At 42.2% G+C, this 60,948-nt stretch overlaps 1 protein-coding gene across 3 annotated transcripts; it reads left to right on the top strand.

Moving 5' to 3' along the window:
- The first annotated feature begins 3,162 nt into the window (after positions 1-3,162).
- On the top strand, positions 3,163-55,269 carry LOC139538827 (tumor necrosis factor receptor superfamily member EDAR-like). Of its 3 annotated transcripts, none has more exons than XM_071341305.1 (11): positions 3,163-3,371; positions 17,951-18,015; positions 33,218-33,340; positions 39,674-39,855; positions 41,407-41,492; positions 46,083-46,292; positions 46,795-46,869; positions 47,909-47,981; positions 50,745-51,018; positions 51,123-51,183; positions 53,704-55,269. In XM_071341305.1, exons 2-11 carry the CDS (start codon positions 17,965-17,967, stop codon positions 54,030-54,032), a joined length of 1,464 nt encoding a protein of 487 aa, XP_071197406.1. In that variant the 5' UTR covers positions 3,163-3,371; positions 17,951-17,964; the 3' UTR covers positions 54,033-55,269. The 3 variants fall into 3 exon arrangements, with proteins under 3 accessions (XP_071197406.1, XP_071197407.1, XP_071197405.1); XM_071341304.1 differs by lacking the exon at positions 3,163-3,371 and adding an exon at positions 5,213-5,455; XM_071341306.1 differs by lacking the exons at positions 3,163-3,371; positions 46,083-46,292 and adding an exon at positions 5,212-5,455.
- The last annotated feature ends 5,679 nt before the right edge of the window (positions 55,270-60,948 follow it).

The following is a 60,948-nucleotide window of genomic DNA, read 5'->3' as shown; positions in this document are numbered from 1 at the left end:
GGCGGCACTACCACCCACAAAGACGAGCACAGGGCCTAAACCGCCTGACGTGCAGGTAGTGTGTGTGTGTGTGTGTGTGTGTGTGTGTGTGTGTGTGTGTGTGTGTGTGTGTGTGTGTGTGTGTGTGTGTGTGTGTGTGTGTGTGTGTGTGTGTGTGTGTGTGTGTGTGTGTGCAGAGCCACCTCTAGCTTTTTGGAGGGCCTAAGTGAGATTTGGTTGGGGGGCACCCCCACATCGCAGGCAAAACGTTTTAGTGTCCCCAATCTTGGTAATAGATCAAATGTTGGCAGTGTTAAAGTACATTTCCTGTAATTCTACACAATTTGTCATGGGGTGGTGAGAAGCTTTTGCAGTTTTAAAGCAAATTTTCTGCAATTCTACAAATTTTGCCATGACTTATGCCATGTTCATATCACATCTGTGTGAGAGTGACAAACCAAATCAAAAGGGATCCCTTGGAGGTCAGGGCCCATGAGCACATGCCCTGCGTGCCCGGTCGGTAATTTGGTGATGATTAGGCCTACTACAAGGTTTAGATAGCTGGTAGAATACCTTACCTAGTGTTAGGTTCTAAATGAACCTAGTAAAACTCACTGACGATTAGTAAAGCTTAAACCAAGTTTATTCACCCATTGGGTCATACAGCTGCATAAGACAAAGACATGGTTCCACCAGCGGTAGTATATCGATTTTATTTAACTAGGCAAGTCAGTTAAGAACAAATTCTTTTTTACAATGACGGTCTACCGGGGAACAGTGGGTTAACTTGTTCAGGGGTAGAACGACAGATTTTTACCTTGTCAGCTCGGGGATTCAATCCAGCAACCTTTCAGTTACTGGCCCAATGCTCTAACCACTAGGCTACCTGCCGCCCCATATATACCCCAATTTGGGGTGGAATCTCCACCTTCTCTCTAAACATGACATCTTTGTTGCTAGGCAGGAAATAAACTATTCCTTCTCCCTTAACGTGATCTGACCTGACCTTGGCCCCTTTCCTCACTAAACCACATCTCTCCACCCTTATCAGTGCCTGCCAACATGTGATCGTCTTTCCTTCACTCAGTACAATCCAAGCTTAATTGCCTCCAGCATATTCATTCCTCCTACAGATAACCATTAACTTCTGGTGTAGGTAGACCCTCCTAGACTATAGCACTCAATATTTCAATAGGATGCCTGATAATTAACACTATTCCAAGTTTAGGAGTCAGAACCCAGAACCCATCACTAGCAATACAAAATGTTTTTCTGACACGGGCTAATTGAGTGACTGACATAACAAGTGGGAAACTGCTGATGCACTACCAAATTAAAACATTGCACCTTGTGTATTCTACTTTTCAAACTATCTTAGTTTCTAAAAAAACACATTTGTATTACATTTATTTGGGTCGTGGGGCCCCCTAGCAGCGTGTAGTCTACGTATAGGAAGAGGCGGCTGTGTGTGTGTGTTCACCTACACCCCCAGTCAGAGACTTCACATGCCCCGTCTGAAACAGACGATGTGGGTGAAGGATTGGACTTTACAGTCACACAAAGACTCACAAATAGAGGCAGATATGGAATGTCATCATCGATATGATGGCCCACTATAAGCAAGCAAGTAAGTTTCTACGTGTGTATGTGTGTAACTAGCCCCTACCTCTCCTGCCCACATGTTATGCGTGTTTCATCTAACCATCCCAAACGCAATTCACCACTGAAAATCTGTGTCTGAGTGTTGTAAAGAAAACAGTTGTTAAGTTGTTATATTTAAAACTTACTGTACATCAATAATGTTACCAATAGGCTAGCCTTCTCTCTTCACCCAATGTCCTTCCACCGTGGAAACTAGGTTAGCTGACACTGCAGTCACCATGGTAACAGAATTTGCTCTCCTGTTGAGGAGTACAGTAGTTAGAGGACAGCATACACGTATGTGTGCGTGTGTATGAGGACGTGTAGTTACAGGAGAGGATAGAATATGCCCACCTTTACAGAGTACCCATCATGCAAAGCGTCAGGAGCCTGGAACTCCTGTGACTTACATGGATGGCTAAATATACAGTTTAAACTTTAAATAGAGAGAAGAAGTCTGTGATATTTGTTTTGGCTTCAGTAGCTAGATACCTTCCTCCTACACCAGCTGTCTTTATTAAAGACCTGATATTGGCCTTATCGCTGTTGGCTTTAGAAGACAGTTGACTGGGGTTCTGTTTGCTCTGGCTGTGGTCCTGTGGTAATAGTCATCTGGAGTAATGTAATATGATAGGTGTTTTCATCCCAGTGAGGCTCTGTTGCTCTTCACTGGTCTCTTTGTTTGCCAGTCTGTCTGTCGGTCAGGAAGGAAGGAAGCTGCTCCTGTGAGGATCAGAGATGAGAGGATGAGAGGGCCACCGGGCTCAGGGCTGCCAGAGAGAGAGAGAGGAGTGAGAGGAGAGAGAGAGAAAGAGAGAGGGGGGGCGGGGCAGAAAGGTATAATTATAGGACTTACAGGAGTTAGCTCTTCAAACACACCTCTCTCTCCTCAGAAGCTCTAAGCACATCTTTTATCTGCTCTTTCCTGCGGAGGAGCGGGGAGGAAGGGGAGAGGGAGACCGGGCAGAGTAAGGAGAGAAGACAGACAGAGAGACAGAGTGGTGGAGTCTCTTTGGTCAGTTCTTGTGCCTCAGGGAAAGTCCAGGGTTCGGTCCGTCCCAAACAACTGGCGCCGACTGGTAAACAAATAAATAAACATCACATCAATAACTCAACACTCATAAACCAGAAGGAACATTGGAAATCTTAGACACATGAACCAGAGTCTGAAGCTTTCATGTTCTTTAAAGGTACAAAGTATAAAGTTTAATGCTCCCCTTTTATTTATGGACCAACAACACGGATACCGGATACAAACCCCTCCTCTCCCTTCCGCTCTCTCTCTCAATTAGCTTGATTGCACACTGATGAAAGGATAGATGCAGATAAATGTGAGTAGATTTATTGAATGGTCTCCGTCTCACCACATCAGTAGCCTAACAGTAGCTAGAATACGTTAATTCAATAGCCTACCAAGAGGAGATGTATTGTTTGTGGTTCACCTCTAGATGTCGTAGTGGAGTTGTGGAGGCACATAAATACCATTCACTACCTGCATCAGGTTGATCCTCATCTTCTAGGGCGGAGGAAAATGATATTTTTTGTGAGGAGGAGCTACTCTGGATCACCGGCCATGCACACTGTGGGCTGAAAACAGCGAGATTAACGAAAGATTTGTTTAGCTGTTTAGATATTGGTGATGCCTGTCAGACTGCTCAATACAGTCTGATCATTAAACTACAGCAGTCCGCGCAGAGAGCTAGGCTACACGCCGCCAGACCTGTCCCGTCTCAACTCGGCTCTACACGCAGGTAAAGTGCTTTGGAATGTAAAGCGGGATTGCTGCAAGATTTGAGGAAATTCCTGGAGCATTTATGCTGCAGACACATGTAGCCTACTTAACTGTAATTTTAATTTTCGAAAATAACTGCATGTGTTACATTGTTTGTTGGTCGAAAATGAAGCAAATATTCAGAAAAGTTAGCCACTGTTGGAAAGATATAAATGGACAAATGTCAAATGATCTACATATTTAAATAGGCCTGTTTTTCTGCCTTAAAGATTTGATAATCTAGCCTAGTAATTGCTCTAAACCGGAGTTTTTTCCTTTTTCATACCGGTATTTCAGTTTATATTAGACCTGTAGTTAATTGCATGATAATAGAGCGCAGTGTGTGAGTGTGTGTGGTCGCTAAGTGGTGTGTTGGGAAGTAATAACGTTTAGGCCACCAGGTTTATTACTGATCCATTAGGGATGTAGCCTACCATCTTGGAGGTAATTGTTACATGAAGAGAGCATGGGCTCTTAGTTCACCTCTCATCTCCCGAGAGAGACAGCGGGTTCTGAGACCAGCGACTGGTCCTGGTCGGTCCCGATCCCGGTGTGTGCTTTGCTCTTCTCTCAATCCTCTCCGCATAATTATTTTGACGGTGCCGCCTGGTTTTCGCCCTCCCCGGGCCCTGGGGGAACTCCTGGCCGCAGACAGGCAGCCTAACCCGGGCTCGACATGCTGGGTCCTGACGCTCTCTGAAGTCTGGAGCTTTGAACTACGGCTGCAGCGCTGAGGGTGGAAATCAATCCCTCTCTCTCTGTGTCTCTGCTCTCTGTCCCTCTCCCTCTCCCCCCGGCACACCGCCGCACTTTTTCATGTTTGAGGTAGAAAGGATAAAGAAAGAAGAAACGTCAGAAAGAAAACGTGTAACTCATCTTCAAAGCGTTAGTATGGCGCCGCAGGATTAAATGAATGAAAGGAAATACTGATCATAATAACAACAAAAGTAGCAATGATAATATTCATATTTGCGTAGTAATAATTATGATAGGCTAATAGCTTTTTTAGTAGCATAGTAAGGAATTTAGCTGTATCACTGAAATTCTGCTGATAACATTTTAAACTTTAAAAAAGTTAGTTATATATATATTTTTAAAGACGTCATACCTTATTTTGAAGGTTTAGAATATTCTGTACAAGGACAATGGTGACGTGTGCCTGACAAGCCTGCACTATAGACCTAATGGGCTATATTAAGTTTACAAATTAATGCAGATTTCTGGAGAACAAACACATATCCTGTCTCCAGATACATGGCAGAAAGTTCTCATTATGTCAGATAATATTAAATTCAAACAATATGTATCCTAATATAGATTGAAATTTAACACTCAAGCTTTGAAACAGTTTCACAGATATCTCCCTGTAAGGTGATTGAGCTCGTCTCAATAGAGGATGTTGAACTTATCATTAAATGTGTAAAGAGATAACGATACGAGCTGACCTGTAACAGATGTTGTTCTAACTTCCAAAATACACTGTAATCTAAGCAGATCCAATGTCCATATATTAACATGGTGTGTAATTGAAGGAGTGTATCCTCCATGCATCAATTCACTTTCAGTAATAATTGTGTTATAACCTAATGTGTTTAAGGAGAGAAGAGGGAGAAGGGTCAGAAGGGTCACTGCTCTCTCTCTCTTCTACTGTATGTCTGGCTGTTTGAGGCTAATGATACGTTGTCAGTCCAGTCCGTCAGACCAAAGCCCAGGGTCCCATAACCCACTGCTCGGAGTCCTCTACTCACTAGAGCCCAGCCCCTCTCCGACCCCTCGACTCTTGTGCTACAGACACCATAATCATCCCACACTAAACACAAATAGACTGACAGACAGATAGTCGGCCGTTCTGCTGTCATGCTAAAGACTAAGGAACAGAGAGACGCAGACCGAAACCGTTTTTCCCACCTGCTAATGAGTTAGACACAGTAAATGGACCCGCCCAACTACAATAACGCTCAATAGATAACGCGAGAGACGAAGGTGATATGGAGAGAGAGACGTTCTGCCTCAGTGGAGGTAAAGAGAGGGATCAGGGAGAGGCGACGATGAAAGACAGATCACGTAAGACAGAAATCAAAGGGACTACTGAGTGGTGTGGCTGGAGGTGTGTGTGTGTGTGTGTGTGTGTGTGTGTGTGTGTGTGTGTGTGTGTGTGTGTGTGTGTGTGTGTGTGTGTGTGTGTGTGTGTGTGTGTGTGTGTGTGTGTGTGTGTGTGTGTGTGTGTGTGTGTGTGTGTGTGTGTGTGTGTGTGTGTGTGTGTTGCGACTCCTTTTAATGTGCATTAAGAGTTGGTTTTTCTTGCACTCTGAACGGGGAAAGTCAGTCTGTAATTAAAGCAATCAGAGATGAAGAGAGATGAAGAGACTACACCAGATACACACACACACACACACACACACACACACACACACACACACACACACACACACACACACACACACACACACACACACACACACACACACACACACACACACACACACACAGTTGTATCAGTACAGCCTTGTGATGATATGAACCTGTTTAATAACTCTAGGAGTCTCTCTGAAAACATGGAAACAATCTGATATGAGCATCTCCATGAATCATCTGATGTTTATGATGATGCACCATAAAAAAAGAAGAACAAATATGTTGATTCAACGTACGGCAACCAGCTCCAAAATGTTTGTGTGTGAACATTTTGTTGAGCAAACTCACAGCTGGTTGCCTTAAAGTTGTACGTTGAATCAACATGTTTATTTTTACAGTGTAGTCTTTCAGTAAAGAAATCAAACTCTATCCTTTCAATCCCTTCCTCACCCACCTACTCACTTCCAACTGCTGTTAATGCCTGGGTGTATTTTCATGTGTATTTCAATGTGTATTTAATACTTGTGCTGTTTGTTGGCTGCAAAGTATTTAGTTCTAATGAGAACAAACTGTCTTCAGTACCCAATGTTCTCCCTTCCCCCAGCCCTGTTTATGATGTTTCTGCATGGAGGTTAGTTGTAGTGGTAACATGTGTTTGAGATATGAGAGGATTTGGCAGGTCTGTATGTATTAAAGAGGAATAATTGGCTTTAAAGGAGAAATCCTCCAGTATCTGACTGATTGTGTTTAGGAGTTGTTCATTAGTTGGAAGCAGCAGGATGGTGTGTTGTGTGAGTGTGTGTGTTTGTGTGTTCGTACGTTTGTGAGAGAGAGACAGAGAGGAGAGGGCAAAATGTGGAGAGGAAAGTACAGAAGAAAAGGAGAGGAGAGAGGGCTTTAGAATGAAAAACAGACATTGACAGACATTAGGTTGAGACTAATGCCAAGAGTCCAGAACTTCACTTCATTAAAGTATTTGTTTAATTGTCATCAGAATTAAACCACAGGCATATGAACCACATAGCGCTTTGTATTTGTGCATGCACATATGTGCACACGTGTACTTGTATGTATGCGTGTGTGTGAGAAAGAGTTTAATTGGGTTCTTGGCTTCATCTCCTCCCTGATTGCTTTGTTAGAGAAGCCACATCCTAATCTGACAGAGTCATTATCAACTCACAGTAAATATCCATTACGGGGTTAAACATTCATTTCCGTTGCGTCCTTTAGATGATAGATCACATGTGTTACCACAGAGTGATCAGGGGACGGGGGTTGGATTTAGAGAGAGAAAGGGTTCATGTAGAGGAAGGCAGCTTGGGATAAGGCCCGGGGTTCATGTAGAGGAAGGCAGCTTGGGATAAGGCCCGGGGTTCATGTAGAGGAAGGCAGCTTGGGATAAGGCCCGGGGTTCATGTAGAGGAAGGCAGCTTGGGATAAGGCCCGGGGTTCATGTAGAGGAAGGCAGCTTGGGATAAGGCCCGGGGTTCATGTAGAGGAAGGCAGCTTGGGATAAGGCCCGGGGTTCATGTAGAGGAAGGCAGCTTGGGATAAGGCCCGGGGTTCATGTAGAGGAAGGCAGCTTGGGATAAGGCCCGGGGTTCATGTAGAGGAAGGCAGCTTGGGATAAGGCCCGGGGTTCATGGTTCTACATGAATACCTAGGATAGGATAAAGTAATCCTTCTAACCCCCCCCCCCCCCCCCCCTTAAAAGAGTTAGATGCACTATTGTAAAGTGGTTGTTCCACTGGATATCATAAGGTGAATGCACCAATTTGTAAGTCGCTCTGGATAAGAGCGTCTGCTAAATGACTTAAATGTAAATGTTCGGGATAAAGTTGGAGCACAGAAAAAAAAAAAATCAAATCGGTTTACCAGGTTTACAGAAATAACTCCAAAACATATTTTGCTGCATGAACATTAGGATTCACATAGAAAGTTAAACTAGACTGGATATCTAGAATTATTCTGAACATTCTGTCACTTTATGGTTTGAATTCAGGAGATAAAGGTTCTCTAAATTGACCCATTTTGCATACCCCACCATGAGACATCCATGTCTTCATCACTGGAAAATATAAACGGTTGAGTTTGATATTATTTTAAAGCTTACAAACAGTGTTGTCAAAATATTATATTATTTCATGAAAATAATGTTTTTAAATTAAAATGTCATAATTTTTAACGTCGAATCAAAAGTGGTGCTGTCAAAAGGAGATTGAATTCAAATAGATTTACCCAAGAGAGAGAGAGAGAAGACAGATGCTATCTGAAGACAGCTGTTGTTCTGGCGCTTACCTTCTGTGTTTTTCTGTGTGTGTGTGCGCGTGCGTGTGTGTGTGCGCGTGCGTGTGTGTGTGTGTGTGTGTGCGCGCGTGCGTGTGTGTGTGCGCGTGTGTGTGCGCGTGTGTGTGTGCGTGTGTGTGTGTGTGTGTGCGCGCGTGCGTGTGTGTGTGCGCGTGTAGTAGATGATTGCCCCTGCTGGGTCTCTAGGGGGATATTCCAATAAATCAGTCTGTCTGTAGACCAACACTGACAGCCCTGACAGGTCCAGGATCAGTAATGACTTAATAACAGTTCATAGTTATAGATAGTTCTGTCGGGTTAGATCAGATCAAGTGTCAGCTGGCTACTATTCACTCTGCTTAACTGCTGTAATGGAAAACTTTTGTTGCATATGACTAATGCTTATGATGACACATAATGGATTGGAGTTATAAAGCACTTTTTCCAACACTCAAAACATTTTACATTGCTCATTGACGGGTGAGGATACATAATTAATGAAACTGTGTGCCAGGGATGTTACAAGAATACTAGATCACCTTCAATCAATGTGATACTGATAAATATGCATCTGTTGATGAATACAGCAGCTCAACTTGCTCCATCCTGCTGATTAGTGATGGTTATTGAAGAGAGACGCACAAGTGGTTATTTCCACCCTGCTAACACGAAAATACTTTCATCATGCCACCATACAGCGGGTGAATGCAAGCATTTTACGAGACTGTGCCTTAAAACCTAATGTCTACCTGGCCCACCACTCCACCCTGGACTTGAACTGCCTTTACGACCAGGTCCACCTCTACAAGGCAGCAATCCCAACTTTTGCCAGGACCCTGAAGGACGTCACCCTCAACCGTAGCCCTAGCACCTCATACAGGAGCAACAGACACCCCGCCCAGACCAGCGAGACACCCTCCCAGACCTGCAAGACCCGCTCCGGAAGGACCTGCACCAAGAGAACCCATGCCAAGAAGACCTACACCCAGACCACAGCATCACCAGGCAAATCCAAACCAGCTAAGACTACCCCAAGCAAACCCTGGCCACACAGAATATAGGCCACACCATATCAGACCTATGCCCCTTCTGCCCCTGCGGCACGGACCTCAACATGAGAGCAGGACATAATTATGCCCAGGCCGTGAGCAGAGCAACAGGCCCAACCCCCACTATTACACCAGAACAATCCCCATCCTGCGACCTAAGAGGCATGTATCAGATGCTCAACATGCTCTGCTCACACCTACTGTGATGGTCCGGCCCTAAACCACACAAAAACAACACTAGACATTATGGAACAGGAAGCTTTTACTATCTCATCCTGGAATATACAAGGTCTGAGGTCATCTGCCTTTGGCCTAAAGAGCAGGAACCTGGACTTCATCATAGAAATTGGAAATACAGACATTGTCATCCTACAAGAAACATGGTATAAGGAGACGGACCCATTGGTACAGAGAGTTGGAAGTCCTATCCACCAAACTATCAGGTGTGAAACAGGGAAGAGACTCAGGAAGTATGCTAATTTGCTATAGAGTAGACCTAACCCACTCTATTAAATTAGTCAAAACAGGAACATTTTACATCTGGCTAAAAATTTATAAGGAAATGATCTCAACAGGGAAAAATGTCCTCATCTGTGCTACCTATATCCCCCTAATAGAATCCTTATACTTTAACGATGACAGCTTCTCCATCCTAGAGGGGGAGATCAACAATTTCCAAGCTCAGGGACATGTACTAGTCTGTGGCAACCTAAATGCCAGAACTGGACAAGAACCCGACACCCTCAGCACACAGGGGGACAAACACCTACCTGGAGGTGACAGCATTCTCTCCCCCATATGCCTTTTTTTTAATGCCCTTTTTTTGCCTTTACCTCCCTTATCTCACCTCATTTGCTCACATTGTATATACTTATTTTTTCTACTGTATTATTGACTGTATGTTTGTTTCACTCCATGTGTAAGTAACTCTGTGTTGTTGTATGTGTCGAACTGCTTTGCTTTATCTTGGCCAGGTCGCAATTGTAAATTATAACTTGTTCTCAACTTGCCTACCTGGTTAAATAAAGGTTAAATAAAAAAATTAAATAATAAATATGCCCCCCTAGACACAACTATGACAACATAACCAACAAAAATGGGTCACAACTCCTGCAGCTCTGTCACACGCTGGGTATGTACATAGTCAATAGTAGGCTTCGAGGGGGCTCCTATGGTAGTTACACCTATAGCTCATCTCTTGGCAGTAGCACTGTAGACTACTTTATCACTGACCTCAACCCAGAGTCTCTTAGAGCTTTCACAGTCAGTCCACTGACACCCCTATCAGATCACAGCAAAATCACACTTTACAAATCATGAGACATCAAAGCCAAAGGAACTGACATGCTATAAATGGTGTGGAAATCTACCCCCAAAAAATTAGGCAACAACAAATTCAATCCCTTCTAGACATTTTCCTGGACAAAAGGTTTCACTGTAATAGTGAAGGTGTAAACTTGGCAGTAGAAAACCTAAACAGTATATTTGACCTCTCTGCTTCTCTATCAAATCTAAACATTTCAAGCAGATAACTAAGAAAATGAGCAACAATAACAAACGGTTTGATGAAGATTTGAAAAACCTAAGAAAGAAATTGAGAAACCTATCCAACCATAAACATTGAGACCCAGAAAACCTGAGCCTACACTAAAACAATACAGAAATACACTATGGAAAAAGAAGGAACAGCATGTCAGAAAGCAGCTCAATATAATTGAAGAATCCATAGAGTCAAACCACTTCTGGGAAAATTGGAAAACTCAAAACAAACAACAACACGAAGCGTTATCTATCCAAAACTGAGATGTATGGATAAACCACTTCTCCAATCTTTAGGGCTCTACAAGAAAGAACAAACAGTAAAAACATATACATAATCAAATACAAATCTTAGAATCAACTATAAAAGACTAACCGAACCCACTGGATTCTCCAATTACATTGAATGAACTACAGGACAAAATACATTTACATTTACATTTAAAAATACAAAGCCTCCAACCCAAAAAGGCCTGTGGGGTTAATGGTAACCTCAATGAAATTATAAAATATACAGACCACAATTCCAATTTGCTATACTTAAACTTTTTAACATCATCCTCAGCTCTGGCATCTTCCCCAATATTTGGAACCAAGACTGATCAAACCAATCCACAAAAGTGGAGACAAATTTGACCCCAATAACTACCGGGGGATATGCGTCAACAGCAAGCTTGGGAAAATCCTCTGCATTATCATTAACAGCAGACTCGTACATTTCCTCAGCGAAAACGATGTACTGAGCAAATGTCAAACTGTCTTTTTACCAAATGACCGTACGACAGACCACATATTCACCGTGCACACCGTAATTGACAAACAAACAAGCCAAAACAAAAGCAAAGTCTTCTCATGCTTTGTTGGTTTCAAAAAAAGCTTTCAAATCAATTTGGCATGAGGGTCTACTATACAAATTGATGGAAAGTGGTGTTGGGGGAAAACATACGACATTATAAAGTCCATATACACAACAAGTGTGCGGTTAAAATTGGCAAAAAAGACACATTTCTTTCCAAATGGTCGGAGGGTGAGACTGGGATACAGCTTAAGCCCCACCCTCTTCAACATATATGTCAACGAATTGGCGAGGGCATTAGAACAGTCTGCAGCACCCGGCCTCACCCTACTAGAATCTGAAGTCAAAGGTCTACTGTTTGCTGATGATCTGGTGCTTCTGTCCCCAACCAAGGAGGGCCTACATCAGCGCCTAGATCTTCTGCACAGATTCTGTCAGACCTGGGCCCTGACAGTAAATCTCAGTAAGACAAAAATAAGGGTGTTCCAAAAAAGGTCCAGTTGCCAGGACCACGAATACAAATTCCACCTAGACACCGTTGCCCGAAAGCTCATAAACTATACATATATCGCACTAAAAATCAGCGCCATGGGTAACTTACACAAAGCTGTGAACGATCTTAGAGACAAGGCAAGAAGGGCCTTCTATGCCATCAAAAGGAACATAAAATTTGACGTACCAATTAGGATCTGGCTAAAAATACTTGAATCAGTTACAGAAACCATTGCCCTTTATGGTTGTGAGGTCTGGGGCCCGCTCACCAACCAAGAATTCACAAAATGGGACAAACACCAAATTGAGAGACTGCATGCAGAATTCTGCAAAAATATCCTCTGTGTACAACGTAAAACACCAAATAATGCTTGCAGAGCAGAACTAGGAAGAGACCCGCTAATTATCAAAATCAAGAAAAGAGATGTTAAATTCTATAACCACCTAAATGGAAGTGATTCCCAAGCCTTCCATAACAAAGCCATCACATACAGAGAAATTAACCCGGAGAAGAGCCCCCTAAGCAAGCTGGTCCTGGGGCTCTGTTCACAAACACAACAGACCCCAGAGAGCCAAAGGACAGCAACACAATTAGACCCAACCAAATCATGAGAAAACAAAAAGATAATTCCTTGACACATTGGAAAGAATTTACAAAAAAACAGAGCAAACTAGAATGCTATTTGGACAGAGAGTACACAGTTGCAGAATACCTGACCACTGTGACTGACCCAAAATTAAGGAAATCTTTGACTATATACAAACGAAAGGCTGCCAAAGGCAGACCTGGCTCTCAAGAGAAGACAGGCTATGTGCACACTGCCCCACAAAATGAGGTGGAAACTGAGCTGCACTTCTTAACCTCCTGCCAAATGTATGACCATATTAGAGACACATATTTCCCTCAGATTACACAGACCCACAAATAATTCAAAAAACAAATCCAATTTTGATAAACTCCTGTATCTTTTGGGTGAGATACCATAGTGTGCCATCACAGCAGCAAGATTTGTGACCTGTTGCCACAAGAAAAGGGCAATCAGTGAAGAACAAACACCATTGTAAATACAACCTATATCTATGTTTTTTTATTTTCCCTTTTGTACTTTAACTATTTGCACATAGTTACAACACTGTATATAGACAGAATATGAAATGTCTTTATTCTTTTGGAACTTTTGTGAGTGTAATGTTTATATTACATTTTTTATTGTGTATTTCACTTTTGTTTATTTTCTATTTCACTTGCTTTGGCAATGTAAACATATGTTTCCCATGACAATAAAAGCCCTTAAATTGAAATTGAATTGAGAGAAAGAGAAAGAGAGAATGAATGAGAGAGTGAGAGTGGATTCTCCACTCCAGCAGTGACCCCTGTATAATTGTGTCCGTAAAGGTATCTGTGTGTGAGCGCCTCTGTAAACTGTGTTGTAACAGGAACTCTGTGGGGTCTAGTAGAGTATTATAAGCCATGCCCGAGGTGTCGGTCTGTAGAAAGTATTGATTTGTGCCTGGGGTGTGGGTTTGTCAGGCCGTTAATGACACAGATAATGACTCTCAGTGTGTTTATGTGAGATTAACTCTCGTTAGAAGATTAATTCCCCGGGGCCTTGGGAGATTGAGGTTGGCTTTCAACACAGACATGTCCCAACAGGGAGGACAGAGAGAGAGGGAGGGAGAGGGAAGAAGGATGACAGAGAAGGAGAGAGGGGGGACAGACAGAGGGAGAGGTGGGGGACAGATAGGGAAAGGAAATGAGTGAGAGGGGCAGAGAGAGGAAGGGGGAGAGAGAGAAAAGGGAAAGAGTGAGACGGAGCAAGAAGGATAGGGGATAGAGAGAGAGGGATAGAGAAAGAAATGGGGAGAGAAGGGAGAGAGAGAGACGCACTTCAAATAGAGAAGTGCATTCCAGTGTGAGTGTGTTGGGTGTGTGGGGCGCCGAGGACTCGCAGGGGAGTGAGGAGCTGGGCTAGAGCCTGATGAAAGCTTCTGGGTGTGTGTGTGCTGAATGTGTTCGATTAGTCTGATAATGAGGTGTTCGGGGCAAAGTTACATTTTCTTATCTTTATCCTGAAAGCCCAGCAGCGCCACTGGGTCTCACACACACACACGCACACGCGCACACGCACACGCACACACGCACACGCACTCACACTCACACTCACTCACTCACAGGTTGTGGTTCAATTAAGCTAATTTCAGCCCCCAACCGCCTCCTATCACCACTTATCCACCACTCCCCCATCCTGTCTTCTGAAACAATGAAGAAAAGAGGGCATGGACTCAATCTCCCTCTTAAAGTAGTGTAATCAATCTCATCTGTGTCTGATTGATTGACAATTTATAGTGTAATAGTTAGTGGTGAACTCTATCGCTGATTCCCATCAGTTGTTTAAGTGATCGTCAGTGTGTCTCTCAGACACTTCAGTTGAGCTGTCACACAGAGAGAGAGAAGCATTTCCCAAGTGTGCATGTGCTTGTGTATACGTCTGTGTGTGTGTGTGTGTGTGTGTGTGTGTGTGTGTGTGTGTGTGTGTGTGTGTGTGTGTGTGTGTGTGTGTGTGTGTGTGTGTGTGTGTGTGTGTGTGTGTGTGTGTGTGTGTGTGTAATACCTGAGTTAGGGTGACAGCCGGACCCCTATAGCAGACTAGCTAAACACGTTCTTACTTTATGGATCATCTGATACAATAACAGCTCCATGACTATAACTATTACACACACTGCATGGCGCTGCATACAGTACACCAACATTACAGTACACCAACTCTACAGTACACCAACTCTACAGTACACCAACTCTACAGTACACCAACACTACAGTACACCAACACTACAGTACACCAACACTACAGTACACCAACTCTACAGTACACCAACACTACAGTACACACCAACACTACAGTACACACCAACACTACAGTACACACCAACATTACAGTACACCAACACTACATTACACCAACATTACAGTACACCAACTCTACAGTACACACCAACACTACAGTACACCAACACTACAGTACACCAACTCTACAGTACACCAACACTACAGTACACACCAACACTACAGTACACACCAACACTACAGTACATACCAACACTACAGTACACACCAACACTACAGTACACACCAACACTACAGTACACAACAACACTACAGTACACCAACACTACAGTACACACCAACACTACAGTACACACCAACACTACAGTACACCAACACTACAGTACACCAACACTACAGTACACCAACACTACAGTACACACCAACACTACAGTACACCAACACTACAGTACACACCAACACTACAGTACACACCAACACTACAGTACACACCAACACTACAGTACACACCAACACTACAGTACACACAACACTAAAGTACACCAACACTACAGTACACACCAACACTACAGTACACCAACACTACAGTACACACCAACACTACAGTACACCAACACTACAGTACACCAACACTACAGTACACACCAACACTACAGTACACACCAACACTACAGTACACACAACACTAAAGTACACCAACACTACAGTACACACCAACACTACAGTGCACACCAACACTACAGTACACCAACACTACAGTACACACCGACACTACAGTACACCAATACTACAGTACACACCAACACTACAGTACACACCAACACTACAGTACACACCAACACTACAGTACACCAACTCTACAGTACACACCAACACTACAGTACACCAACACTACAGTACACCAACTCTACAGTACACACCAACACTACAGTACACACCAACACTACAGTACACCAACACTACACACCAACACTACAGTACACACAAACAATACAGTACACTACAGTACACAAACACTACAGTACACTACAGTACACCAACACTTCAGCCTCGTAATGTCTGTGAAACCACCGTGAAAAGCCAGTCACTCTCTCTCTCCTTCCGTCTCTTTCTTTCAACCTGTTGTTTCTTGCATATGCTGCAATTATCTGTCAGAGACTCCATGAGAAATTTACTTGATAACAATAATTACAGTATGTGTGTGACACAACCTCTCCAATGCAGAGACTGTGTGTCATAGTTACTATTCAAATACATATTCGCAGTGAATATAATTACCCCTATAGACAGGCATACTTAGATTGCTGTGAGCTATGGGTCTGAGACAGAATGTCTTACATGTGAATTTCCCCATCCGATCCTGGGTTTGTCTAATTGACTTTTTGTTCTGTGTGTTTGTGTAAGAGAGTGATCTACACTTCCGTAGTACTACATTTACATTTTAGTCATTTAATAGACGCTCTTATCCTGAGCTAATATCTTGCTCAAGGGCACATTGGCAGGTTTTTCACCTAGTTGGCTCAGGGATTCAAACCAGCAACCTTTCGGTTACTGGCCAAACGCTCTTAACAGCTAGACTACCTGCCTCCCATGCCACTAGGGAGGGAGAGAGGGACACACTGAGACACTGACTGACTAGTGGATCATTCTCTTTGGCTGGTGTGGCTCACTTAACACTGAATAAGGTACATTCTGAATACGATTGCACGTGCAACGCCAAAAGGCCGATTTATGATGTTTGTTGTGCAACCATAGTGAATGTGAATAAGCCCAGTGGTCTGTCAGAAAGTTAGCTCTGTTTATGTGTATGCATGCTATGGTTTATAACGGAGGTAAACAGGCAGGTAAACAAGGCAACAGCTCAGTCCTCCTTCTGACTGCAGGGCTGCAGGATTTACTGCCTGCCTGCACACCCACTCTTCAGCACGCCAGCACACACACGTGTATGCACAAACACACACACAGCCTCTGAAGGAGAGAGAGAGAGCGCACACTAGCTGTGGTGGGAGCAATTAGCCTGCAGTAAAAGTCTGTGTTTGTTTACATCCAATAATACAGCTCCGTTAAAGGTTGCAGTGGGTCATTAATGTGGTGTGTCAGAAAACCTGCACTCTCACAGAATGAGACAAGACTGGATCTGTTTATAAAAGCACTTTAAACTGCACAAATAATCAAACCTGTAACTAAGAATGTCTCTAATGACACAGAGTTTCCCTGAGCCTGGACAGTGTTGAAACTGATCTGAGATCCTGTGTGTTTATTGACCTACTGTTAATGTCTCTGTTTAAATCCGCTTTACATAGTTGGTGTTTCTGGGGGGAAAGATTCTCTCTCACCAAGGCATCGCCTTCCAATAACACTGACGACATTATTTATACTTTATTGGCACACACGCTCACATAATTTATTTAGAGAAATACGAGCTGACTGTTATTGTAGCGCTTGGAGTGGGCCAATAAAAATCAGTCTCCTGTAGGTAAGGGCTGAGCCTGGCAACATACACACACAGATGGACACAATACACACATAAGAACGCACACAACCACACACACACACACACACACACGTAGTGTTGCTATAAACAGTTAAATCATTTACATTGACATTATTCCTTAAATTCATGAATAAAAAGGTATAAATCATGTTTGAAGTTTGATCACATTTTTGTTTTATATGTTCTTCAATGTAACTGTGAATGCTTGTATACCTTAGTAAGTACAGATCGGAGAGAGAGAGTGTATTTCCCTGTGACATACAGTGCCTGTATAAGTGTAGTAAATATGTGCTGCCAGAGTAGTTAAAGGGGTTTCTAGATATGTGACAGTAACTAAAACAAAAGCAAATAGCACAGTCCCTCTAATGACTGTTTACCCATAATACATCTGTGTCAGAGGTTTAACAGGCTGATCCTCTCCTCCTCTGCCAGGCTGCTCTCACCCATTAACACACTCCCTCTCTCTCTCCTCAGTGACTGAGCTTTAATAGAGGAATTGTTAATGATCTCATCACATCAGTAGGGCAGAGGAATAATAACCTGAAGTAGAGAACGGTATCACACACACACACAATGGAGTGTAACCCACACGCACTATGAGACATGGTAGGGGTATGAGGCATGGGTTTCAAAATGCATGTACTGTACATCTGACTCTCTTTCTCTCTGGCTCTCTCTCTTTCTTCCTCTCTCTCTTTCTCAGGGGAAGGTGTGAAAATGTTCCAGAAAGGAAGTCAGAAAGAGTCTCTCTTCCTCTGTTTGTTATTGGTGAGTATCTCTTAAATTACTCCTCCATTTCCTGTCTCTCTCCTCCTCCCCCTCCTCTCCTCATCCTCGCCCATCTTCAGCATTGAAACAAACTGAGGATAAAGACAACAGTGTAACAGATACACAGACACACTGGCAGAGGTACAGCCAGACTTTAGCAGGTCTTTGCCAGAGGTTGTGAAACATCAAAGGTTTCTCAGTGGAGCTCTAAGAGAGTAGTTATAATCTGGGTCTGAATCGCTCCTCTCTTCCTCTGATGTTGAAACCTGTAGGTTGTGCATATGTGTGTTAGTGAGCATGCATATCTGTGTTGGCTGTATTCCCAGGAGTTTAACTTCCCTCAGAGCTCAGTTAATGATCCCCACTAAAGCCACTCCTGGGGAGGGGAGGGAGGGAGGGAGATATCTGCAACACTAAGCCTACTTGATGGTAATAGTCCTCACTGTTGCCCCTAGAGGCTGGTTTTGAAAGCATCTCCCAATGTGCTGGGTCCTGGGTACCTGGAAGGACAAAGAATTTCGCATTGGATCTTGAGCGACTTGGTTGGAATAACTACTGTCACATGTTGGGGTTTGAGTGGTTGCCCATTGGTATCCCACATCCTTTCATTCTCACCAGCCACACGCTCCCTCCTCCTACCTTTTTCTCCTGACGCTTCCTACTCCTCCTCCCATCTCCTCTTACTCCTCCCACCTCCCTTGATCTTATCTTCTTTCTTCCATCTCCTCCTTATCCCAACTAATCCTTCTTCCTCCCCCTTCCACCACCTACCATCTCCTCCTTATCCCAACTAATCCTTCTTCCTCCCCCTTCCATCTCCTCCTTATCCCAACTAATCATTCTTCCTCCCCTTTCCACCTCCTCCGCCTTCCACCACCTACCATCTCCTATTCATCCTCCCATCTCCTCTTCCTCCTCCTCCTCTTGTTTCTACAACTTAATGGGAGTCCACCTGTGGTTAATTAAATTGCTTGGACATTATTTGGAAAGGCACACACCTGTCTATATAAGGTCCCACAGTTGACAGTGCATGTCAGAGCAAAAACCAAGCCACGAGTTTGAAGGAATTATCCGTAGAGCTCTGAGACATGATTGTGTCGAGGCACAGATCTGGGGAAGGGTACCAAAACATATCTGCAGCATTAAAGGTCCCCAGGAACACAGCGGCCTCCTTCATTCTTAAATGGAAGAAGTTTGGAACAACCGAAACTCTTCCTAGAGCTGGCCGCCCGGCCCAACTGAGCAATTGGGGGAGAAGGGCCTTTGTCAGGGAGGTGACCAAGAACAGATGGTCACTCTGACAGAGCTCCAGAGTTCCTTTGTGGAGATGGGAGAACCTTCCAGAAGGACAACCATCTCTGCAGCACTATACCAATCAGTCCTTTATGGTAGAGTGGCCAGATGGAAGCCACTCCTCAGTAAAAGGCACATGACACCCCGCTTGGAGTTTGCCAAAAGGCACCTAATGGACTCTCAGACCATGAGAAACCAGACTCTCTGATGAAACCAAGGTTGAACTCTTTGGCCTGAATGCTAAGCATCACGTCTGGAGGAAACCTGGCACCATCCCTACGTGGAAGCATGGGGGTGGCAGCATTATGCTGTGGGGATGTTTTTCAGCGAGAGGGATTGTGAGACTAGTCAGGATAGAGGGAAAGATGAACAGAGCAAAGTGCAGAGGGATCTTTGATGAAAACCTGCTCCAGAGCACTCAGGACCTCAGACTGGGGCGAAGGTTCACCTTCCAACAGGCCAACGACCCTAAGCACACAGCCAAGACAACACAGGAGTGGCTTCGGGACAGGTCTCTGAATGTCCTTGAGTGGCACAGCCAGAGCCCGGACTTCCAACCTGACAGAGCTTGAGAAGATCTGCAGAGAAGAATGGAAGAAACTTCCCAAATACAGGTGTGCCAAGCTTGTAACGTCATACCCAAGAAGACTCGAGGCTGTAATTGCTGCCAAAGGTGCTTCAACAAAGTCCTGAGTAAAGGCTCTGAATACTTATGTAAATGTGATATTTCAGTTTACATTTTTATACATTTACAAAACAAATCGAAAAACCTGTTTTTGCTTTGTCATTATGGGATATTGTGTGTAGATTGATGAGGGAATAAAACAATTTAATCAATTTTATAATAAGGCTGTAACATAACAAAATGTGTTTTAAATTCGTGAGGTCTGAATACTTTCCGAATGCATTGTATACTGCATCTATCGACATGTCTGTGGACAGTTATCACAGTGACATCATGAACCTTCTATTGTCGTCGAACATCAAATTTGTCGTTGTCATTATGAAAAAGCATAAACACAAAATGAAATACATCAGCAGCCTGGTGGTCCAAAATAGCATAACTGGTGTATTTTAACACCAATAAACTTGTCCGTTTAAAAATGTATTTAGTATTTGTCAATCTAGCAAACCAGTCAACTAAAAGCAACTTTCTAAATAATGTTATGGGTCGTTTCTAGCTTGTAAGTTAGCTGGGTAGCTCGTTCTGGGTGGCTGGGTAGCTCGTTCGTTTCTAACGGTAAGTTAGCTGGGTAGCCAGTTAAAATAATGACCATATCATATAGCTGACATTGTCTTAACTTTAGGTAATTTGTATTCGTTATTATAGGAAAACAAACTCACAGCAAGATCATTATTTACAAGTTAATGGCGAGATAATTACAGAAAATAGTTTACGGTTGTGAGTCTGACGAATTAAAAGCAGGGCATTCTACCGGAGAATTTTAGAACTTGGACACTGTCTCGTTGACCTAACGTTACATCCTAAAGTCCTAAAAGACTTTGGTGCAGGTCATGTTGTTCTTCACATTACCGTCTCTGGTAACACACCCTATATCAAATAAAATCAAAGTTAATTTGTCACATGCACAGGATACAGAAGGTGTAAATGGTAAAGTGAAATGGTTACTTGCATAGTGGAGTCTTTTGTTTAGACATGTAGCTAGCTAGCTAGCATGAATCTGATGGTAGCTAAAGCTAACCAACTAGCTAGGTTCAATGTTAGTTAGCTAGCTAACATTAGGCTATAACTAGCCACGCAAATGGCTCTGAGATACGAGTAATATTATTATGCAGATCATACACATAATGTTATCTAGCAAGCCAGCCAGCTAACATTAGCTAGCTAGCTAACAGTTGGTTTTAACTTGCAATGAAAACAACTTTCGGACAAAATTAGAAATGTATAACATCTGAAAAGTTAGCTAGCTAGAGTCTCTTACCCGAGTACATGGATGAACACTTCTCCCTCTCTGTCATGGATGCCATTGTTACCCTTAGTTTGAAGATGTAATCCGGAGACTTCTTCACAGCCTTCTTCTGTGTGCTCTCTTTTCGACTCGCTCCGCATTATTTGCGATCAAACGCCAGAATTTTCTCCATCTCCTTAGCTATCATACTCTGCTTCCACCGGGCATTCCACTGATTTTAAAACTCGGTCCTCCAGAAAGTGGAGAGCATTAGCAACACTTATGCAGTTCTTCGTGATATCTTTCAAAATAGCCACGTTAGAAAGGATTACCTACACATACTGAGCTCATGTTATAGACAGAAGCGTGCTACATAACAGACCAATCCGAACTCATCTCTCGACGTGTCCATTATCACAGCCAATCATGGCTAGTGGGAAGGTTCCTGGCTTTTTCCGTGGCTAAACCAACTAGGCTCGTAAGTTAACAATTTTATTCCTATTTAGAGATGGCATACAAGTTTGCATTTTGATAAAAAAATATATGTTTAAATGCCTTTCCTGTAAGGTAGTCATGCGCGACCTAAGCCTGAAACGAGTAACAGTTAAAGATTTGTTTTAAATTCTAAGAGTATTATTATATTATTTATCAATTGACTATTACTTTTCAAATCACCCAGCAGTGCTATTTGCAGAGTTAGCTCCAAGAAAATGTTAAAAATGTTCTGCCATTCCTGAACCTGCGACCAAAAACAAGCTACATATGGGCAGTACCAAAACAAGTGATCTAATGATTCTGTGTCTTCGCAGCAAATTCTGCAGGGATGGTTGTATCCCCCTTATATATAACATTCTATTGGTTGCTAGAATTTTGTATAATAATTTAAATAAAAAAACTCAAAGTTTTGAATCTGTCTTGTTTTGTGTATCAGTTCATATGTGCCATGGAATCGGTACATCAAAAATCTCCTCCCAGCTATTTTGCAACTTGTTTGGCGCAGCTGTCAGTTTTTGGTCCTTAAATGAAACTGGTGTGTTTTTTTTTATTTATCACAATTGTCTTTAGACAATTTTGGTTTTTAATGCAGGGCAGACAGACAAGTTTCTTACCTTCTCCCCTTTCCACTTGCCTCCTCCATTTATGCGGTAATGCTGCAATCAGTTGGTTGTTATTTTGGATAGAGCCGACATTTCCATATATTTCTGGTAACGCATGTGTGACAACTCCACTAGTCCAATTCATTATATAATTTACAAAGATTATATGGTTGTTTTTTATTCAAAAATAATGTTTTTTTATCAATTCATATATTTTAGTTTAACCATAATATTTTTTTTAAATATTTGTTCTGTCTTTTCTGGTGGATTAAACTGAAATTGCAAACATCTTTCTATGGCTTGTTTTAAAAATAGCAATCTTTTGGAGATTAATTCAAATAACCGAAAGTGAGAGGCTGTAATCTGAATGAAGGGAAAAAGGCAATTCTTGAACATGGAGTGAGCCATTCTTACTAATCTGCTAGAGAACCAGTTTGGATTTAAGTATAGTTTTTGGATTACTAAAGCCTTTAGTGAGAGGTCCAATGCTTTAATATTTAATAATTTCTTCTCTCCAAATTCATGTTAATCATTATGAGGTATTGCATGTAGATTGATGAGGTAAGAAATACATTTAATCCATTTTAGAATATGGCTGTAACATCACAAAATGTGGAAACGGTCAAGGGGTCTGAATACTTTCCAAACGCCTGCATGACCCATGAACGTCTGATTAATTCAGTTCCTAACAGTTGCATTAATGGAATTCACTACAGAATATAATAGACACTGTACTAACATGACCCCTGCACTGTTTACCATCTGTCAAGGTGAGGGTTATAATGCCTGTGTATAAACACAACACATTAACAACATTATAACTAGTGATGCACCGATATGACATTTTTGGCCAATACCGATATTTTCCTTGCCAAAAAAACCCGGATACCGATAACCCATATTTAGAATTTTAGCGGCCTTTTAAGCATTCTAGTACAGTTAAATAGTTAACACACACACGGACGCAGCGGTCTAAGGCACTGCATCTCAGTGCAAGAGGTGTCACTACAGTCCCTGGTTCGAATCCAGGCTGTATCACATCCAGCCGTGATTGGGAGTCCCATAGGGCGGCACACAATTGGCCCAGCGTCGTCCGGGTTTGGCCAGGGTAGGCCATCATTGTAAATAACAATTTGTTCTGACTTGCCTAGTTAAATAAAGGTTAGACACACACACCACATTGACCAAAATGTTATTTTGTTGGCATTTACTTATGTCCCCATTACCAGTAAAACATAATCAAAACCTATTTCTTTCACTTACTTGCTGTGCTGTTTCGTTGTTCATTTGTTCAGTCGTTTCATTCTCAACCAGGATTTCCGTTTTGGTCTTTGCGTGTCAAAAAACACTATTTAATTAATATTGTTGACCAATCAATTAAGCTTGTTGAGCAATCAAGACCTGAATATGACTACACGTCACATAATAATTAAACACGTTCATACATTTTTTCCGTAGTTATTACACATTGATTACACTATCACTTGTAGTTCATATGTCACAGCGATTTATCGACACGTATGCTATGATGCTGGTAAAGTTGTCTCGCGGACCTACAGTGCTGGTCATAAAAAAAGCTAACTAGCTCATGGATGCAAACAATGTTCTTCCCCCAAAACATAGCAAAATGATATCTGTTTAGCTAGCTAGCTAACTATATAGCTAGGTGTCATCATCTAAAATAACCCTAATTTATAAGACAGTTCTTATTTGATTAATGGTGGTCGGACCATCTATGTGAAGCTAGCCACAATAAGGATTAGCCACAACAGTGGACTTTGCGGTTAGCAACAGGGTTAAGTAACTGGCTATCTATTTATTTTCATGAACTGAAGTTCAATTTCAATAGGCGAACAACAAGTGGCAACCTAGCTAATACTTACTCACAAAGATTCCTAAATCATTGCTAAGAATAATGAAAATGACTGCAGTTTCTACTGGTCATTGTTTTCAGGCTGGTTGTATTGGTGTTAGCTAGGTACCAAGCTAAATCTAGCTACCCCAGGAGTTGCAGTCGAACAAATTATGCTTCAAATCAAATCTAATTGTATTTGTCACATACACATGGTTAGCAGATGTTAATGCGAGTGTAGCGAAATGCTTGTGCTTCTAGTTCCGACAATGCAGTAATAACCAACGAGTAAGCTAACCTAACAATTTCACAACAACTACCTTATACACACAAGTATAAAGGAATGAAGAATATGTACATAAAAATATATGAATGAGTGATGGTACAGAACGGCATAGGCAAGATGCAGTAGATGGTATAGAGTACAGTATATACATATGAGATGAGTAATGTAGGGTATGTAAACATTATATGAAGTGGCATTGTTTAAAGTGGCTAGTGATACATGTATTACATCAAGATGCCAAGATGCAGGAGATGGTATAGAGTACAGTATATACATATGAGATGAGTAATGTAGGGTATGTAAACATCTAAAGTGGCATTGTTTAAAGTGGCTAGTGATACATGTATTACATCAAGATGCCAAGATGCAGGAGATGGTATAGAGTACAGTATATACATATGAGATGAGTAATGTAGGGTATGTAAACATTATATGAAGTGGCATTGTTTAAAGTGGCTTGTGATACATTTCATCAATTATTACCAACGCGGCATTGTAAACACATCGTTCGTGGCCAGTGTTTGCAGACTTTTTTGTACAGTTTTGGCAGTGCTACTGTATATTTTTGAACATGCAAAGACCCAAACGGCGTTCCATAGTATGTATGTCGTGAAGCTAATAGCAGTGACGCTATTACTGTGTAACTCCGGTAGGGCAACATCTGAAAAATAGCGCACTTGTTAGTGTGTACCGGTGCTAGGCCAGTTGGCGAAAGCCAATACCACCCACGAAAGAAAATGGTTGATTGTCAAGGGCAATGAATTCCATTATCTTGGTGTTAATGGTTTTCGCCTTTGAGTTGTCTCGCTGAAATGTTCTTACTCTTTCAAATGACTGCTCGACTTGTTGACTGCTCAATCCACACAGCAGACATTGTGGGCTGAGTTAAGAATGCTGTGTTGCACGTGTAGCGCAAAAGTTTACGTGGCATCATTACGTCATCTACCTACATTATATAGGTATGCACGTCAGCTTTGACATCGGTTTTGCAGATCGGCGTTAAACTAAACATCGGGCCAATACCGATGTTGGCATTTTTAGCTAATATCGTCCGATTCCGATATGTTCACCGATATATCGTGCTTCCCTAATTATAACATTGTTCATTGACCTGTCAATTCTTTCATGTTAGGCTATTACATTAGCTATAAAGCAGGAACATATAGCAATACTCCATCAGATTTGTGAGTTGAAACATGTTTGAATCTTTGCCATTCTTGGTGTCTTCACCATATTTCGACATAAAATATTTATGTTCTTACATTTATGTCAGTGTAATGATTTTACAGATAAGGCTGAGAAGACGATGGCTGCTGAGAGGTGCAAATTCCCTACAGGTGTGCTGCCTATATGAGTTGGCTTCTCCAGGTCCTACGACAAGGGTGCAATTACGGTCTGCAATCCGGGGCATTTCTGCATGTACAGGAACCCCTCGTTATACTAAGTCTTTAAATTAGGTCAGGGGCTGCTCCAGTAGAATAGGTGGGGTTAATGCACATTAATGTTGGATGCCAGCCGCCGATAAACCCCACAGAAGAAGGGGCGGGCGACAATGGTAGCTAGCTAGCCGTACACCGGTAGACACCGTACCCCCCCCCCCCCCCCCCCCCCCCACACACACACTGTTTTCCCACAGTTCTGTTAACAACGGCGAGGGCAGGTGTTCTGCAGGCAGGAGCGAAGGACATTGTGTGCTAGCTCAGTCAGCTTGTCCTAAGGAGGACTCTGATACACAGCAGGTGGGAGGCTGGGGCGACAAGCTAGCTAGCACACAGTGTCTCTCACTAGCAAGCTAGCTAGCACACAGTGTCTCTCACTAGCAAGCTAGCTAGTACACAGTGTCGCCCTAGCCTCCCACCTGCTGTGCTAGCAGGAGGTGGTGGCGACAGGTAGACAGTGTCCTTCGCCTCTGCCTATCTAGCACTGTTTCCCATGGTTCTGTTAACAGCAGTGAGGGTCGGTGTTTGGCAGGAGTGAAGGACATTCAGAAAGTACTTTTATTTTCCTTTTGAACCACATTCAAAACTGTCACACAAACTTGAAGATGTCATGCTAAAGGTATTTGATATTTTATTGGTATTTTATTAGGATCCCCATTAGCTGTTGCAAAAGCAGCAACTGCTCTTCCTGGGAAATGTGTAAATAGATTTGTTAACTAGTGACAAACACAGACTTGGCCACCATTGCCATAAAGAAAAAGCAACAATTTTTTTTTGCACCTACCCATTTTAAAATTATTATCCATTGGATCATTTGTGAAGTTTCACTTATTATTTTAGCTAGTCTGCATAAAAAAATATGACAATTTTAGAAATGGTAAAATTCCGTGATACAGTATATTGCATTTTAGATCCCCGGTCCCCCAAAATTAATGGTTTTGGCCACTATCGTTTTACGCTAATTCGTTTTGCATGGCCTGGTGCCCCCTGGTGTGCAGGCTTTGCTCGTTTTCGACAGTAGAGCCCCAGAGTGGAGGTATCATAATATCCATAAAACCTAGCGGTCAAACAGGGAAATGGTTCCAATCCTTTTCCCAGCATTCATTTTTCACATAATGGATTTTATAGGCTTACCCTGGCGTGACGCTTTGATATCCATGTTAATCTCTGTCGGACAAGGTGACTTTTATCAATATATTCGGCTCTATTTACTTTCAGCTTCGAAATGCTAATTAGCATCAAAGTAGACCTCATGCAAGACTACAAATCCCTGCAAGATCCTGCACGTCAACCCTACTAGCTGACACCTTTACTAACAGGTATGGTGTCAATTTAAAACTTGCATAAGACAGTTTTGTCAGTTTAAAGACATTTTGCCAATGTATTAATTACTAAATTTGGCTAACATTAGATAGTTAATCAAGAGATTCTCACCTTTGTCTCGATTCGGCAGTCTTGTCCAGATCATTAAATCTTTGGGGGGTAAATACCTGCGAATATATTGATAAAAGTCACCTTGTCCTAGAGAGATTTACACAGTTAATGAAACATCACACCAGGGTAATCCTACATGAAACACAGTCCTTATTTCCCCTATGGGACAAATGTATGGTGGAAAAATGATTTGGAACCATTTCCTTGTTTGACTGCTAGGTTTTATGGGTATTATGACTCATACTGTGGTGCTCTATTCTCATGTATACTAAAGAGACATCTCCACCCACCTGGGGCACCAGGCCAGGCAACAAAAAAAATCACATTGCTTCTATAGGCCCATACGCTCCAAAATGTTCAATTGTTAGTCTATCCATATTACCAGAGCTAATATTCTTTCTATTTCTATGACATTTGGAATCCGAAACAGTTTCACTGGAATGATCAAATGGCAAGAGTCAGACAAACGTCAAATCTCAAGTTCAACATATCAACAGCTTGTATAGGCACGGTTTAGCTGAGACTCATCTCTTGACAGGTAGGCTAGGAGTCTATTTCTAGAATAATTATTTTTACCTGACTTAACTGAAATGGTGCTCACATAACTTTCATTAGCTGGCTAAGGTTAGCATGCTAGCTAGTTACACTGACAGCTGTCAGTCAGTGCCCTATTTGTTGGTACACTGAACAAAATATAAACGTAACATGTAAAGTGTAAATGTGAAGTGTAGATAAAAAGATCCCAGAAATGTTCCATACGCACAAATCAAATCAAATTTTATTTGTCATATACACGTGTTTAGCAGATGTTATTGTGGGTGTAGCGAAATGCTTCTGTTTCTAGCTCCAACAGTGCAGTAATATCTAACAAATTCACAACAATACACACAACCTAAAAGTAAAATAATGTAATTAAGGAATACATAACTATTAGGATGAGCAATGTCAGTGGCATAGACTAGAATACAGTAGAATAGAATACAGTATATACATATGAGATGAGTAAAGCAAAAATATGTAACATTATTAAATTGACTAGTGTTCCATTATTAAGTGGCCAGTGATTTCAAGTCTATGTATGTGGGGCAGCAGCCTCTAAGGTGCAGGGTTACATAACTGGGTGGAAGCCTCCTAGTGATGGCTATTTAACGGTCTGATGGCCTTGAGATAGAAGCTGTTTTTCAGTCTCTCGGTCCCAGCTTTGATGCACCTGTACTGACCTCGCCTTCTGGATAATAGCGGGATGAACAGACAGTGGCTCGGGTGGTTGTTGTCCTTGATTATCTTTTTGGTCTTCCTGTGACATCTGGAGGACAGGTAGTTTGCTCTCGGTGATGCGTTGGGCAGACCGCACCACCCTCTGCAGAGCCCTGCGATTGCGGGCGGTGCAGTTGCCCTACCAGGCTGTGATACAGCCCGACAGGATGCTCTTAATTGTGCATCTGTAAAAGTTTGTGAGGGTTTTAGGTGCCAAGCCACATTTCTTCAGCCTCCTGAGGTTGAAGATGCGCAACCTGTGTTCAACCGGTGTTGTTTCCTATTTTCACCACCTGGGGGCGGCCCGTCAGGAAGTCCAGGACCCAGATCCACAGAGCAGGGGTTCAGACCCAGGGCCCCGAGCTTAATGATGAGCTTGGAGGGTACTATGGAGTTGAATGCTGAGCTATAGTCAATGAACAACATTCTTATATAAGTATTCCTCTTGTCCAGATGGATAGGTCAATGTGCAGTGTGATGGCGTTTGCATCGTTTGTGGATCTATTGGGGCAGTAAGCAAATTGAAGTGGGTCTATGGTGTCAAGTAAGGTAGAGATGATATAATCCTTGACTAGCCTCTCAAAGCACTTCATGATGACAGAAATTAGTGCTACGGGGCAATATTAATTTAGTTCAGTTATCTTTGCTTTCTTGGGTACAGAAACAATGGTGGACATCTTGAAGCAAGCAGGTACAGCAGACTGGGATAGGGAAAGATTGAAATATGTCCGTAAACACTCCAGCCAGCTGGTCTGCGCATGCTCTGAGAACGCGGCTAGGGATGCCGGCAGCCTTGCGAGGGTTAACACGCTTAAATGTCTTACTCACGTCGGCCACGGAGAAGGACAGCTCAAGCTTAGTTCTCTAAAAATGTGTTTACATCCCTGTTAGTGAGTATTTCTCCTTTGCCAAGATAATCCATTCACCTGACAGGTGTGGCATATCAAAAAGCTGATTAAACAGCATGATCATTACACAGGTGCACCTTGTGCTGGGAACAATAAAAGGGCACTCTAAAATGTGCAGTTTTGTCACACAACATAATGCCACAGATGTCTCAAGTTTTGAGGGAGCGTGCAATTGGCATGCAGATTGCAGGAATGTCCACCAGAGCTGCTGCAAGATAATTTAATGTTCATTTCACTACCATTAGCTGCCTCCAATGTCGTTTTAGTGAATTTGGCTGTACGTCCAACCGGCCTCACAATCGCAGACATATGGCGTCGTGTGGGCGAGCGGTTTGCTGATGTCAACGTTGTGAACAGAGTGCCCCATGGTGGCGGTGGGGTTATGGTATGGGCAGGCATAAGCTATGGACAATGAACACAATAGCATTTTATTGATAGAAATTTGAATGCACAGAAATACCGTGACGAAATCCTGAGACCCATTGTGAGGCCCATTTCTTTTAAGGTATCTATGACAAACATAAGCATATCTTTATTCCCAGTCATGTGAAATCCATAGATTAGTTAAATAAAGGTTAAATTAAAAATGCAAAAATTAGGGCCTAATTAATATATTTCAGTTGACTGATTTCCTCATATGAACTGTATTTCAGTAAAATCATTAAAACTGTTGCATGTTGCATTTATATTTTTGTTCAGTATATTTCTCTGCTACAAGTGGAAATCACCACAATGTTCTCATCCCCAATTAATGAATATCCCTGCTCTGCCAACCTGGTCTCAAAGCATTTTGTATTATTCTGTATGTAAATCAGCGATACCCATTTTGTATGATATGCTAAGTTTCTTATGGTATTTTATTACTTTGCGGATGTCCATCACCCATTTCGTATGATATGTTACGAATTATAATTCTGATGATATATTATGGATTTGTATAACGCATGATATGTTACAAATTCTAGCTAGATGGCTAGGTGGCTAACTAGCTAACGTTAGCTAGGCTAGGGGTTAGGTTTAAAGTTAGGGTTAAGTTTAGGAGTTAGGTTAAAGGGTTAAGGTTAGGGGAAGGGTTAGCTAACATCACAGGAGGTTGGTGGCACCTTAATTTGGGAGGATGGGGAACTTAGGACATGATGATGGCACAATTCCGTTGGCATACAGTCCCGTTCAAATTCTTCTCAAAGACGTTTTTAGAAGATAGACAATGTTCGAAGAGCTCAAGCAAGTAGTTTTCACAGATCAAATACTTGGGCATCTCTTGCACTGGTAAAGGAAGAAGTTAATTAATTTCACTTGTATTTCATATGACAGCTCTTCAAGTTTGCCATTCAAAAATCAATATGATTGCATGTTGATTATAACTAGTCTACTAACTTATTTCTGTACAATGGCATCTTCCAGGGTTATAAAAGTTGAATGGTAAGATGGGTCAGTCAATGTGTTTATTGTAGTCGTTAGGGCCAGGACTATACCAGTATTGCTATATTTTTACCATGGCAAAAAAGAAAACACGAAGCAGATTTCTGTATGTAAAATATTCTCTGCTATAGCATGGAAAATAAATAAATATGACTCTGGATGACAACATAATAATGTTTGTTTCTAACATTAGGGTTGTTTTCCTAAAGAAATTAAATCTACTTCGTGTTTTGTTTCCTTGCCACACTACTAACGAGTATTGTGCTAGTGGTTTCGTCCTGGCCCTAGCAGTCATGGTCATAAAATGCAAGGCAAGAAAATTTAGACAATCAGCATCCCATTCAGTTCACATATTTTGTAGCTAGTTTTTGTACAATGCATAGTTACACCCAGAGACATAAATGCATAATATGTATCTGTAATGTTATAACCATATCAGTAGAATGTAGGCCAATTCTTTGGGGGTGGTCACAGAATAAAGACATTACCATTTTTTTGTGGGAAAAAAATATATTCCATTTTTTTACATTTCTTTTGTTAATTTCACACTAAAGTAAAACAACAAATAATCTAATTGAAAGCAATGTTAATAAAATGGCATGTTGCTGCACACAGAGACCATTCATATAATTTAATTTTAAGATTTATTTTTATTTAATAAGGTTAATTATTTTTTCACCTTTATTTAAACAGGTGTGTGTCATTGAGATGAACATGTAATAAAAACATGTCGATTTTTTTTTTCTCTCGATAAAACTGTTAATATCAAATAAACGACAGGGCTGGCTAAAAACACTGCTCTTGTTTAATGAAAGAATATTCTAGTCCCCACATTCTAAAATAGCACTTTTGTCCCCCCTCAAGCATCTTTATCAATTCATGCAATTTATGTTTATCAATTTATGCAATCAATTCAAACAATTTATGTTGTTTGAGATCACTTGTTTTGTAGTGTTTTAACTTGCAAGATTTTACAATATCATGGAAAGAACAAATATAGTTTAATGAAACCTTTGTGTTTGTAGCCGGCATGCAGTGAAAATCACCCCTGTGGTATATTTCTGTAGGCTATAGGTTGCTTGCATGAGATTAACTGTTTTGCTCCGTTTTAACGAGAAACAAACAACAACTATTGAATAGGTTATTATTACATTTTCATCTCAATTAGACCATCTGGTTGAATAAAGGTGAAATACCTGGTTAAATAATTAACCTGATTAAATAAAAATAAAGGTTAAATTGGTCTTTGCATTCAGCAAACCTATAGGCATATGAGCTTTCATGATCAAACATATGATGTTTTTGCCTTTGTTGCTTTTGTAGAGCAGTGTAAAATTTACTCTGACACCAAAAAATGCCATTCTAATGAAAACAAGTTTAACAGCCTATAATTAAATACTTATTATTTTAATCAGCTCACCACGCACTGGCCATCACAGCGCGCAGGCAGCCTCCATTCGCGCACACACACCCATGGTGTCCCAAACTGAGAAGAGGAGACAAATTAATGAACAATGAAGTTGCGCAAGCAAGACTTGTGTGAATAATGCGACAAAGGTGACTTTATAGCCTTGAATATAATGACCAACAAATAGAAAGACACTTGTTTTAAAATCAGCAGGACAACAACAACAAAAATATCCTGAGTTGTGGTCTGACTTCCTGCTCCCGCCCGCAGCATGAAAAAAGGCCTCTACATGATCAACCCGTGATAACTGAGACATGAAAAACACAAGGCAGCGGCAATTCTAGCAGACATATGTTTTCATTTATTCCAGCATTCACGTGTTCACACGTGCGTTCACACATTGACCCGTTCAACAAGGCATGTGAACGTGTCAATGCACTTGTAAACGTGTCAACGCATGTGTGAAGATTGAAGGCCACGTTAATGGTTCAAAATTAAATCAAGTGTAGAGTTTACCGTGAAATGCTTAGTTAGAAGCCCTTTCCTAACAATGCAGTTAAAAAAGTAAGAAAATTAACAAACAGATAAAAAATTAAATAGTAACACAATAAAATAACAATAGTGAGGCTATATACAGGTTATATACAAGCAGTACCCATACTGAGTCACTGTACTGGGATATGAGGTAGTTGGGTTCCCAAGGGGATTAGTATATTCTCTTTGAATTTAATTAGAATGACTTATTAAAACCTGTAGTAAATAAAATCTTAGAATCCTGTAGTAAGTTGAAAACAGAACAAAAAGTTTCATCTTAATTTATAACCAAGAACCTGAACAAAGCACACATTATGACTCTGTACGCTTTTATCTTTTAACCCCACTCCTCTCTCTCTCAGGTATCCTGTCCTCCCTCTCTCAGGTCAGAGTACAGTAGTTGTGGAGAGTTTGAGTTCTACAACCAGACCCTCAGTAGCTGCCAGCCCTGCCCACCATGCCAACCTGGACGGGAGCCCCACATGGTGAGACAAACAAGCGCACACACAAACTAATGAACAAGAGCACAACTACACACACACATTTCCTGAGATGAAATGACTTGAGTGTAATGAGTAGATAATGTAGCATGTCAGGTGCATGTGAACCCTGACCTCTGCTACCTGCCCCCCAGCCCTACCAGCCCTACTCTCATTATTTATTTTAGACAGGTCTAAAGAAACATGATATAAAGAAAATGTAGTCTATTTCAAAAGAACAGAATAGCATACTCTGAGTTGTCCATATGTTAGGCCCTGATATGGCTATGCCTAGTTCATTTAGCGGACAAGGTTTGCTTAGAATTCGGGTGGCATACATTTTTATTATTTTATAGTATGAAGAATACAATTGAACATAGCTGAATAAAATACAAAATATATTTTCTCAAAACAATTTCCAAGGAAGTGCGCACATGTGGTTATTCTGTGTTGAGCAGTTAACAAAGAAACAGGTCCTCCTATATGCTGAATTTAGAGTTATTTATGCAACTTTAGTTGTGATACAAATGTTGGGCTATATGTTTCGATTTTTTTATACATTCTAAGGCTGCATGATGCGACTCTAATGATGATTTGAAAAAGTTGCAAGAAAGGCATGAGCTCTGATTTGTTTCTTGTCCAGGCTGCACACACTTCATCAGTCTATCATTCACAATTTGACAAGCACTTGATAATATTCTCACCAGGCCTCGAATTTCCCAGCGGCATCCCCCTCGTGCGGCCGTAATGCCCCCTAAAAAATCCATGCCTTTTGTGCCCTTGGGCTGAATATAATAATTATAATTCCCGGCTGCCGTGCTCCGAAGCACTTCTCACTCACATGGCTCTCTCAGATATCTACATTCTTATTAACCAATGCCCGTCACATGATCGGGTCCTTCTCACAACTAAGAAGTAGGCTACAAGCGAAGAGACAGATCAACTGCGTCCCTCTCTGAGGCACATATTGAAGATATTGAAAGAACTGTCCACATTTACTTTTCGTTAGCCAACAAGATGAGTAGGCCTAACAAACAGCAAAGCACTAGCCTATGTCAATCTACTATCCCCCATAGTACAAAGTTGATCTATTCTATTGGTCAACTTGTCCTTCTGTGCAATAAATAAATATTCCAAACATACTCTGGGACAGTTGTGGGACGCGATAGATCCCAAATTAATACAACCACTCGCATCAAAAAAAAACATTTTAAAAGTAATGAGGCTGATGCAACAGATCAGAACGTTTAGCTTAAAATATTGATAAACTATTAGGTTATTTCTTCACATTATAAGCGCAGCAATGCGCACACGGCAGTAGGCTATAAATGCAAATGTTTCAAAATGCAATCAATTAGTGGGAAAACACTGTTCTCAAAAGTGACAGCAAATCCGATTATGCATGTAATGCTTTTATTATAAAGGTGCATTTTTATGGTGAAAATTATCTTCCCCAAACTTGAAACTCATGTGTTGCCTATGTAGGCCAGTTAGGCTCTACACCAGTTGTAAAGCGGAATAATGTGCTTAATTTTAAGAACTTATTTGGCAACTTTAGCTGTGTTACAACCATTATCAAAACATATAGGCCTATGTGCTAGGCTACATGAGGTGTGCGACTATGATTTATCACAAGTGATAATACATAATTCACAATGATAGGCTAATATTGTCACCCATCAGACTATTCTTAATTTAATGTTGTCTTTACATATACTAAATAATATATGTGTGGAATTCATTTTGATTTAGAATGGACCATTATCATGCACCTGTCTTGGAACAGGGCCACGGGGAACAAATACATGTGATCTATACACTTAAATAGCGAATGGAGAAGACTTTTTACGTGTTTAATTTTCATGCCAGCCAGGTAGGCTATACTCCTGTTGTAAAGTGAAGCAATATGCTTAATATTAGGAAAGTTGAGAAATAAATATAGTAGGCCTAGCCTATAGAAAGAGGATGGGATCCTCTTTTTAATAGAGGCCATGAAAACATTTTTTTTTCTCACACAATTGCATAGCCTATAGAAATGTTGAGCAACATGAGCTCATGGGCTCTCATGAAGTGTTTGATTAGATTTTTATAAAACATTTGCATTGATGTCAGGGTGATTAGAGGGACAATAGCGTTTTGAGTACCAAGCAGTTATAAAGTTTGGTAGGCTACTAATGACCATCAGCAGCATCAGAGCTTGGAGAAGCCTAGTTACCATGACTAAGCGGTAACAGCCCTACTCTCTAGTCTATCTGTCTGCTCAGACCACCCAAGAAGTTTACCTGACTCACTGGTATACACAAAGGTACACCTCCCACATCAAAGAGTTACCAGCTAAATCCCAGAATGCATGCTCAGATTCAGAAAGGGGAATGAACAATTTTCACGGTTTGTCATTCCATTTGGATTTTTCCCAAATATTGAAGCCCCTTTGGTACGATGTAGTATTCTGTCAGTAGTCATCAGTCCCCGGCCAAAATAAACAGAGCCTCACTGGGCCTTAATAAGGAGACACACACACACACACACACACACACCTCACACACACCTCTCACACACACACCTCACACACACACCTCACACACCACACACACACACACACACACACACACACACACACACACACACACACACACACACACACACACACACACACACACACACAACAAAAGGAGCCCTGCTTTTCTCTTTCTCTGTAAATCTAAACAACAGTCACAGACATAGCTAACTGTTTGAATAGTCAGTTCTTTAAACTTGTAAAGTTAAATTGTAGTTATTCAACTCTCCTGTACAATTACAGAAAATGTCAATATCTGCTCATGATTGTAGATTTGGGTAATGACTTACCAAACAGAGCAGCAACATTGTCATGTGTACTCCAGCTCTCCCTCTCCAGCGCTCCACATCGCCAGATTATTACGCACACCTGCCACCATCTTTACATGCTGACCAAACCGCACACGCGTGTGCGTCTGCGTGCGCCATTGCGCCCAAATGGTTTTGACCTGTCCCCAAATTAATATAATTGGTTCAGAGTTTGTTTTGATATTTCAATCTGCATGTCCTGATCGTGTCTGGTGTGGGTGAACAAAATCAACTTTTGGTTTGGTCAGCATGTTACGCGCACCTGCGCCTCATGAGATTCACCTGGACTCCACACCTTCCTGATTATCTTCCCTATATCTGTCACTCCCCTTGGTTCTTTCCTCAGGCGTTATTGTTTGTTTCTTGTCTGTACGCTATTCGTGTTTATTGTTTGTTCAATGTTTTATTTATTATTAAATTTGCACTCCCTGTACTTGCTTCCTGACTTCCAGCGTACATGTTACAGAATAATGCCTAACCAAAGGGAGGCAACAGGGATCTTTATTTTTATTTTTTACTGGTCACGTCTGGTCCAAGTGCGGCTGCTGAAGCAACAGCTGGCTCGACAGGTTCTCAAGCCTCGGTTGGCTTGGCAGGCTCCCCATGCCTCCACCGGCTCGCCAGGCTCCCGCGCCTCAGCCAGCTCTAAATGCTCCCGCGCCTCAGGCAGAAGCAACCGGCTGTTCCTGGTCCTCGGAATCGTCTCTCTGGCCAGCGTCGTCCTGTGGCTGGAGCCGCGTGTCAGGGAGGAGGTACTGTCACGTGTACTCCTGCTTCCCCTCTCCGGCGCTCGACGTCGCCAGATTATTAATCACACCTGCCACCATCTTTACGCGCACCTGCGCATTCACCTGGACTCCACGCCTTCCTGATTACCTTCCCTGTATCTGTCACTCCCCTTGGTTCTTTCCTCAGGTGTTATTGTTTAAGTTTCATGTCTGTATGCTATTCAAGTTTCTTGATTGTTCCATGTTTTATTCATTATTACATTTGCACTTCCTGTACTTGCTTCCCGTCTCCCAGCGTACACGTTACTAACATTACTAACTTGGCATTTAGCTAATTTTTCACATGTGATCAGTAGTAGTAGAAGTGTTGGGAAAGCTCCTTAAAAAACATTGTTTACCAATCCACCATTTCACACTGGAAGAAGTTAGGCTATACTAAAGTGAGGCGTCCCGTCAACGGGACAGTTGTAAATCATTCAGTGCCTTGTGTCACGATCACAGATTTTAGAGAAACAACAAATGTCGGTACATTTAAGTGTCTTATATCGACTGAAAGCTTAAATTCTTGTTAATATAACTGCACTGTCCAATTTACAGTAGCTATTACTGCGAAAAAATGCCATGCTATTGTTTGAGGAGAGCTCCTAACAACAAAACACTTTTTTCACCCCGATAGGTTTGATAAATTCACCTCTGAAGGTGAAATGTGTACTTAAATCAGAGCAAGATTTCAGAATGTATCATCCAAATGGTCCCAGAGATAACATGAAGTGTCGTTTTGTTAGATAAAATAATTTTTCATATCCTAAAAAGCTCCATATAGCATGCACAATCAATTTTGTATTTCCACTCGTTCAATTTGCAGAGAAAGGAATCTGTGAAAATCTAACCCTAAAAGTTGTTACAACTAGTCAAATCACGTTCGTATGTATTCCTCAGAGATCCTAGAACGTAACCAGACTTCACTATATAATTAGGGGTGACGTATATCCTATAGGACACCAAATTTGGTCAGAGAGCGACGCCTTCATGGCACGCCGATGACGCGGGCGGTATTCACTTGATCGACTGTATCTTTGTCAAATAAGCACCAATCGGGGTCAAACAAAGCTAGCTAGATAGCCAATGAGCTGGGCTTTACGAGAAACGCCGTATCTGTCGCAAAATGTAGCTGCTAACCTTGTGCGACAGCATGCCTTTTCCCTTTGGACAAAAATTATAAGAATATGGAGAGTTATGAAGTTATGAAAACTGGGTGTTTTGCAAATGTTGAAAAGCTCAATCAAAGTCCAAGTATACAGATTTGACAATATTCTTGTAGAAAAATGTAATGTGAATGTAAACGTCTCCTTCACGATTTGCCCAAATGTACCTGGGTGACTTCACACTAAATGTCATGTAGTTTGCTCATACTTCAAGTTATCCATCTGAAACTTTGCACATTCACTGCTGCCATCTTGTGGACACCATCGGAATTACAACCAGAGTGGCTAGATGTGGGACCTTTCTGTTGGATTTCAAAGATGGTGGTAGAAAAAAAATATAAAATAACTTCTTCTTTTTTTTGACATTTTCTTCTACCAGATCTATTGTGTTATATTTTCCACAAACTTCAAAGTGTTTCCTTTCAAATGGTACCAAGAATTTGCGTATCCTTGCTTCAGAGCCTGAGCTACAGGAAGTTAGATTTGGGTATGACATTTTAGGCGAAAATTTAAATAAAAAAAGGGGGCTATCCCTAAGAAGTTTTAAGAAAAATATAGTTTACTTAATTAGAAGTTACTTAGAAAAAGTAGTTCACTACATCCAAACTACTTTGGGTTAAATTATCATATCGACAAATTGCAACAATAGATCACTCTGGAGTCAGCTGTTAACAGAATGTGTAATTTAGCCTATTAAACACAAAAACCATGTTTCAAGTGTGAATTATGCAGGTCTGATGGCAAAAAAGAAAGGAAGTTGTCTACTTCACCCATATTTTATTTTGCTAAAAAAGTAGTGTGTAGTTCCAGTAGTTAGCTACACTAAGTTCCTAGCTACACTAGTTCCCCCACATACACATGAAACAGCACTCTCCCACATAGATCTGATGTGATCTGATACAGCAGATGGTTTTAATGCAGTGATACACGCTGGTTTACAACGACCATGGAGACAGGACAAAAATGTTTTTATTGGATTTTATCTGGAGAAGGTTTATATGAACCAACAGAAGTAAAGTCAACCAGGAGATCTAAAGCTGGGCTGATCCACCCTGACAGAATCCTACTGATAAATTAATCCAGCTTTTATCAGAGGATCAAAGTGGATATATTGGACAAGCCAATAAAGTAGGAAGTCGGAATATAGTATTTCTGAAGTCTGTAGGACAAGTAGCAGCTTGGCTTCAGGATGGAGCTTCAACTGTTTTAATAAAGGTAGATCAAACAATGGTCTGCCTGTCAGACTATGCAGGGTATTGGTTGTTGTCACTACTCCCCACTGTGAGAAGTGTATATGTCTGGGACTGTTTAAGATGACCTCCCACTTTATTCCATACTAGAACATCAATTTCCTCTTCTTCGTCGCCACACACACACACACACACACACACACACACACACACACACACACACACACACACACACACACACACACACACACTAGACAAACTACACCAACACCCCGAATGAAAATGTTCAGAACAACTCATGTCCTGTTCTTGTAACCAATCACATTTTATTGCCTGTTTGTGATGTTGCAGAACTGTGGCTATGGGACTAAGGATGAGGACTTTGTGTGTGTGTCGTGTCCGCCGGGGAAGTACTCGAAGGGAAAGTATGAGATCTGCAGGAGACATAAGGACTGTGAAGGTCTGTACCGTGCTACAGTACTCAAACCTGGGACACCAGACAATGATGCAGACTGTGGATCCTGCTTACCTGGGTATGTACACACACACACATAAGACAACACACACACACACACATTTGAAGACACGTGGCCAGCCTCCCGGAGTCGCCTCTTCACTGTTGTGCGAGATCTTCAGTTTCTTAGCAATTTCTCACATGGAATAGCCTTAATTTCTCAGAACAAGAATAGACTGATGAGTTTCAGAAGAAAGGTATTTGTTTCTGGCCATTTTGGGCCTGTAATCAAACCCACAAATGCTGATGCTCCAGATACTCAACTAGTCTAAAGAAGGCCAGTTTTATTGCTCCTTTAATCAGAACAGTTTTCAGCTGTGCTAACATGATTGCAAAAGTGTTTTCTAATGATCAATTAGCCTTAAAAATTATAAACTTGGATTATCTAACATAACGTGCCATTGGAACACAGGAGTGATGGTTGCTCATAATGGGCCTCTGTACGCATATGTAGATATTCCATAACAAATCTGTTTCCAGCTACAATAGTCATTTACAACATTAACAATGTCTACACTGTAGTTCTGATCAATTTGATGTTATTTTAATTGACAAAATTATTTGCTTTTCTTTCAAAAAAACAACGACATTTCTAAGTGACCCCAAACTTTTGAACGGTAGTGTACATTTATGCACACACATACATACCACCGCTGCCAGAGAGTGATGTTGATAAGACAGTACCACTCCATAGGACACTTCTGTCACATCGCCCCTGTTTCCCCCCCACGTCTTCATATCACACAGCCACAGCCTGGTCTAACCCTCCATTGGCCACGCTATCTGCCTCAATTACCCAGTTACCATCTGGTCACCCACAAACATGGAGGCAGGAGAAGTTATAAACTGTTACAGGACCGGCTCAATGCTCTGATCTTCTCCACCCCCCCACCCCCCTCTCTCTCACTCTCTCTCTTTCTCTCTACCATATGATGTTGTTCAATGACTGTACCACCTCAAAGACATTCTTGGGTTTCAATTGAGTTTAAAGTCAATATACAGACTAGAGTGTTTTAGCATTACTGGCTGCTTTAATAACTCTATCTCACTGTACTGTACTGGGGGAATACTGAACACTGCCTGCCTTTGTCGGGGTTGGAATCGAAATGCTTCTTTATTAAATCATACTTTACTTAAGTCCTCACCAAACACATCTTTAGTAGAATGGCATTTTAATCTCAGATTTAATGCTTTTGTGGTCCTGGTTTTCATCCTGGAGATCTGGTGTGCATGTTTGATTGAAAGTGGTTTAATTGTCCTCTCTGATTAATGGTAGATGGTCTGCGCTAGAGGCCTAGAGGACTCCACGCTCTGAAGCAGCCTCCCTTCTCTTCCTCTGTCACAGCTCAGGGCTAAATAATATCTCTATCTAACCTAATGGGATACAGTACTCTCCCCTCTGGGCATCAGTTTAACCTTTTCACCTCCAGCTATTATTGAGACACTTCTCCTCTCTAATACTTACATATTCACACTGTGTATCTTAATAACATATCTCTGTGTATAATAAGAGAATAATATGTATCAGTATTGTTCTCTAAATGTTCTCTCTGTGCTTCCTCTCTGTCAGGTATTACATCCAGGAGAACCGGCCCAGGAACCTGTATGGAATGGTCTGTCACTCGTGTCAAAATGCACCGCGCAACACTAAAGAGTGTACGTTTTCTTATACCTGACAAGTTCTACAACACAAACAGAACCAGAACCCAGGCCAGAGAGGGTCAGAGACAGTCACAGAGGGACCGAGAGAGATACTTGTAAGGTCAGGCGAGTGAGGGCTGCAGAGGGCTGGGACCAGTTAATGAACACAGACAGACAGAGCAGAACACAGGGAGAAACAGCATGACATTATCTCACCATGGTCTGGAACTGCTTCCTCATAGTGGTGCTCGACCCTAGGAATTGTTTTTAGTGTACGTCGCTCAAAGCAACACTCCCTGGCATATTGTTTTGCCCGGAAATTGAAATCATTATTATTGTGTCATTTTAATGACTGTGTTTTGATATATAACAACCTTAAACAGACTGGAATCTGCTGTGAGGAGGATGGGAGAGAGAGGAGGGAGAGATGTGAACAGACGAGTGTATAACAACAAACACACACTTTTCAACAAGCAGCTAATTGTTTCTTGCAGGCAGAGTTAGGGAGGGAAAGGGAGGGAGAGACGTGTGAGGGTCCATTTTGATTAACCATTTTAAAAGTCTTTAAAATACCCAAACCAGAAATATGTAGTTGAAGCGTGGAGTTACTAGCTCGGGGTGAAGGCAGGCCAGCACTCACCAAGTAATCTGTAAATTACCCCGGCTTCCAGCTCAGTGCATGTGTGTGTGTGTGTGTGTGTGTGTGTGTGTGTGTGTGTGTGTTACCGCGGCTCCCAGCACCGCGTGGTGTAATAATTAAAACGTTTGGAGGGCATGAAAAAGATTATTAACATGTTTCTGCCTGTCCTGGGGCTTCTCTTCAGCAGCAGCCTGTCATCTCTAGGATATATACGGCGGGGTCCGAAATTATTGACACCCTTGATAAAGATTAGCAAAAATGACTGTACAAAATAAATAATTAAAATACTGAGCTATAGTGTATGCACACATTTTTTGGGAAATTAGATTATTTTAGGCAATTATAATTGCTCAGAGAAGTGATATTTTAGTTCTCAAAAAGGTAAGGGTCAAAATTATTGACACCCCTGTTTCCAATACCTTTCAATACCTCAACTTGTGAGGATAATGGCACTGACCCTTTTTCTAAAATGTTTTATGCGTTAGAGAACACATTAGGAGGGATCTTAGAGCATTCCTCCATACAGATTCCTTCCCAGATCCTTGATATCCTTTATCTAAGCTTATGGACTGCCCTCTTCAATTCAAACCACAGGTTTTCAATGGGTTTCATGTCTGGAGACAGAGAGGGCCATTGCAAAATGTTGATTTTGTGGACAATTAACCATTTCTTTGTGGATATTGATGTGTGCTTGGGGTTATTGTCTTGCTGGAAGATCCACTTACGGCCAAGTTTCAGCTTCCTTGCAGAGGCAACCAGGTTTTGGCAAAAAAGTCCTGGTACTGGGTAAAGTTCATGATGCCGTTGACCTTAACAAGGGCCCCAGGACCAGTGGAAGAAAAATAGGCCCAAAACAGACCCCCCCACCATATTTTACAGTATGTATGGGGTTCTTTTCTGCTTATGCATTCTCATTTAAATTCCAAACCCACCACTGGTGTGTGAGGCCAGAGCTCTTTTTTCATGTCATCCAACAAAAGTAAACACCTGGAGTTGGCTAAACGGCATAAGCATATGGATTGGAACCGGTGCTTTGGTCAGATGACATGAATATAGACCTCTCTGGCCACACACATCAGTGGTGGGTTTGCCGTTGAAATTAGAATGACCTTTTTGAGAGAATAAAAGTATTACTTGTTAAACAAAATATATTTCTCTGAGCAATTGTATTAGTATAAAAGTATAACAAAAAATGTAAGCATACAATATAGCTAAGTATTTGAATAATTTATTTTATAAACAGTCATTTTTGTTCATCTTTATCAAGGGTGTTGATAAGTTCAGACCACGTACGTCTGGACCTCCTCTCTAGGCTATATACACCTATACATATCTATACCATCTGTCTGTCCCCTGTTTACCGTCATGTACTCCATATACTGTAACAGGCTAGCTTTGAACTTTGAACCCAGGTCATCATCTAATATAACTGCAGCAGTTTCATACAATAATGTATTGAATCTGTCTGATCTGATCAGTGAATAAACAGTCTGAAGCAGCATGAAGATGTCCAGAAGCTTTAGAGGAGATGAAGCTGAAAGCCTTAGTCTATTCTGATGTCTGCCTGTAGGAAAGTCCTGGTCTATTTTAATATCTGCCTGTAGGAAAGCCTTGGTCTATTCTGATGTCTGCCTGTAGAAAAGTCTTGGTCTATTTTAATATCTGCCTGTAGGAAAGCGTTGGTCTATTCTAATGTCTGCCTGTAGGAAAGTCTTGGTCTATTTTAATTTCTGCATGTAGGAAAGCCTTGGTCTATTCTAATGTCTGCCTGTAGGAAAGCCTTGGTCCTTTATGATTGCCAGTAGGAATGCCTTGGTCTAGTCTTCCTGGCTCTAGGGTTCACAGCAAAGAAACAGAACAGTGATTAAGATGTGAAATCACGCTCCACTAAACAAACAGGATTCGTATTCTACCCACAGAAAATAAACAAACACCCAGAACACTGATGACTCTGACCACAAAGAGAGGGTGTGTGTGTGTGTGTGTGTGTGTGTGTGTGTGTGTGTGTGTGTGTGTGTGTGTGTGTGTGTGTGTGTGTGTGTGGGTGTGGGTGTGAGAGAGAGAGAGAGAGAGAGAGACCACAGGGACTCGGTAGTGCCAGGCCGGATGCCTGATTAAAACGAGAATAAAAGTAGATTTAGGACCTGTCAGGAGTTTACAGCTCCATTAAAGCTGAAGAAAACAGTCAATCAACACAGCACTACACAGCAGATTCAAATAAAATAAAATAAAATTGTATTTGTCACATGCGCCGAATACAACAGGTGTAGTCCTTATAGTGAAATGCTTACTTACAAGCCCTTAACCAACAATACAGTTTTAAGAAAAATAAGTGTTAAGTTTACTAAAATAAACTGAAGTAAAAAATAATAAAATCAAAAAATTTAAGAGCAACAATAATAAAACAGTAACGAGGCTATATACAGGGGGTAACGGTATAGAGTCAATGTGCGGGGGCACAGGTTAGTCGAGGTCATTGAGGTAATGTGTACAGTAAAGTGACTATGCATAGATAATAAAAAAAGAGTAGCAGCAGCATAAAAATGGGGGGGGGGGTCAATGCAAATAGTCTGGGTAGCCATTTGATTAGCTGTTCAGGAGTCTTATAGCTTGGGGGTAGAAGCTGTTAAGAAGCCTTTTGGACCTAGACTTGGCGTTCCGGTACCGCTTGCCGTGCAGTAGCAGAGAGAACAATCTATGACTAAGGTGGCTGGAGTCTTTGGCAATCTTTAGGGCCTTCCTCTGACACCGCCTGGTATAGGGTATAGAGGTCCTGGATGGCAGGAAGCTTAGCCCAAGTGATGTACTGGGCCTTACGCATGACCCTCTGTAGTGCCTTGCGGTCGGAGGTTGAGCAGTTGCCATACCAGGCGGTGATGCAACCAATCAGGAGGATCTCGATGATGCAGCTGTATAGCTTTTTGAGGATCTGAGGACACATGCCAAATCTTTTCAATCTCCTGAGGTAGAATAGGCGTTGGGCGTGCCCTCTTCATGACTGTCTTGGTGTGTTTGAACCATGTTAGTTTGTTGGTGATGTGGACACCAAGGAACTTGAAGCTCTCAACCTGCTCCACTTCAGCCCTGTTGATGAGAATGGGGGCGTGCTCAACCCTCCTTTTCCTGTAGTCCACGATCATCTCCGTTGTCTTGATCACGTTGAGGGAGAGTTTGTTATCCTGGCACCACACTGCCAGGTCTCTGACCTCCTCCCTATTGGCTGTCTCATCGTTGTCAGTGATCAGGCCTACCACTGTTGTGTCATCGGCAAACTTAATGATGGTGTTGGAGTCGTGCTTGGCCATGCAGTCAAGGGTGAACAGGAAGTACAGGAAGTACAGGAGGGGACTGAGCACACACCCCTCAGGGGCCCCCGTGTAGAGGATCAGTGTGGCGGATGTGTTGTTACCTACCCTTATCACCTGGGGGCGGCCCATCAGGAAGTCCAGGATTCAGTTGCAGAGGGAGGTGTTCAGTCCCAGGATCCTTAGCTTAGTGATGAGCTTTGAGGGCACTATGGTGTTGAACGCGGAGCTGTAGTCAATGAACAGCATTCTCACGTAGGTGTTCCTATTGTCCAGGTGGGAAAGGGCAGTGTGGAGTGCAATAGAGATTGTATCATCTGTGATCTTTTGGGTATATATGCAAATTGGAGTGGGTATAGGGTTTCTGGGATAATGCTGTTGATGTGAGCCATGACCAACCTTTCAAAGCACTTCATGGCTACAGATGTGAGTGCTACGGGTCGGTAGTCTTTTAGGCAGTTTACCTTGGGGTTCTTGGGCACAGGGACTACGGTGGTCTGCTTGAATGATCAAGGCTTGATGATTAGTTTATTATTTGAATCAGCTGTGTAGTGCTAGGCCAAAAACCAAAACATGCCCACCTTGGGGTCCAAGACATGGCTTCCTTCAGATGCAGAAGTAGTATCTGTGTTGTAACTGTGTAGTATCTGTGTGTTCCAGGCATGCTTACCAAAGCTGTGTTGTCAGGCAAAGCCCCCAGTGTCTCAACCAGCAGTACCACCATGTTCCCTCACCCTCACAAAGACCCCACAGGACAGGGTCACCTAGCAACCGCTCTCATCATCGCCATGTCAACCATCTTCATCATGGCCATCGCCATTGTCCTCATCATCATGTTCTACATCCTCAAAGCCAAGCCCAGCGGACAGGGTAACACTCACACACACACACACGCTCACACCCAGATACCCAGCGGGCAGCATAACACTCACACACACACATACAGACACCCAGCGGGCAGGATAACACTCACACACACACATGCTCACACCCAGATACCCAGCGGGCAGGATAACACTCACACACACACATGCTCACACCCAGATACCCAGCGGGCAGGATAACACTCACACACACACATGCTCACACCCAGATACCCAGCGGGCAGGATAACACTCACACACAGACACCCAGCGGGCAGGATAACACTCACACATGCTCACACCCAGACACCCAGCGGACAGGATAACACTCACACACACACATACTCACACAGACACCCAGCAGGCAGGATAACACTCACACACACATACTCACACCCAGTGGGCAGGATAACACTCACACACACATACCTGTACTCACACACAGTGGACAGGGTAACAATCAGTGTGCACGTACACTAAACTTTCTCTCTCTCTCTCTGTGTTCACAGCATGCTGCTCTGGTCAGGTGGTGAAGGCTGTGGAGGCTCAGACCAACAAACAGGAGGACAAGAAAGATGTTCCAGGTGAGGCTACATATACACTACACAACACAGACACAACACACACACAACACACTACCTTAGTTAACAGAAAAACACACTACAGAACACAAACTTTTACTTACAGTACCAGTTTTGGCCTCAGACATAATATATAGTCTGGTTTATTAGACTAACATAAAGAGACATTCTTAATCTATAGTCTGGTTTATTAGACTAACATAAAGAGACATTCTCATACCTGATGGCTGTCTGTCAGGCCTGGGGTCTGTGGGTTTGACACTGTGTGTGTGTGTGTGTGTGTGTGTGTGTGTGTGTGTGTGTGTGTGTGTGTGTGTGTGTGTGTGTGTGTGTGTGTGTGTGTGTGTGTGTGGTTGACAATGGTGAGGAGTACTTTCCGTGTGCAGTGAGCGCAGCATGGTGGAATGTTTAGATTAGACTGTGGCGCTAGCTCTAGGCCGTCAGTGTTCCCCTCTCACTAACTTGAATGTTAACAACCGACTGACTCCTTCAGGGGTTATCAACCTCACGATAATACATCTACTGTCATCTCACATAGGCCTACCATTTTACCTCCAGTATGGTAATAGATATACATACAGTCCTTTAGGTTTAGGAATCAAACCTGCGTGTTTGGGTTTGCAAATTAAGAATCACAAACATAAGTGTTTTATTCTTAAAACGGAATGTCTGTTTACATTTTCTCCGTGTATTGGTGAAAGCATACTGTATCGTGTGTGTATGTTTTGGGGAAAGTGTGCGTGCATTAAGCAGCTGTCTCATAAGTCTCTATGATTGACATTTCCGGTAGAGCTGGGAGCTATGAGTCTGAGACGTCTCCGAGGCGTACACCATCTAGGCTGACAGTGCCAGACACTTACAGGCTTTAAACTTTGATATGATTGCATTTGAACACTACAGTCTTGTTAATTGATTTATTTTGAAAATAATGGGCACTTTATGCCCCAGGTTATTTTGATGATAATTTCTGACTTTTACCGGCGTTAAAAGAACTGTGTGAGAAATAACATTTGATAAACAAAATATGTTTTCTTTCTTTCAGACAATGTTGTAATTTTTTCTGAAAAGGATGAATTTGACAAACTCAAACCTACGCCTCCAAAGACGGTGAAAAGGTAAGGTATCCTGATCACCTACCTGCACACATGACAAACATCAAACACACAAACTGAACAAACAGACACAAAAGGTGTGCAATATCTCTAAGATCATGTGTTTGGGTATGTGTGTGTGTGTGTGTGTGTGTGTGTGTGTGTGTGTGTGTGTGTGTGTGTGTGTGTGTGTGTGTGTGTCTGCAAGCTTTGTTTTGTGCATGTCTAAGTTGTGTAGGGGTTGTGTACACTGTAAAACCAAGTGTTTAGAATCTTAACACATAACTAAATACTTTTCTGTAACACTTTTTAAACCTGTCAAGGTATTTTGAATTTCTATGAAAACGCGTCACAGTGTAGATTGTAAACATGAAAACATGTTTATTCTCTGTAAAACTTTTTAAAAACATGAACACGTTTATTCAGCACAAGGCATTTAGGTTTTAAACTCTAAACACTGGGGGTGTTGTTTTAACACTGTAGGGTGTAAAGCCGTATTTGCACATTTCTCAGCATGCCTTTCGAATGAATGTGAGAGATTCTGACCCTTGACTGTGATTGTTAGTGACAGAGACATAGTTGTTGCATTCAATAATTTCACCAAGTGACTGCCTAAGTGAATGTGTTTGAATTAAAAGTAAACCCTTTATGACCACATGCACGTTTCATAAAGCCTTTAGTTATGGCCTAGTTATCCTCAACATTGTGGTCTGAAAATCCTGGCTCATGGGCCACATCAGACCTGCAAGTCACAATACGCTGGTTTTTGAAGTGATTTGTAATTCCTATTGGAATCCAGCCAGAGGGAGGATATCCATTAATTGGAATATTTTATCAGCCACAACCTGCACTCAGAATGGCTGCTATGGTGAAGGACTTAACAAACAAGACTACCTAAACCACGTGTCAAACTCATTCCACGGAGGGGCAGAGTGTGTGCTGGTTTTCACTTGATTGATGAATTAAGGTCACTAATTAGTAAGGAACTCCCCTGACCTGGTTGTCTAGGGCTTACTTGAAAGTAAAAACAAAAAAACAACAGACCCTAGGCCCTCCATGGAATGAGTTTGACACCCCTGACCTAAACCATCTATACTGGAACGATTATCTCAGTAACTGGTGCAATAAATCCAACCTCTTACAGATTGGATTAGTTTAGAAACATGTTCGTTATTTATCTTTGTATAGTATAAGATAAATGAAACAATCAATATGCACGAGTAAACATAGATATTGAAACAAACTATTCTAAAGATCAACCTACAACAAAGCATGCTGGGAAATATGATAATGAGGCCCCTCCCACATCTTTTTCACTCAGAGTTAACGGAAATGAACTCAACACAGTTGAGTAACAACACCACCACTTGATTTAAAATATTTCTTGAATCAAATGTCCTGTTATGTGCTGAAATGTAGGTACGGTGACAGACATTCCTAACACTGATCTGATCAATTTCTAATGACTAAAGTCATTCTAAACAGTGGTTAAAACACTAGTGGTTAAAATCTGAACACTAAGGAGATATGGGTGTTCTCATGGTTGGAAACTGACTGGAAAAAGCTGACTATCATGTTTAATCTTTCATTCTAAACGCCTGTGTTTTAGGTGAGAACACTTATTGGCAGTTCTAAATGCCTAATGTTTCAGTTTTAAACACTGATGTTTAGGTTATGAACGTGTCACATGCTTCCTGGTTGTACAGTGTAGTGGTTGACTGGGGGCCTCAAAGACAGAGGTTCTTTTATCTGTTTTTCGGAATCTGCCTGTAATTAGACTACCACAGGACAAGTCACTGCAGCAGAGCATCGCTGCTAGCCCTTTTAGTGGGGAGACAGTGTGTGTGTGTCCCCTTGCGTGGGCATGGAAAAAACAAGTTCACTTGAGTATTTTTCTGAAGCAGAGTGATTATGTGGCTTTGGAGGGTGAGGTAGCTGAGCACAGATTGGCCCTGGAGGAGGGGAGGGAGAAGGGAGTGGGGGATGAATTTAAAGAGAGCGAGGGGAAGGTGGGTGGAGAGAGAGGTAAAGAGAGGTGAGGAGAGATTGGGGGTAAAGAGAGAGAGAGATAATTACTCTAGCGCAGCCAAACCACCAGGTGGATGACAGCTCCTCGCCCTTCCCCTCTCTGTCCTCTGCTCTCTTTCCCCCTCTCTCCTTTCTTCGGTCTCAACCCCACACTCGCAGACAATGAAGCCTTATTCATTATGACAGACAGCAATGAGAACAGACATATACACTCACATAAACATGGATAGACACAGACGATGTGTTTGTTTCATACAGTATCACAAGTCACATGTACACACACTGTATATGGTCTGTATGAACAACTTACATGTCAACACACACATTAACATTAGCATTACATCACCTAGCTAGACTCAGAGAGGTAAACAGTGTGGCTAACTGCATTCCAGAGGATGTGCTAACTCACTGTCTTAGCTTCCAGAGTGGGTGTAGGGTGACTGAGAAACAATGCGTGTGTGTGTTCGCGCGTGAGTACGTCCACACATGTAAAAACAATGCTATTGTGTGAGCATCTCTGAGAATATTTGTCAACAAGGTGTTTTTGGGAGAAAATCCCAGTGTTACACACACTGTCAGTGGCGTTCTGTGGAACCGAAGCTAAATATGCAAGCTAAAACAAGAGACTACCCACAGTATAACAATTAGGCTGAAGCTACATAACATTAGCATAACTAGACACAGCTAAATATCATTTGAAAAGGTCATGAAGGCTTAGTGTTATTATGCTGACTGATTGATTTTCTCTCTCCTCCCCAGTGAGAATGATGCATCGTCTGAGAACGAGCAGCTGTTGAGTCGTAGTATGGATAGTGATGAGGAGGCAGCCTTGGAGAGGCAGGGGGCAGCTGATCCTAACCCCAGCCTCTGTCTCCTGAACCTGGGAACCAAGCCGGACATCTGCCTGCTTTCCCTGGGGCTCCTCAACAGGGATAAGACTGTATCCAACCCCACCGGCCCTATCAACGCTAACAACATTAGCAATAGCAATGCTAACATCATCAATAACAACAACTACAACAAGGCTACAGGGGTGAGAGAGATCAGTCATTCACATCCAACTATGTACTTTTACAATGTATTGCAATGTAATTACTTTGTAACTTACTTTACCTTTCTCTCTGTTTCTTCCTACAGATTCAGAGCCGGAGGAAAAAGATCCTGGATCTGTATGCTAGAGCCTGCAATGTGGCCGAGGGTGAGAACTCACACGTACACCCCCAGGTTTCAGCCCTATAGATCTGCCCTTCGGCTGGTTTCAGCCCTATAGAACTACCCTTCGACTGGTTTCAGCCCTATAGAACTACCCTTCAACTGGTTTCAGCCCTATAGAACTACCCTTCGGCTGGTTTCAGCCCTATAAAACTACCCTTCAACTGGTTTCAGCCCTATAAAACTACCCTTCGGCTGGTTTCAGCCCTATAGAACTACCCTTCAACTGGTTTCAGCCCTATAAAACTACCCTTCGACTGGTTTCAGCCCTATAGAACTGCCCTTCGACTGGTTTCAGCCCTATAGAACTGCCCTTCGACTGGTTTCAGCCCTATAAAACTACCCTTCGGCTGGTTTCAGCCCTATAGAACTGCCCTTCGGCTGGTTTCAGCCCTATAAAACTACCCTTCAACTGGTTTCAGCCCTATAAAACTACCCTTCGGCTGGTTTCAGCCCTATAGAACTACCCTTCGACTGGTTTCAGCCCTATAAAACTACCCTTCGACTGGTTTCAGCCCTATAGAACTACCCTTCGGCTGGTTTCAGCCCTATAGAACTACCCTTCAACTGGTTTCAGCCCTATAGAACTACCCTTCGGCTGGTTTCAGCCCTATAGAACTACCCTTCGACTGGTTTCAGCCCTATAAAACTACCCTTCGACTGGTTTCAGCCCTATAGAACTACCCTTCGACTGGTTTCAGCCCTATAGAACTACCCTTCGGCTGGTTTCAGCCCTATAGAACTACCCTTCGGCTGGTTTCAGCCCTATAGAACTACCCTTCGGCTGGTTTCAGCCCTATAAAACTACCCTTCAACTGGTTTCAGCCCTATAAAACTACCCTTCGGCTGGTTTCAGCCCTATAGAACTACCCTTCGGCTGGTTTCAGCCCTATAGAACTACCCTTCGGCTGGTTTCAGCCCTATAGAACTACCCTTCAACTGGTTTCAGCCCTATAAAACTACCCTTCAACTGGTTTCAGCCCTATAGAACTACCCTTCGGCTGGTTTCAGCCCTATAGAACTACCCTTCGGCTGGTTTCAGCCCTATAGAACTGCCCTTCAACTGGTTTCAGCCCTATAAAACTACCCTTCAACTGGTTTCAGCCCTATAGAACTACCCTTCGGCTGGTTTCAGCCCTATAGAACTACCCTTCGGCTGGTTTCAGCCCTATAGAACTACCCTTCGGCTGGTTTCAGCCCTATAAAACTACCCTTCGACTGGTTTCAGCCCTATAGAACTACCCTTCGACTGGTTTCAGCCCTATAGAACTACCCTTCGGCTGGTTTCAGCCCTATAGAACTACCCTTCGGCTGGTTTCAGCCCTATAAAACTACCCTTCAACTGGTTTCAGCCCTATAGAACTACCCTTCGGCTGGTTTCAGCCCTATAGAACTACCCTTCGGCTGGTTTCAGCCCTATAGAACTACCCTTCGGCTGGTTTCAGCCCTATAGAACTGCCCTTCAACTGGTTTCAGCCCTATAAAACTACCCTTCAACTGGTTTCAGCCCTATAAAACTACCCTTCAACTGGTTTCAGCCCTATAAAACTACCCTTCGGCTGGTTTCAGCCCTATAGAACTACCCTTCGGCTGGTTTCAGCCCTATAGAACTACCCTTCGGCTGGTTTCAGCCCTATAAAACTACCCTTCAACTGGTTTCAGCCCTATAGAACTACCCTTCGGCTGGTTTCAGCCCTATAGAACTACCCTTCGGCTGGTTTCAGCCCTATAGAACTGCCCTTCAACTGGTTTCAGCCCTATAGAACTACCCTTCGGCTGGTTTCAGCCCTATAGAACTACCCTTCAACTGGTTTCAGCCCTATAAAACTACCCTTCAACTGGTTTCAGCCCTATAAAACTACCCTTCGACTGGTTTCAGCCCTATAGAACTACCCTTCGGCTGGTTTCAGCCCTATAGAACTTCAAACACAAGGCCAACGGGCCGTTTCCGGCCCGTGATACATTTCTTTCCGGCCTGCGCAATGATTTGGGTTGTCAATTAATTTTGAGTGCAACATACAGCAATGCTGCATTCAACCGCATCGGTGATCCATTCATTGCAAAACATTTTTTAACATATTTTAAGTTTAAATGTTACAACAACCTAGCTACGTTTTTGTTATTTGGGGTTATTAAATAGGCTACTTTTTGATTAGAGTCGCAGTATATTATGCACATCTGTAAGCGTAGCAGCAAAGGCTGGACAAATATTATTTATCTCTTCTTTTGTTTTAATATGTTAAAATGATATATACAGCATCCTTTGTACGTAAGTGGACATTTTAAACAGCCATATTCTTTCTAATAAAACAATGGCCAATTATTTTGTAAAAACAAACATAGTAGGCTCTGTCTGGCCTGCGAATTCCTTGTGTTTTTTCAATGTGGCCCTTTATAATGAGTGTAACACCCCTGCTATAGAAGTACTCTTCGACTGTCTAGCAAAGGAATCTTGTATGCTGATCTCTAGCCACAACACACACATCCTAACCCTCCCTCTCCCCAGGTCTGAGTCCTACAGAACTACCATTTGACTGTCTGGAGAAGGCCAGTCGTATGCTGAGCTCCTCCTACAGTAGCGAGGCAGCCGTGGTGAAGACCTGGAGACACCTGGCAGAAAGCTTTGGCCTGAAGAGGGATGAGATCGGAGGGATGAGTGACGGCCTGCAGCTGTTTGAGAGGATCAGTACAGCTGGATACAGCATCCCAGACCTGCTCACCAGACTGGTGCAGATAGAGAGACTGGATGCTGTGGAGTCACTATGTTCTGATGTACTGGGAGGAGGAGATACACACACTGTCCCTCTGTCCTCACCACGCTGTGCAAGCGTCTGACTCACGTACACACTAATGTTCACACACACTCATATACACACATGTATGCACACATGCAATAGACGCATGTGCATATACCCGCACATACATTCAGAAACAAACAGTTTTAGCTCTCAACATGAAGAATGTCAGCAGGCCTCTCCAGATCTCAGATCTCTCTCCTTCTCGTCTCTCTGTCCCCCTCTGGCAATGGACTGGCAATTAACCTTGCTCTAGATGCCTCGACAAAAGCTTTTTATAACCTTCTTTAACATTTTTGCTTTTGTTTACATAGATCACATGTAGTACTAATAATAATATAATAATATTAATATCAGATTTGAAAAATGGCATAATGGACCTCTGCCAGGACCCCTGTGGCCCCAGACCCTCTATTACCCCGCCTGCCCCCAGCGGTCAGCTGCTGCCACTGGCTCTAATTGGTTATCGTGTGGCGGTCTGGTATAATAGTGTTGTGGTTTACAGTCGAGACTTTCAGCACCTAATTAACCACTAAAACCAATGAACCAGTAAAGACCAGATGCCAGAGACTATTAAAGAGACTGCTAACAGACTAGGCCTACTGCAGCCTGAGGAATGCAGGGAGACAGAACTCCAGGAGACCCAGCACTGAGCTACGCTATGGTCAGCCGGGCTCTGACACTATGCTGGGTGATTCCACAGGATGGCAGCCATTTTGTGCCAAAAAGCTCAGCACATATCAGCTAATGGTGATAAGCTCCCAGCTACAGACATTTCAGGAACAAGAGAAGCCTCCTGTGTGTTTGGTTTATAGTGTTTTAACAGTGCCTTTCTATACCTGCAAGAATGCTTTTTCGGTTGAGTGACTGGGGAGGCACACTCCCATCGCTCAGTGTGTCTTCACTGCTCTGGTGTTTTAAGTTAGCCACGTTTAAAGGGGCTGGACTCCGGTAGTGTATATGAATAATAAATGTGCATGTACAATGTTCATCATTTAGCACGTGTCCATAACAGCTTCTTTAAGTTTCTCCTTGTTATTTTAAATTCAAACACAGCGTCAACAGAAGGCTAGTGGTTCAGGTAGGTAGTTTAGTGACAGAAGATGACTGACTGTACTGTATGTGCAGAACCTGGTCCTCTTACCTCAAGATCACAACGCTCCACAGACTAGACTTTAGAAACAATGGAAACAAAAACTATTTTATGGAAACAAATGGAAATGTATATATAACTTATTATTGTACATACTGTATGCATCAATAAAGAAGTATCAATTTAAAAAGTCCAAGTTATTATTTATTTACAGTAAAAATATATAATTATCTTCTTGGATAATGATTTGGTAACAGTAATGTTATTCCAATAATAAGACCACTCCTTTTCCCTCGTTGTTTACATAAAGGATGTCATGTTTTCTGTGGTTGATCAAACTATTCTCTCAAAGAAGAGGAATCTGTTGGAACAGCTGATTACCATATATCTCCGATTACTAGAGAGGTTTACACTACAACTGGGCACTGGTGTAAATCTGGTTACTCTATATCTATTTCAGTATGACGTCAGACCTTGGAGCATCATCTGTACAATAACCAGGGTCTGCCATGTTAGTCTCTCTGCCAAGACATCACACAGCCATCATTTGTGATAAATAATGACGTTCATCTCTCTGCTGGCCTGAGATGTGAGGTGTACAGAGAATAGACTGTCAGAGGTGACTAGGCTGGAGTAGACTTGGATCATTAGATTTCTAAACAGCTCAGCTATAGAGTGAGTGTATGTGTGTTTGTGTGAGGCCCCTGAGGGCCAGTTACTAGCGCTTGGCTTGGCGTGAGTGTAGCGAGACGAGACAGAGAGTTGGACTCCTGAGGGCAGGGAGTGCCAACAAATAGTCAAGCTTCATACAGCTACTGTACCTGCTAACACACACACACTTTCCATCATTAAATACTTATTCCTTAAACAGGTCTCCAAAACCTGAGTTTGTTCCATATCTCTCATACGTCCGATATCTTTGTTGCTACAGTGACATCCAATAGCCTAATGTTGGTACAGTAGTATCTACTGATGATATAATGAAGGACCAGTTATGTCTAATCCCAGAGCGTGCAGGGACACATCCAACACTGTGAAAGTCATTAATCACTGTCAGACAAATATGGGAAACACTATATTCTCTCCAGCCAGCCAAGGTTTGCAGCAGCATAGAGAAAGCTATACTGGACAAAAATATAAAGACAACATGCAACAATTTCAAAATAATTACTGAGTTACAGTTCATATAAGGAAATCAATCAATTAAAATAAATAAATTAGGCCCTAATGTATGGATTTCACATGACTGTTCGTCACAGATACCTTAAAAAAAACATGACTGGGAATACAGATATGCATCTGTTGGTCACAGATACAGTGTCTTGCAAAAGTATTCATCCCCCTTGGCTTTGTTCCTATTTTGTTGCATTACAACCTGTAATTTAAATTGATTTTTATTTGGATTTCATGTAATGGACATACACAAAATAGTCCAAATTGGTCAAGTGAAATTTTAAAAATTACTTGTTTAAAAAAATGTAACAAACTAAAAAACGGAAAAGTGGTGCGTGCATATGTATTCACCCCCTTTGCTATGAAGCCCCTAAATAAGATCTGGTGCAACCAGAAACCTTCAGAAGTCACATAATTAGTTAAATAAAGTCCACCTTTGTGCAATCTAAGTGTCACATGATCTGTCACATGATCTCAGTATATATGCACCTGTTCTGAAAGGCCCCAGAGTCTGCAACACCAAGCAAGCGGCACCATGAAGACCAAGGAGCTCTCCAAACAGGTCAGGGACAAAGTTGTGAAGAAGTACAGATCAGGGTTGGGTTATAAAAAAATATCCAAAACTTCGAACATCCCACGGAGCACCATTAAATCCATTATTAAAAAATGGAAAGAATATGCACCACAACAAACCTGCCAAGAGAGGGCCGCCCACCAAAACTCTCGGACCAGGCAAGGAGGGCATTAATCAGAGAGGCAACAAAAATACCAAAGATAACCCTGAAGGAGCTGCAAAGCTCCACAGCTGAGATTGGAGTATCTGTCCATAGGACCACTTTAAGCCTTACACTCCACAGAGATGGGCTTTACGGAAGAGTGGCCAGAAAGAGCCCTGCTTAAAGAAAAAAATAAGAAAACATGTTTGGTGTTCGCCAAATGGCATGTGGGAGACTCCCCAAACATATGGAAGAAGGTACTCTGATCAGATGAGACTAAAAATGATTTTTTTGGCCATCAAGGAAAACGCTGTCTGGCGCAAACCCAACACCTCTCATCACCCCGAGGAAACCATCCCCAACACTGAAGCATGGTGGTGGCACCATGCTGTGGGGATGTTTTTCATCGGCAGGGACTGGGAAACTGGTCAGAATTGAAGGAATGATGGATGGCGCTAAATACAGGGAAATTCTTGAGGGAAAGCTGTTTCAGTCTTCCAGATATTTGAGACTGGGACAGAGGTTCACCTTCCAGCAGGACAATGACCCTAAGCATACTGCTAAAGCAACACTTGGCTGGTTTAAGGGGGAAACATTAAAATGTCTTGGAATGGCCTAGTCAAAGCCCAGACATCAATCCAATTGAGAATCTGTGGTATGACTTAAAGATTGTTGTACACCAGCAGAACCCATCCAATTTGAAGGAGCTGGAGCAGTTTTGCCTTGCAGAATGGCTAGATGTGCCAAGCTTATAGAGACATACCCCAAGAGACTTACAGCTGTAATTGCTGCAAACGGTGGCTCTACAAAGTATTGCATTTGGGGGGGGTGAATAGTTATGTAAGTTTTTTGTTTTTTGTCATATTTCTTGTTTGTTTCACAAGAAAAAATATTTTGCATCTTCAAAGTGTTAGGCATGTTGTGTAAATCAAATGATACAAACCCCCCCAAATTACATTTGAATTCCAGGTTGTAAGACAAAAAAAATTGAAGAATGCCAATGGGGGTGAATACTGTCGCAAGCCACTGTACTTTGGATCAGAAAACCAGTCAGTATCTGGTGTGACCACCATTTACCTCATGCAGCACGACACATCTCCTTCACATAGAGTTGATCAGGCTGTTGATTGTGGCCTATGGAATATTGTCTCACTCCTCTTCAATGGCTGTGCAAAGTTGCTGGATATTGGCGGGAACTAGATCACGCTGTCGTACACGTCGATCCCGAGCATCCCAAACATGCTCAATGGGTGACTTGTCTGGTGAGTATGCAGGCCATGGAAAATCTGTGACATTTTCAGCTTCCAGGAGTGTACAGATCCTTGCGGCATGGGGCTGTGTATTATTTTGCTGAAATATAAGGTGATTGTGGCAGATGAATGGCACGACAATGGACCTCAGGATCTCATCTCTGTTTCTGACAGTTTGTGCATAAATTCTTCCGTTTTGCAAACCCATAGTTTCATCAGTTGGCCTGTGCTGGCGTGGTTACACGTAGTTCGCAGTTGTAAGGCTGGTTGGACACACTGGCAAATTCTCTAAAACGATGTTTGAGGCAGCTTATGGTAGAGCTATTAACATTAAATTATCTGGCAAAAGCTCTGGTGGACATTCCTGCAGTCAGCATGCCAAATGCACGCTCCATCAAAACTTGAGACGTCTGTGGCATTGTGTTGTGACAAAACTGTTCATTTTAGAGTGGCCTTTTATTGTCCCCAGCACAAGGAGCAACTGTGTAATGATCATGCTGTTTAATCAGCTTTTTGATATATCACACCAACAGGGATGTAAACAAATTTGTGCACAAGATTTGAGAGAAATTCTATTTATAGGTGTATGGACAATTTCTGGGATCTTTTAGTTCAGCTCACGAAACATGGGACCAACACTTTACATGTTGCATTTATATTTTTGTTCAGTGTAAGAGGAAGAATGTGCTCACTACACAGCAGGTAGCCTAGTGGTTAAGAGTGTTGGGCAAGTAACTGAAAGGTCGCTGGTTCGAATCCCCAAGCCGACTAGGTGAATATTATGTTGATGTGCCCTTGAGCAAGGCACTGAACCCTAATCGCTCTGGATAAGTGTGTCTGCTAAATTACTAAAATGTCAAATATAGAGGGCTTTCTAGCACACATACTTAATCTAAACAAGCTTTTATCTGACACGACAGCACAATGACAGATCGCTTACATAAGAAGCAAAGGCAGGAGAGGACAGGGCATCTGAGGACTAACGTGTTAAACTAGGGCTGTATCAACCAGCTACTGTATGTTAGAACTGGATTCAATCAGTATCGCGGAAGATCTGTGTTAAAACGTAAAGCTAATTTCCGATTGAGCCGAAATATGCAGTGTTAACTGTAATGCAGTCTCCGCGACCGTGGGAACATTGCCTTTAATCGTCAATCGTGCTATAAAGCTGGATCTTCAGCGCTATCGATTGAATAGAGCCCGTAGTCTCTCTAGTTCTGCACTATAAGCAAGTAGAGAAGTAGAGGGAGAGACAGAGAGCTCAGGACCAGACCCAGTCCCCTTCATTAATAAGGAGTGAATGCCCAGGTTAACAGGCTGCTGTGGCCATGCTCTCTCTCTCACCAAGCACTTGGCCAACCACATGGTTCCACTCTCTCAGGACTAGAGGCATAAACTGCTGCACAATGCTTTTACTGCATCACACACCACTCTACTGCCATCTCATAACTCAGCCAACTCAGAGAAATAATATACATTTGGTGGTCTGTAACGTCCAACATGATTGAATGACTTTATATCTGTGGCAAAGCGTAGCCACTAATGTTAAACAGGTAAATAGCGTTCTAATGAGGTAGACTGGGCAAATTGTAGGCCAGGGAATCTTTAACTGAGTTTCCACTGAGATCTGCTCCACTGGGAAACACTAACATAAATTACAGGGACCGCAGCTCAGGGCCTGACGCTGTGCAGGGGCTGTCTGTGTGTGTGTGTGTCTGTGTGTGTGTCTGTGTGTGTCTGTGTGTATGTGTGTGTGTGGAGGACACATAGCAGACCCACTGTGGGCCCATAGTGAGTAATGAAAGTTGATAAATCAGTTAGTGACAGGTCCTGAAGCAGTAAGGAGTGTTTAGGACCGTTACAGAGCCTTATTAAACTAACTGGTACCAGCACCCCCACAAGACTGTTCTGCAGCATTCACTTGCGCATGCTGTTCTTATGGAGGCACACACTTATGCAGGATTTTTTATTTTTTTTTCCCGATGTGAGGTGAAGTGATGAAGAAACAAACCTGCAGACCAACATTTTAGAAAAGTCTGTATAGTAATAGGCAAACCTGTAAACAAGGAGTGACCTGAACAGGAACCAACACCCAACGAGCAGCATAGTAAGTTGAATTGTATTCAACACGGACTTGCAGGGATCTTTCAAGAGGAGAGATCAGATATGACATGTCTGTGTGATATTCTCTTCACCATCACCACACAGAAACATTCTGGACTGGTTAGAAAACTCCGGTTCTAATTTTCAGCTTCAGTCCATAACAAACAAACAGGCTTATATAAAACACATGAGACTCATATAAAACACATGTATCTCATAATTATATGACAGAGGAGTCAAACACTGTTTCCCGTCATTTCTTTGTTTATCGCTTCCTAGTGAAATCATCTGTACCTCGGAATGCATTAGACACACATTATAGCCAATCCCAACATGATGCTCATTTCATAGCAGATGGTATATAGGTTGAAAATGATGTATAGTTGGATAAAATATAAATGTTAAGATCATATCAAAACAAATTACCAAATTGGACAAAAATAAAAAGGTACCACTTCAATAGGTGTGTGTGTGTGTGTGTGTGTGTGTGTGTGTGTGTGTGTGTGTGTGCGTGCGTGCGTGCGTGCGTGCGTGCGTGCGTGCGTGCGTGCGTGCGTGCGTGCGTGCGTGCGTGCGCGCTATTTCCGGTTGAGTAGTATAGAGCTAAGGTTAAGTAATAAG

This window comes from Salvelinus alpinus, chromosome 14 (assembly GCF_045679555.1).
Source record: "Salvelinus alpinus chromosome 14, SLU_Salpinus.1, whole genome shotgun sequence".
NCBI lineage: Eukaryota > Metazoa > Chordata > Actinopteri > Salmoniformes > Salmonidae > Salvelinus > Salvelinus alpinus.
This window is presented reverse-complemented; position numbering and strand designations above follow the sequence as displayed.

Bases quoted from the DNA above. Each gene is read 5' to 3' on its own strand.
- LOC139538827 (XM_071341304.1), top strand. From the start codon at position 5,380: ATGGAGAGAGAGACGTTCTGCCTCAGTGGAGGTAAAGAGAGGGATCAG. The intron at 41,493-46,082 runs GTACGTTTTCTT...TGTGTGTTCCAG, and splicing joins ACCGCGCAACACTAAAGAGT to GCATGCTTACCAAAGCTGTG. The intron at 46,870-47,908 runs GTGAGGCTACAT...TCTTTCTTTCAG, and splicing joins GGACAAGAAAGATGTTCCAG to ACAATGTTGTAATTTTTTCT.